Source organism: Grammomys surdaster, unplaced genomic scaffold (genome assembly GCF_004785775.1).
Source record: "Grammomys surdaster isolate TR1022 unplaced genomic scaffold, NIH_TR_1.0 99, whole genome shotgun sequence".
NCBI lineage: Eukaryota > Metazoa > Chordata > Mammalia > Rodentia > Muridae > Grammomys > Grammomys surdaster.
The window spans coordinates 5,670,159-5,742,247 of NW_021604578.1; the positions used below are offsets into that span (position 1 = coordinate 5,670,159).

Sequence of the window (72,089 nt, forward strand, 5' to 3'; positions counted from 1 at the left end):
AGGCTATTTTACATAGAAATATGTTTATGTAGAAATTACAATTAAAAGTCCTTTTACATATTTGTCTGGTATTTCAAAATAATTTCTTACTGAAGAACACAGTTACAATATTTGCGAAGCAGAAAATTGGCTGTTTATTTAAGATCTTTGGTTTGCATGAATTTTATTGTTTTTATGTGATATTCAGTGGTGTGTGTGACCCTGAAATTACTCTTGGAGTATATTTTTGAGTTAGTTTGAAAAGCTGTATGAAATTTGTTGATCTTTATGCTATGCATGCCTCTGAATAGTCAACTGGTCCACTCCTGTTCCTCTGATTTCCATAAACATGCTTTCACACTTTGGCCAGTATTCGTAAAACAAGATGGAAAAATGTTCACTCCCAAGTCGCCTGCCTTTTCCTGCAATGACAGGGAGCGTGTGAGTTTGTGTCATAGACAACAGAGGTTTTCTCCAGGGGACAGTGTGGGCCATGACTGTTCAGGAACAGTGACTGACTCACCCTTCACAGGAAGAGTGACTCCTTCTTTCAGGCTTCAGCCCCTGTATGGCTCGAATTCCTGGACCTTCTTTAAACACTGCTAGAAACACAGCCCCTGCCTCACGACATCTCTAGACAGATCTCAGATATTCCCTCCTGAGACCTGAAAACTGGGAGCTGCGCATTCAAGGTGGGAGGTAAACCCTGCCGTGTGGCTCCTGTGTTGTTTTCAAGACCAGGACTTTTTGCAAACAAATCTTGCTTCTCAGAAAAACCAAACCATGCAGCAACATAAACCCCAAATTCTTGCATGTCATTTGGGGGCAGAGGCTTAGTCTCAGAGTACCTGTTTAGATGGGGAAGAATTATCAGTCCACAAAGGTCTTCTTATCACTTCCCTCCCCTCTGCAGATCACACATGAGCATCTGAATCAATGGTTTCTTTAAAATGCTTCCAGATCATCGTTCTCTAGCCTCAAAGACGCCGCCGTTCTATAAAATTCGGGTTTTAGTGGTGCTCAAAATATACACTGTGAAAGCTAACCTTCAGTCAGACCTCGTGAGGTTTAGGTTATTTTAGGCATTTTTGCCTTTGAATTTTTCCTGTGTAGTTTTTGACCTTCAGGCAAAGGAGGATGGATGAAGCTCTGTTGTATTAATGACATAGAGGCCTCGATAGAGCTCATAGCAAAAGGAAGTGATACAGCTCTCCTCAGAGAGCCATCATCCTTAGCGGGTTGGGGTTGGAGTGGGGGGATTGAAGGAGGAGCTTCTCCACTTTTTCTGGGACAGGCTGGTCCTCCTAAGCTCTTCCTCCCTCCCCTCCCTTTTTCTTCACTTCCTATTCTATCCTTTCCTCTCCCATCCCCACCCCCTGCTATGCATGGTCTTCTACATTTGAACTTGACAAATGACACCTTTTATTTTCTGGACTAAACATTGAAAACAGAAGATTCTTTGTACTCCCATATCCAGAAACAAATTTCTCCCTAAACACCTACTTTTACTCTTCTTCTAAATTTGGATAATGCCCATATTTATAATATGCTTGTGTTATCCAGGCACCATGGTGGTGCAGACCTAGAACCTAACACAAAGGGAAAGGCAGTAGGATCCTGAATTCAAGGCTAGCCTGAGCTTTGTAGAAAAAAATCCTGTCATGGGGTGAGGGGGGACGATACCCCTAGGTAGCATCAGGATGGAGACTGGACATGATAAAACTGCTTGACTGGAGGGTTGGGCTTTCAGCCCTAATCCCTAGACTCTGGGAGGACCTTGAGCCTCTTAAAAAAAATTCATGGCCCCTCTAGTAGGGAGGTATTGGTGCTGCCATTTATAGCTGGTCAGGAGGACAGACCAGGCTCTGATATAGTTAAGCAGTCTCAGAGCCCTGGCTTTGATCCGTGTGACCAAACAAAATATAAGGCACAGCATGAGGTTTGTGGGGGTCAATCTTGAGACAGAGCCTTCGAGGTGAGGGATCTAATGACCCTCCAGGTTGATAATGTCCACACAAAATTAAATTAGAGGCACACCTGGCTGGTGTCTGCCGGTGCATGATTAATTACTTGGTTAGTCATTGGAGGGAATCTCCATGTCTCTCTTGAGGCCATAGTTGTCTTTGGTTTTAGATGAGTGTAGGGTGAACCCATAGGCAAGTTCCTTGGATCTCCCAGGCGTGGAGAGGGAAAGGAGCAGTTTCAGAATGTTTTTGCCCTGGGTGTGCTGGTCACTCTTATCTGTGTGCTCATTCATTGACAATTTCCTGTCCTCCTGACTTCAGATGCCAGCTATGTACTGGTGACTTCTAACTCAAGGTCTACACAACTCACGGGTTCCTTTTTGGCAACTGCCTAGTGAGTATTTTTTCCCCTGGTGTCCTCCAGGCACTTCAAACTCTGTCTCAAACTCTATCCACTTATCTTAGCCCAGTGGTTCTAAGTTTATCAGTACAGAGACCATTCCTGTCACAGTTGCTTCTAGCATAACAAGACACATAGTAGACGCTCAAGTCCTGCTACAGTAAATGAAAAAGGCAGAACGGGCCTTGGGTTTGCAGGTAGTGAATATTGAATTTGGGTCCTTGATTGGATTTTGGAGCACAGCTGAGCTGTGTATGAAGAGGGCCCAGGTATGAGAATGGATTTCTCCAACAGTGGTGGTGGATACATCTTCTGAGAGTTTTATGTTCTCAGCTGTAAATACTGTCACTGCTACAAAGGAAACGAACATTATAGCAGCCAAGTGTAACAGAAAATCCATCCAGGTGAACACTAAGCTTTGACTTAGGAGTAACTTGTTAATCTGGGAGGCTGATTTTAATACAAAGCTGGACTGTCCCACGACTACTAGTAGTAGTAATCTAAAGTTATTTCATTAAGTCCTAACATGATTTAAGGAAAGAGATTGTAAAAGGTTTTTTAAAAGCTTTGTTTTATGTATATAGGTATTTTGCCTACAGGTACATCTGGGTATCACTTGCATGTCTGGTGCCCAGAGAGGCCAGAGCGTATCAGATCCCATAGAACTGAAGTTACAGACAGTTGTGGGTTGCCACGTGAGTATTGGGAATCAACGTAGGTCCTCTAGAAGAATAGCAAGTGCTATTAACCCCTGAGGCATCTCTCCAGCCCCTGAGGTTGATTCTTATTTTTATTGTTGTCGTCGTTGTTGTGACAGGGTCTCTTTATGTAGCTCTAGTTGTCCTGGAACTCGCTATGTAGACCGGGGCTGCCTGGAATTCAGAGATCTGGTTGCTCCTGCCCCCTGAGGTCTGGGATTAAAGGCAGGTACTATCATACCCAACTCCGATGTGGATTTTTCTTATTTCTATTTTTGAGGAGTAAGGATTGGAAAATGTCGTGCATTTATTTATCCATTTGATGAGTATTTAATCTTGTATGCAAGACATATATCGTGGTAAAGAAAGATGATTTTTAAAAATCTGTCCCAGTAAAGTTCGCATTCCAGTTGTCACCAAGTAGACCCTGGGACAGTCAGTGGCCTTCCTTTTGCCTTCTACTAGACCTCTGACACAGTTTCTAGTAAGTGGCCAGCCCTTTTAATAATAACAGTAATTTTGAGGAAGGAGCAAAATACAGACCCATGACTCAGGGAATGGAAGTTCTCAAGACAGCTGAGTAGCTCTGAGGCCACTCACCAGCCACATGCCTTAGCCAAACACCCAGTCTGTGGTTGACAATAGTGTCAGCTCTGTGCCTGGGGGAGCCGCTGTGAAAACGGCGGGGCCCAACACAATGCAGGTGAAAGTGCTTATAAAATCACTTGTGCAACGTTTGACATAGTATATGTATGGTTCCAGGTAATTATATAAATACAGAGCTATTTAAAAAGTAATGACCCTTTCAGCCAGTTCTGTGACATTTCCAGAGATCGCAGAAATGCTGTAGTCCTGTTCTGGATGGATGAGTCAGCATTTAGTTTGTTGACTTGACGAGAAGTATACATACAGTTCAGTTGCCCTTTGAAACATTTCGTTTCAGCCAGCAGCAGCAGGGCCCAAACCAGCACACCCAGACACAGTGGGAGTCACTTCTCAGAGCTGACATCACTTGGGGAGGAAATAAGTGGACATTTTCTCATTCCTTCATTAAACAAATATTTACTGGTTGCTTGCTCCGGTTTCTTCATTGCTATGCCCTTGGTGTCCAGAATAATACCCCTCCCTGAAGCAGGTTGGATTCTAATAGGGGAGGTAATTAATATAGAGAGATGTGTTTGTGTTAGGTAGTAAGTGCTACCAGGAAAAAGCATGATGGGGCTATGGATGCTGGGATGGAGGGAGGGAGGGAGATAATTAAGACCAGCTGTCTCAACAAACAAACCCTGCTATTTCAGTGGCTTAGCCCAGCCAAAGCTTTCTCAAAGTACTGGTGAGAGTGGAGGCTCAGGGATTTGGCCCACAGAGCTTCTCACTTCTGAGTCTTCAAAGTAGTGAAAAGAAGCAGGCTGATTCTGCATGAGGCAAAGGTGCTGCGAGTCAGACCTTTGCGAGCGGGACCTCTAGGGTAGGTGAGGCCAAAGCAAAAGAACAGCAAAGGCAAAATCCAGGCGTCTCAGGAAGAGTAAAGAAACCAGCACGCCCTCTCTCCTGTGGAAGAGGCAGCCAAGAACCATGTACCTTAGGCCTCCCCAGGAGAAAGTGAGAAAATACAGGTCTTAGGACCATCTAGTATCCCTTAAAGAATTTTAACTGTAAAAACATAGCGAAATAGAAACAGTTGATAGTGACAGTGACTACGTGAACTAAATTATGAATATGTTCTATAGAGGAGCGATTCTCAACCTGCATATCAGATATTTATATTACAATTCAAACAGTAGCAAAATTACGGTTACGAGGTAGCAATGAAATAATTTTATGGTTGGGGGGAGGCATCATAGTGTGAGGAACTGTACTAAAGTCAAAGCATTAGGAAGGTTGAGAGCCACTGTTCTAGAGAAAATCTTCTCAACATTTTCCCATTCATGATATTTTTATACCAAGAACAAAGGTACATAGTTATGTAAAATCATTATAAAAATTAAACATTTATTGATCACAAACCAATTATTTCAAACAATTCTTTTATATGCTTATGATTTTACCATTCATTAAAGATAAAAGTGCATGCTAATAAATGTGTCTGTTTTTAAGTAAGAATTACATCTTGGATACTGAAGGACACAGAATCTTCAGTGTTTTTCAGAGTTGACTGACATTAGTTTTTATAATCCTCAGTTCTTGAGAACTATATATTTCACGTAAATATGTAGTACAAAAAAATGGCAGAAGTATATGGAAGGTCATTTCATAAATCGCTAGCAAATTCTATCTTAGTCCAAGCCAAAATTCACTTTTTTTGTTTGTTTGTTTTTCCAGACAGGATTTCTCTGTGTAGTCCTGGCTGTCCTGGAACTCATTCTGTAGACTGGGCTGGCCTTGAACTCAAGGATTCACCTGTCTTCACCTTCGAAGGGCTGGGATTAAAGGCATGCACCACTATGCCTGACTCCAAAATTCACTTAACAAGTTTTTACAAACTTAAGGAAGCAACTCAAGCAACAGCTGTGAAGTCAAACACACTGAACACAGCCTAAAGACGATTTGACACATACATGTCAAGGAAGGGTGGCAGGAAGCGATCTTCTTCTTCTTCTTTTTTTTTTTATTATGGTTCTATAATAGAACATTATATGCACACTAAAAACACTGGTGCTCATAATACACAATGGTCTTAAATCACAGCTGGTGACCATGGGGCAGTATTCAATGGCATTGCATGTCTGATGGCATGCATCCTGCAAAGTGTGCTTCTTGTGTGTTTGAAACCAAGGCTGCAGTGACGTTGGGCATTGCCAGAAGCACCTCAGACTCATTATGTATTTGATTCTGAATTGAATATTTCTGTTTGTTGCCTGTCCGGGAAAAATTTTGCTTTTGCCAATCAGGATCTTCCCATTCAGTTACGTGGCCTCTATCTGGGTTTGTAATCCACAGTTTAAACTGTGTTCTAGACACATCTCTTATAAACGCATTGATATATTTGCTTCCATAGGTGAACGATTGCAAGTTATAATGCTAAAATACATTTCCTCCATATCCAAGACCCTCTTGGGGTAGAATATTTCCTAGCATTCTGATCACAGGGCCAAGTACCATGACAGTTTGGTCCCCTCCCTCCCAAAACCTGATTCCTGAAGAACGTAGGTCTGTAACCTTTCTCTCACAAGCTGAGCACTCACAGATAGGTGCCCGTACTTGGGGTAGCGCCCTTGGGGTAGAGAGCATGCGCACTCGGGTTATCAATGGACCCAGCACATGGAGGGCCTTAGCTATTGCTTCCGCAATTGCTAAACCCTTCTGAACGACCTTCACGTAAACTCCTGGAATCATTATACCTGAGCTGAGCTTGAAGCTACTGTAACTAACTCTGGAATTTAAGGTTTACTATCAACTGAATAGTGGAGTGAATCCACTGTTTTATCTGCAACATTCCAGATGAGCATCTCGTGAATTACTACATAATATAAGCTGTTTAGTTAGGGTTGACTTTATGTTTCTGACCATGGCAAGTGATGAAGTAGAATTCTACTGATTGGTCCCCACGAGAATCGTCATATTCAGAATTTTGAGCTGAAAGTGCTGCACTTCGGAAATAGCTCATGAGATTGAGTTAAGGTTTTGCGTTAGGATGCACAGTGTGGAGTCGAGTGTGGTGTACTTTGGTTAGTGGCTTTGAACAGGATGCTTAGATAACCACAGTGCTTAAGATAAGGGAATATTCTTCTGGCCTGATTGCCAGATTATTGTCATAGAAGGGGTCAGGCTGAAATTAATGACACGTGACTGTAGAACTCCAATTAGAGGTATCTTCAAAGGATTACGCTAGACTCAGTAAGGAGAGCAAGAGAAAATAAACCTTGGGCAAATTATATATTGAAGGAAAAGATATGAAACAAGGCAACCACAGGATATTGGCATTGATTAAATTCTTAGGAAGTGAGTTTTATTCTACTTAACATAAATTTATTGAAAAGGAGAGGGCCGGTCAATGACCTAGAAGGAATGTAAAGTTGTGAGCTTGGGGACCATTGTCCCTGTTGTGTACCACACCTATAACTTAGTTATAACAAGTTCTAGGACCCTTATTTCTCTTTAGGAAAGAGGCCAGAGATTGTATTTCCCCAAAGTACAGCAACAGCAAACAACTGAACTGTGCTAATCAAGTACATTAGCGGTTCGCTTCCTTCACCTGTAAGATAAGAATGACGTCACACAATCCACAAACTCTAGGAGATAAGGGCAGTACAAGTGACTCGCTCAAGGTCATACAGCCAGTCAAGGCCTGGCTCCCGCACCCTGGCCCTGAAGCCTGCGCATGTGCTAGCACTCAGCCCACTCACTGGAAACTTCTCAGCTCCTCTCTCTCCCTGCACCACCCTTGCCTCTGGTCAAACAAGGATCTTCCTGAACTTCTAACTTTGTTCCTGTTAATCTCCACTCCTTGTCAAAAAGATCAGAGACTACAGGAAGGAAAGGAGCCGTACCTTCAGTGACAAGATGAGTATCTTGTGAGTTACTACATATTAACCCTGGCAAAGACGTATTTATCAGTGCAACAGCTAATCTTCTTTGTGGAAAGCCTTTATTACAAGCAGCGGTTAAGGTAATTCTAGGAGCATTTACTCCGAGCAGTCAGAGAGGGAACAGCTAGCTATCGTGGATACAAATACTCACTTAAAAAAAAAAACAAACCCACATTGTATGACGTAAAAATATGAACAATTTCAGGTAATTCACTTCTGAAATCCACCCACCACGTAGCCACTCAAGCGCGCCCCTTTTCCATAGCCGCCACAAGGAGGCAGTCGCGGCCGCAGAGTCGGCTCCGGCTCGGCCATCCCTTGCTCTTGTCTGGCACGCGGCACTCGGTAATGGATTAGCAATGCTGGGGACGTGGGAGGCCCGGGCCCCGCCCCCGGCCGGCGGCGGCGGCTCGGAGCGGCAGTCGCTGCTGCAAGCAGAGCAGATCTGCACGGAGAAGACGAGCGGAGCTAGAAGAGGACGGTGCGCTGCTCTCCAGGCTCCCTTCGGCGCTCAGTGGCGCGGGTACTGACCGCGGGGCCCTCGGACCGGCCCGGGCTCGGGGCGCCGGGCTCGGGACCATGGCGCTGCGCGCCCGGGCGCTCTACGACTTTAGGTCTGAGAACCCCGGTGAGATCTCACTGCGGGAGCACGAGGTATTGAGCTTGTGCAGCGAGCAGGACATCGAGGGCTGGCTCGAAGGGATCAACAGCCGCGGCGACCGCGGTCTCTTCCCGGCCTCGTACGTACAGGTGATCCGTGCGCCCGAGCCTGGCCCTCCGGCCGACGGCGGATCCGGAGCTCCGGCCCGCTACGCCAACGTGCCGCCGGGCGGCTTCGAGCCTTTGCCAGCCGCGCCGCCCGCCGCCTTCCAGCCGCTGCTGCAGCCGCAGGCGTCGCCGAGTTCCTTCCAGCCGCCGGGTGCTGGCTTTCCTTACGGCGGGGGCGCCCTACAGCCTTCGCCCCAACAGCTTTACGGTGGTTACCAGGCCAGCCTGGGCAGCGACGATGACTGGGACGACGAGTGGGACGACAGCTCCACGGTGGCCGACGAGCCAGGCGCGCTGGGCAGCGGCGCGTACCCGGACCTCGACGGCTCGTCGTCGGCGGGCGGCGGCGCTGCCGGCCGCTACCGCCTGTCCACACGCTCGGACCTGTCGCTGGGCTCCCGCGGTGTCTCGGCGCCCCCGCCGCATCAAGCGTCTGGAGCCAAGAGCTCTGCCACGGTGAGCCGCAACCTCAATCGCTTCTCCACCTTCGTCAAGTCGGGCGGGGAGGCCTTCGTGCTGGGAGAGGCGTCGGGCTTCGTGAAGGATGGGGACAAGCTGTGCGTGGTGCTGGGGCCCTATGGCCCCGAGTGGCAGGAAAACCCCTATCCCTTCCAGTGCACCATTGACGACCCCACCAAGCAGACCAAGTTCAAGGGCATGAAGAGCTACATCTCTTACAAGCTGGTGCCTACGCATACCCAGGTGCCCGTGCACAGGCGCTATAAGCACTTCGACTGGTTGTATGCGCGCCTGGCCGAGAAATTCCCGGTCATCTCGGTGCCCCATCTGCCCGAGAAGCAGGCCACTGGGCGCTTCGAGGAGGACTTCATCTCCAAGCGCAGGAAGGGTCTGATCTGGTGGATGAACCACATGGCCAGCCACCCGGTGCTGGCGCAGTGCGACGTCTTCCAGCATTTCCTGACCTGCCCCAGCAGCACTGACGAGAAGGCCTGGAAACAGGGTAAGCGGAAGGCTGAGAAGGATGAGATGGTGGGCGCCAACTTCTTCCTCACTCTGAGCACACCACCTGCCGCCGCCCTGGACCTGCAGGAGGTGGAGAGCAAGATCGATGGCTTCAAATGCTTCACCAAGAAGATGGATGACAGCGCGTTGCAGCTCAACCACACTGCCAACGAGTTTGCGCGCAAGCAGGTGACTGGCTTCAAAAAGGAGTATCAGAAGGTGGGCCAGTCCTTCCGGGGCCTTAGCCAAGCCTTTGAGTTGGATCAGCAGGCCTTCTCCGTGGGTCTGAATCAGGCCATCGCCTTTACTGGAGACGCCTATGATGCCATCGGCGAACTCTTCGCTGAGCAGCCCAGGCAGGACCTGGACCCAGTCATGGACCTGTTAGCACTGTATCAGGGGCACCTGGCCAACTTCCCAGACATCATCCATGTCCAGAAAGGTAAAGCCTGGCCTGTAGGGCAAGTGGCACGGGATGTTTTGTCAAGGTTGTTAGTGCTGATTTTGATAGGCAGACCCCTCTCTGGTTTCAGGCTCCTGGTCTTTCTCCACGTATGGGGATCCTTAGGACTGTGGACTGTTGGGACTTTGTTACAGAGTTTTGTTAAGTTGCTCCTTCTAGTCAGGGACTACAACTCTTCAGAGTGCTAGTGTTTCAGACCGTGTTGTCGTTTCAGAGTTTGAATAGGCAGGGAAATCAGCTGCTCCGATCTGTAAGCCTGTGGCCTGGGCAGAATTAGCAGGGGATCCATGCCTTGGCTAGGCCTCCCTTTGAACAGGGCAGGGCTGGCAGAGATAGGAGGAACAAAAGGAAGAGTGGACGCCTGGGACTAAAGGTAAGTCAGGCTTTCCCCTCAGTTTAGGCTGTGGCAGGGGAGTTTGGCCAACCTTGTTTGCAATGCTGGGGCAGCACCAGAACTTCCTGTGTCAGCTTGCAAATCGGCCTGAAGGCTCTTGACGTTGGGGAACTCCGCTCTCCTTTCTCTGGGTTTGGGGTTTATTAACCAGCTGACATTTGGACCGTTCTTTAGGAAAAATGATGTGGGAGGCTAGCTGGGGTGAAAAAGGAATGTTGTGTCTGAGAGCACGAATTTGCTGTCGCAGCCTCACGTCAGAGTGCTCCGAGTTGTTTGCTGTGTTGCTGGCTCTTGTTAAAGCACTGACTTTGTAAATGATTTTTTTTTTTTTTTTTAACTACGGCAGTCCTGCCTGGCTGACCTGAGGCTCCTCACAAGCTGGCTTTCTGATATAATGGCTCCATTGATTGAGAGAGAGATGGGAGGTGTTGCTATTAAGATCATGGCCTTGCCTCCAGAGGTCCAGTGTGGGGGAGGTGGCAGTCACCTACTGTAGCATCCTGGGCTGGTAGAAGGCTGCATGGATAACCAGATCTGGCCTTGAGTGGGGGTGCTCACTTCTCTGCCACGTGGGACAGAGCATTTGTGAACATACCTGATCTTTGGCTTTTTCTTTCTTATATTTAACTAAGTTCTTTCTCAATTGTCTTTCTGGCTCTCTGGGAGCAAACAGAACAAATCTGTGTCAAGCCTTCAGCCATTTGGAAATAGCAGTCTCCTTGCTATCTCCTTCCTCTCTGCCCTTTTCCTTCCCCTTCTCAGTGTGACAAGGCCTCAGACTCTTAAATAGGGTGGGGGGATGGGAGAAGTTCAAAGGTCTTGAGTCCATTCTTGCTGCTCCCAACTAGTTTCCTAGAGGATAACAACTTTCTTGACAATTCGCAATGCACAAACACAGTCTAAGGGTGAGTTAGCTCCTTGAGCAATCATACTGCTGCTGGCCTGTGTTTAGCCCTCATCTGCATTCTTTATGTCTTTAAGTTCTTATGAATCCTTACCTTCTGGGCCACTGCTAGTGACAGTGACATTTTGAGTCTTTAAAGCAAGACGTTACCATTTAAATTCCATTGTATTACTTCAGTCAGGTCACATGCTGGCTGCCTACTTAGGAATTTCCCTGAGTCTATACCGATCGCGTTGGCAGTCACTGAAGGAGGGCAGAACAAGCACAGACACCCGTGGGGGCGGGCAGGTGTCTGCTCCACCTCTGTGTGGGCTCATTCGTGGGTTGTACTGTCAATCAGGCCTTTGGCGTACCCTGCTGTGGAAGCTGTGTATTGGAAAAGCTGTGTTTGTCCTAAGGGCTGCTTGAATGGCGGTGGTTCTTTTAGTCTAGTCAGCCATTGAACTTTTTTTTTTCCCTGAATCCTAAAACTTGGATTGTCTCCTGTTGCTTAGGCTCTGGAAGTCCTTCCTTTTCAAAACTAGTGCCATTTTATGTGGTTTAAACAGTTGTAGAGATTAAACATGTGTAGGCATTGGTCATGAATCTTGTTTCTGCCGTCACCTTGGCGTGTATATGTACAGGAGCCTGAGTCTAGAGGACTTTAGTCCTGTGCATACGGCGTTTGCTGACGAGCTGTATCTGTTAAGGATTGGAAGTACAAATGAGATTAATATTCCGCACCAGCCTGGGGGGAGCTTTATCGAGCACGCTTGGGGACTTGGCGATTCTCCTCAACCGCATAGTTGCTGTAGTGTGGGAATGACTCTTTTTCAACCTGAGCACTTGGGAGTTTGTTTACTGCTTGAGGGTTTTTTTTTTCCATCCAAGGTCTCAAAGTATAATCACATCAAAGGGCTCCACTGACTTTTGAGACTAGCAACAGAAAAAAAAAGAACAGACAGATAAGAAGAACCTAACGTGTCTTTTCAGTATTCTGTTGTAGGTGATCCAAAGTTTATATTTACGCTTAGGAAGAAATCTTATAGTTAAGAAATTCAAAACATCTGTCTTTCCCCCCACCCTATCCCTTCTCATTGTTTAAGGAAAAGGCAGTGCTACATTTTGCTTACATGGTAAATTCAGTTAAACCTGACAAGAACTTCAGTTCCTCACACTAATGGTTGTCAAGCAACAAGTGCTTAAGTGAGTTGTGACCAGAAGGTTGGGCAGGAAATGCAGGCATTTCCACCATTGTTCAGAGCTCCACTGAACCGCACTGCCCGGTGGGCTGGGGCTTCAGCAACCCCTTTCCTAAGATTCTCCGGCAAATTCGAAATCTTTCGGTGTGTTTTCGTGGTAGTTTTCTTTTTATTTGGTAATTCTGTGGCAACACTTAACTTCCCTTGTGAGTGTAATGGATACAGCCTGGGAGGGGAAACAGGTTCTTCTGGATCTCTGTCTCAGTCTTCCCAGCCCTTCACCCTGGGAGCCTCCTGTCTCAGAACACAACACAACACTGGCCTCCTTTGGGACTCTGAGCCATCCTGGTAGGGACCCCCACTGCAGAATGAGAGTGAGTTCTCTTAAATATGGCGGGTCGACTTTTGCTTAGGCTAATAAAGGTCTTGGTTTAGTGCTTTGAGCAAAGGGGAAGAGAGCCATATGGTTCCATCAGCTAAATGATAACTCCAGAGTTGTGTTTTTAAATCAGCTAATGGGCTCTTAGCTAAATAGACCTGCTTAGTTTAATGGGGTGGAGTGGAGGCTGGAGGGGGTTGCTGTAGTCTATAGTAATGCTGGATGGAAATTTAGAATACGCTCAGGTTGCAGTCATGGTTGTTCTTGACTTAACAGGAGTCCTCTCAGCTCTGTAGACGGTCTGTAGGCAGTCTGTGTGCTCAGCTCTGTCACTGACCTGGAAACCCCGTGGCTCTGATGTTGCTTCCCTCAGTGGCAGCGTTTTATTTGCTCTCTGTTTACCATTCCTGCCCGCAGTGTGCTTTGATACTGCTGAAGCCCAGTGACTTTGAGGCAGTATGTGGGACAGTGTTTATTATGGGAGTTACAGCACATTCTGTTTGCTCTCCAAAGATACAATGAGCTTCTCTGGTTAAGGAAAGCCACATCTGCATGGCAGCAACCCATGGTTTAAAAGTTTTACATTTATCTCTTGAGTATCACAGTAGGGAACAACCATAACAGTAAAATGCAGAGACCTCTGGTTTTCATCTTCGCTTATAAATATGAACTGCAGGCCTGGAGAGAGCCATGGAGAGCAGTTTCTTTATTCCAAAGAAAAAGGCATCAGGCCATGATGAAAGATAACCAATTTGAAGGAGAATCCTAGGAAAGGGCTCTCCAGAGCCACAGCAGTGCTGCTCAGTGGAACTTTCAACAGTGACAGATGCCTGTCGGTGAGACCTCCTTTGTGCCCTGCGAAGCAGGGCTAGAAAGAGAGGGTCCCATTTTCACACTCTTCACTTGATGCTGCAAACTCTTATTTCTTTGCTCTCTAAACGTTCCAGATGGCACTGCCTTTTCAACCAAAAACTAGCGCCAAGACCTGAGGCTTGGTGGCAAGAAGCTGGCCTGCCCGTCCTGCTGGGTAGGATTTCACCACTGTACTGCCTTTCACCCACCTGAGGAGGGTTGGTCCTGTGGCCCTCAGACATTAATTAAAGATAGCCAGCATCCAGGCAGGGCAGGCAAGGTGAGGCCTTGGTGCCCCAGCTTTCATTCAGTGCCCCTGTCTCCTGTGCTAAAAATAGCCTGAAGAAGGTGGTGCTGAGAATACAGAGAAAGGGCAACAGAGGCGGGCTGTTTGCAAGCTCATCCTTTTGAAACCCCTGGGCCCAAAACTGAGGCCGGTCCTTCTTTAAGTTTAACTATTTTATCTTGATTGGATCATTTCTCCCTTCTCCTACCTCCCTCTCACTGTTGACTTCATTTCTAGATGTGACCTTTGTCCCAGTTTGTCATTTTGTCATTTTAGCAGAACTAAGGTAACCTTTGGTTTTTGAAGTAGAGGAATCAGTTGCTTGGTTAAAGCTTAGATGTGACTGGCCAAGGACCACTCCTACTCCTGATCCTGTCTGTCCTGCCCAGCTGCTGGATGGATGCCTCTCCATTCGCCCGGCAATGGTTTCTAAACTTTGAACCCTGCAGTCCTGTCTGTCCCAATGGGAAGCCAATCACAGCTGAACTGAGAGGAGGCAGGGGACTTTCATTCCTTGCCAGTTCCATCAGGAACTCTCGGCACCTTTGGGTTCCATGGGACTTCCCTTCTTGATGGGAAATGACACCCTGTCAGGTCACCTTAGGGTTTCCAAGCACAAGAAATTCTGTGATTCACTAGGAAAGAAGAAATTTTCTTTAAACTTAGGTTCCTCTTTGCCAGCTATATAAAAATCTTGCTGTATTATTTAAAACATTATAATGTTTTAAAAACAGAGTTAACGATTAAGTCAGATTGTATCATTTCTGAAGCCCATAATACATGATTGTCACCAGTAAAGTGGTCCAGTAGCTGAGCTGTGTTTAATGGGATTGTATCCAGAAGACAGACTGGACCACCTGGCAGCTGATGTTTAGATAGCACAGACTAGATTTTACTGAAGGCACAGACAGCACTCTGATCCTCAGTGAGTTCTGGATGACTGATACAGGGTGAGCATCCTGCTGTGGCAATGTGGTGGTGAGCCAGGTTGCTGAGAGCCTGGGGATACTGGAAACGGTGTGTTCTACCGGTGGCACAAGGGAAGTTGCGTGGCTTCAGACTGACAGTTGAGCTGCAGTGGCCAAGAAGTCTTGTGTGCAGCTCCATGGCTGTGCACCAGGCCCGTCTGTAGACCAGTGTGGTGGAGTCTGCATATGAGTGAGTAGAATCAACTTTGAACAGGTAATTGGAACCTCCACAATCTTCAGTGGCAAGGTGGGAGACGTCCTCAAGGTCGTCATGAAGATTATGATCTTCATGTAAGTTCTCAGTAGCTACTTACTAAATGTTTGGCTTTGAGAACAGGAAGGTGCTTTCAAAGAATGGGAATTAATTTCCATTGAAACACAATTCAAATAAGTCTACCTTCCCTCCCGGCAGCCTGTTACCACCGAACTGCAGGCACAAAGACAAAAGCTGGAGGAATCCATAGTACAGCGCTGGGGTATTCTGTTTTAATCAGGTTATTCTATAGTGAATACCAGAAGTATTGCTTTATCAGAGGGATACATGGAGATATTATCTGTAATGGTCAGTATATTGTTCACATTAGATAGTTTATGTAAATTTTCTCTTGTTGGCTCTCCTCCTACATCAGATTAATTTTGTGCAGGAGCAGATTGCTTCAACATTTCTGAGCATCCTTCCCCACATCTGTGAAGATATGATGCTCTGGATTTCCTAGATAGTGTTTTTGTTTAGATGATTTTTACTTTGTTAAATAACATAATTTCTATATCGAAAGTAAAACAGCCCAAGACTGCAGTAAACATTTAGACATTGTCATTGACATAGGCTGGTTTCAATGCTGTTTTGTCTGCCCATGTGACTGCAAGCTGGGAGCATGAAAATCCTTTATCAGCTGACAGTGTTAAGAACATTAAGTTCAGATCAGTAACCATGTATCCCTGGCTTCATCCATCAGATGCTTCTAGAGGGAAAGTACCTAGCCTCCTGGCCGCCTGTGAGGACTCCCAGCAAACAGCTGCAAATTCTAGAACCCGGATGAGGGACGTAATGAATGGGGCCACAGAGCAATCGGTTGGAATGCTATTTCTTTTCTGTCTGCAAAGAGAACTTTATTTTGAACTCTAAATTCAATCTCCTTTCCCAAAATAAAAGAAAATCAAGTAAATAGTTTTCATATTGTGACCAAACACCTGACAGCTGTCACAGCTGTCACTGTGGGTGTATTGTGTGATTAAACTGTAGTTTGAGTACTTCATCCAGGGTGGTGGGTACTTCCTACCCTTTTTTTACAGCTTTGTAACTCTTGACGTGATTGGGTTTCCCTCTGTGTGTTATTTAGTGGATTGGGTGATGGTCACAGGGAGAAAGGCAAAATCATTAAGTCTATTCATAGGAGCCTCTAAAAAAAACCTCGATTTTTATTGCATAAATATTTAAGTAGACATCATAATCTAAGCACTGCCAAGATTACATTGGTGGACCCAAGTGATTGCTGCCCTTGTATAGCTTACATTCTAGCAGGGGGAAACAGTGAAAGACAAACACAACAAACTGCAATGCACAACATTATATATATATATATATATATTTTTTTTTTTTTCAGAAGTGGAGCAGGGGAGGGAGGGTGTAGGAGGAAAGAGGGGCCACAGAGAAGTATGGTCCACAGACCTCACTGAGAAGGTGGATTTAAGTAGCATCGTGAAGGAGGGGAGAGGAGGGAAGTTACAGGGATTTCAGTAGAGGACTGTGCAGGGCGTCATCTGTAACAAGGCTGTGGACTAGGGAGGTTGAAGAACAGCCAGGAGGTTAAAGGTTGAGTCTAGAGGCCGTCATAGTAGGAGAGGCCATCACAGAAAAATCACATTGGTACGGCTTTGTGGGTTATTGTCAGGACATGTTAAAAGTTCAAGCAAGATGGAAGCTATTACAGGATCTTGAGCAAAAGGATGCCATCCATTTGGCCATTTCCAGTCATGCTGAGAAAAGAATGGCTCAGAGACAGGAGAGGGTACAAACAGGACACTGGTAGAAGTGGCAAGGAGGTCCCAGGCACCCGAGATCTGTGTTGAAGGTGCAGTCTGCAGGTTAGAAGGGACTTTGTTTAAGCCTCATAGATAACATTGCATCTCCTTTTGGCACAAGCACAGGCAGAAACCCCAGATCTGGACCTAGTGCTTGGAGTCTTCTATTGAGGGTGCACCTTTCTAAGCTGTCCTGTGTTGGGCTTGGTGACTGTCTGGAATTTGGTGTCCCCCCTTTGTGTTCCTGCGTTATATAGCTACACTAATTTATATATTCGTAGTTAGTGCTTAGTACATGCCTGCAGAGTAAGTGAGGTGGGCAGTTATTAATAACAATAAGCTTGTTGGCTGACTTTGAGAGATGTTTTCAGTGACTTAGGGAGTGCTTTTGTTTTGCTTTGTTTTTGCATTTAAAAGTGCACAGGATCTGAAGATAGAATCTGCATGTACTTTATGGATGAAGTCATTAATACGTGAGTAATTTTTAAGTCTTAGATTTATGTGGCTTTGAAGTGACTTTCAAAAACTCACTGGAAGGAGGAAAATGAATATGTACCTCATGATATTTCTTTGTATGGACTGCTCGGTGTTTGAACTTGTAGAGATAGAGTTCATAAACACTCACTTCTTCACGGGGCCCTTTCTGTTTAATTTGGAGCACAAATAAGACGTGTGAGTTGACATTGTTGATGGCCTTGGATTCCTGGAGCTCAGAGCAGGTGGTGCCTCGTGGAATTCACTGTTCTGTTGGGTAGGATGTGTGTACAGAGGATCCAGATAAAAGGCAAACTCACCTCAGAATAAGTGTATGAGAATCCAGGAGATGGAGAGAGAAGGGTTGTCAGCCTGCATTAGCAATCTGTATGGTCTGGGTGGAGGGCGGGGACTTGGTTTCTACTTTGAAAGATAATCGTATTTGACTTTTGGAAGAACACAGATGGAGAGTGCCCGCTTGGTCTTGGATATGCTTTAGAGTGGGAGTGATAAGCACATAACAGCTGGCCCATGGGTGCTAGAACCAATGAAGTCTGCGAAGGAGTGTGTACACACACGACACACACAGCCGTACACTGATAGAAGCAGATCAGGAGAAGGTAGTCTTAGTTGCACAATTTTGTTCGAAGATAAGTTTTGAAAGCAATTGCAGATTTGCAAGCAGGGAGGGAACGTCCCAGACTAAAGGAACTGTGTATGCAAAAATCAGTCCTGGCAGTCTGGCAGAATTAGCCGGGTCCCACCCATCTATTGAATCTGAATGTCACATGCAAACTGGGTGGACATTCGTAGTTTTCAAAAAGTGCTTATATTAATGTTAAGTTTCTGGGGTTTACAGCTGCTGTTCGGGTGGTGGAGGGAGTATTATAAAAGGTGGGTGTTCATATGGCCAGGTTAGCATGTCCATTGGCCACGGTATGAGAAGCTTTTGAAATAATTGAGGCAAGACATAGCAAAATCTTGAATGGAGCTCCGTGTCGTGCGATGGAGAAGAAGAGGCAGGAACCTCTGTCTGCAGAAGTGGACAGAGGGGATATAAAATGACCTCAGGGTATGAAGTATGCAACCACCAGTGTAGATGCCGGGAGACAGCTTTAAGCAGAGGTCTGTAGGCTGCAGCCCTGGGCCAGGTATACGGAGAAGGTGCTTGTTTACAGCACTTGAGCTAGGGATGGTGCTTATGCTTTTAATGTTCTGTAAGTGCCTGTACAATAACCCCAGGTTTGCTTGTTGATCTGCAAAGCCTAAAATATTTACCGTCTAGCTCTCAAAGAAAATGTTTGCTGAGCCTCTTGTTAAAGGACAAGCAGGTTAGTAGAATGGAGATGCAAGTGGCGGTCGCTGCTGCTGTGACTTTCACTGTCGAGTTTGCTCTGTGACTTTCACTGGGGGACATTATGTCACAGTTCTTTGAACAAGTGCTTCACATCTTTTATGGAATTGGTGCTTGATGTTTTGAAGCGTTGGTATTAGCTCCTGTGTTAGTTTCCCAGGGCTGCTGTAACAGGTCACTGTAATCTGGGTGAGTAAACAGTAGCAATGTGTTCCATTGCACTTCTTCAGACTGGCTGCCCGAAATGAAGGTGTTGGCAGAACCATCGCTCCCTCTGCAGAAACCACTTCCATTCCTGGTTGCTGGCCTGCCTCAGAGTGGCTTGGCTATAGGTAGTCACCACAGCCTTTACCCATCATGACATGGCATTTCCCTGTGTAACTGGCTGGCTGGCTGGCTCTGTGCCCCTTTCCTTCTTGCCTGTCCTGTCAGGTGTGCCTCACATTTGACATTAGCTCTCTAATTACATGTGGAAAGATTGTCTCCCGGTGGATAAGGATTGGGGTGGTGAGGTTCAATTCAGTACAGTTAGCTAACTTCCCCTGATGGCGATCCTCACAGCTGAGGCTGAGAGGTTGAGTGAATCCTAGATCACACAGCTGACCTGTCAAAGGCAGGATTTGAATTAATCTTTCCCCTTGAAACTTGTGTGCTTTTCACTACTAGAATCCATGCTAGAAAATGAACTTGATTCTGTTGGCAGTTGGCAGCCGGCAGAGGTTTTTCAACTTGATCACTTTCAAAGTAGCTAGCCTATTTTAAAGGCCTTCCACGTACCAGGCATGGCACTTCAGGTTCTGTATTCACTATATCTGCTTAAACCTCACTCGAGGTTTTGAGGTCGACACTCCTCTATTACTGCCGCTCCAAGAAGGGAACTGAGCCATTCATGTGGAAGCCCGAGGTTCCCACTCGCTCCCTGGTGCTCTCTGTCGGTTCCAACTTTAGGAAGCTCTGCATGCGCATGCGCAGAAGAGGAGGCTGTTGAGTAGGTAGGGCTGCCATGTGCGCAGTTTTGGGAAGGAGCAGGTGAACTTGAGACATGTGCTAGCTAGAGTGGCAGCACTTGGTGTGGTGCTGGATGTTTGCAGGAGCCTTGTGTTACCTTAGAGGTTAAGTTTGCATGATGGGAAACGCTGAGGCCACAGAAGGGACAGACGAAGAGAGGATGGGATGGGTAGGGTGAGGAGACAGGAGTGGGGCTCAAAAGTATTGTAGGAAATCCTGCAGTTCAGGCTGCTTTGTTTTGCTTTCTGTTTGTTCATTTTGTGTTGTGTTTTCAGACTGGTCCCCATATGTAGCCCAGGTTCACCTTGAGTTTATGGATGTCTTCCTCCTCAGCCTAATGCTGCCATTGCAGGCATGCATCCACTATGACAGTCCATCATTGTTTTAATTAAAGGAAAAACCCTGGTTTCTTTTGATCTGCAATGATAAAGGAGGCTCTGGCTAAATAAACCAATAGAGAAGCCCCTCCGCTTGAGGCTGGCAGCATAAATGAATGACAGGGACCAGCAGAGCCTTCCAGGAGCCTGGGGGTTTATGCCTTTATATTCACAGGGCACTCAATTCCTGTTGTGCACAATGGATACTCTTATCCAGTACAGAGAACAGCATGGCCATCTCTTAGTGTGCTTGCTCTTCAAGGCTTGCTCTGAATTCAAGGCTCGTATTTTGAGTATACCTTTTAAACTTGAAACTTTCTAGGTCTTCTGTTTTCGTCTATGGTTGGTTGATTGTTCTTGTTCTCTTACCCAAGGACGTTCAGACATGCCAGAAGAACTAGTGAAGCCATGGGACACTTGGTCCCTGCCAGCACAGGGAAGCAGGGAAAACAAGGGGGTGGGGGAGAGTGGTGGTGGTGGTGGTGAGGGAGTTTCGGTTTAAAGTGGCTAATTGAGGAACTGCCCCCCAAACTTAGTGATCATCAGGTGGTGTGCAGGGGCAGCCCTCATGGAGCTGGCACAGTGAAAGAAATCAGAGAATCATAATTCAGTTATAAGCTGGACACTATTGAGGGGAAAATACTTGACAGCAAAAAATACATCCTCTGGAACTATTTCTGTGGTTCCAGGTTAACACTTAGGAGCCTTCGTAGCCCAGCTTCCTGGGAGGCCTTGGCTCTGGGCTCCCAGCTCTCAGCCCCCAGGCTCCTCTGCCTCCTCCCGCTAGACCTGGCCTGGCTCTCCCCTGCCCTGGGGAGTGTCTTCTCTGTTTAGCAGCCTGTGTAGAATTGATTTTAGCCCAAGCTCCCTTGTATCTTCCCAAACAAAAGAAACCAAGATTTTACTCCAACTAGAAGTACTTTCTGAGTCCAGCTTCTCACTGGTGTCATTCCTGGGGTTGTTTGCGAAGGGTCTGCTAACTGTAAGTGCCAGCAGCTGGCTGACACTGCTTAGTCCAGAATTATGTCCAGAAAACATTTGAGAAAAGAAATGATACTTGTGCCGGGCAGTGGTGGTGCACACCTTTAATCTCAGCACTTGGGAGGCAGAGGCAGGTGGATTTCTGAGTTCGAGAGTTCGAGGCTAGCCTGGTCTACAGAGTGAGTTCCAGGACAGCCAGGGCTACACAGAGAAACCCTGTCTTGAAAAAAACAAAAAAGAAAAAAAGAAAAAAGAAAAGAAAAAAGAAATGATACTTGCTTTGTCTTATTTTAATGCTCAGATTTTTAAAGTCTTCATCTGTATTTGCTGATACAGAGGGCGGCTAGCCTTTTCACCCTGGAATTCAGTCATCTGAAGTAAAGGCATACTGTGTTTACAGAACCCTCTCTGAACTACTGTCTCTCAGTATTGTAAAATCTCCTTGGTTCTAGAGATCAACCTCAGGGCTTTGCTGGTCGTGGCTCACCGCTGAGCTAATCCCCATCAAGGTTTAGTATTTCTCTGGAGCTAAAGCATCCTAAGAACCTTTATGACGGATGGTCCAGCTATGGACATTTTGTTTTTAACAAATAAACTGCAAGAGACCCGTGACTTGAGGTTTCATTTGGGGAAGGAGTCAAACTGAACTTCCGTTTAGTGAGTGTGCCTCTTGGATGTTCTCATCCATGCTGGAGGGTCCTTCTGCTGGACCTCTGTCACTGGAGGACAGCTGCACCAGCTGGTTCTTCAGGGGATTGCAAGGCTTTTACCACAAACAAGCAACTTATGTTTTTATTTTTAGGACCAAACTGAGCTTAGAGAATGGAATTCTTTAAATGAATCTTGTTGTTGTTGTTCTCCATTAACAAGCAGCCAGGGCTCGCTTATTCTTGTCTCAGCTGTCTTAAATAGCTCCGACTTCACTTCATCTGGTGTGCAGTTACAAGTTGAAAGTGAATTCAAATTAATTTACCTTTATATATTTTTGTACTTGGTTTCAGTGGCCAGTTAAGTCCTTCAAAACCCTGTTTTGGGACCAGGTGTTGTAGTCCTGGGACTCTGAGATGCTGAGTTTAGGGGATTGTGAATTCAGGGGTAGGATGGGCTACCTAGTAGGTCCATGTCTCAAAAACAGATGCAAGTTGACAAAATGATGCTTTCACAGACAGTGTGTAAATTCGCTCAAATCCTGGTATGATTTGAATTCGTGGAACTCTTGAGGCAGTTTGGATGCTGCTACCTGTGACGTGGACAAGGGAGTCCCCACCAGGACAACGTCAAGCAGACTGCCCAGGTTCCTACATATCTTGTGGGTGGAGATCCAAAGGGAGAAAGAAAAGAGGTGGGGAAGAGGCTGATGGAGGGAGGAGGGCTGCCAGGGCGTGGGGACCTGTAGAGGGAGGAGAAGGAAGTAGGTCACCTTGGCTAAATTAGCATTTTCTTTCAGCATCAGTAGCAGAGGGAATGAAAATAACCGAGCCGCCCGTCCGTACCACCCATCCCTGCGCTCTGTCCTCCGCCTGCCCCTTAACACTGAGGCCTCTGTTTTCTGAGAAAGTCCATGGGAAGACCAAAAAGATATCTACCTTATGTTTTTGGCACATTCGTGATTTCAAAATCAAATGAGTTTTTACCACCACTCCCCCTTTCACTTTCAAGGGAAAAAAGCAGCCTTTGGATCCCTGTTGCTTAGTGACTGGGCCTTTTGTGTAAATGGCTTTTGAGGGACAAAACAGGGAAGGCTGAGGTGCAGAGGGAGAATTGTAGGGGCACAAAGAGGGAGCCCCGCACCAGCCCTGCCAAGTTTTTAAGTGGGATTGGGGCAACTCCTGAGGCCGTATACAGCCTGTGAGGAGGGGCTTTTCCTGTCTCTTTTGCTGGGTCCCTTGTGCTAGGAAAGTTGTCTGTCCCTGTGGAGCAGGGCAGCTCAGCAAGGCAGCAGCCGGTTTGCCAGGGGTTTGTTGACTTGGCTCAGCTTGAGGTGGGTTGTCACAGCACTAAAACCAGAGTGGCAGTGCTCCCAAGGTCTCTGCAAAGGCAGTGGTGTGGAAGGTTTGGGAAGCAGCAGCTTTTTACAGAGGGAAATCATTTAATGGCGTTGTATGTAAATAGTGTAGCGCCCTGTCACATGGTGCCGACTTCTTTAATCATTACTCATTTGTACAATTTGACTCCTTAATGTTGTGATATTAATAAACTTTGTTAATAATTAATTTTTCGGCTCCATGTTCATCGCAAACATGAGTAACATGTTCCTGATAAAGGAACCGGTGCAAAGATACGCCTCTCTGACTTTGCTCATGGATAAGACTTTGCAAGGGGCTCTACCCTGGTAACAAACTAAGGTAGGACGGAAGTGAATCTGAGACCTCAGGGGTCTGTGGAGCTGATTCTAGTGTTAGAAACGTGGGGCAAAAAGTTCCTTCCAAAGGTGGTAGGATCTGGGTAGGTGTGAGAATGAATCTTGCTGAATTTTGCAGTTATAGAGTCAGTTTGCGTAGGAGTTTAGGAGATTTTGTCCATAACAACAAAGTTAAAACATTGGTTTACTTCCTCTTAGCTCTCAAAATATGGAACATGAAAGGGTCCCTTTTGGTCTTTTAGGACGACCTGGTCTCTATGGCTAGCCCAGGCTGGCCTGGGATTCACTATATTGAGCCTCATGGTGGACTTCCTGTGTCTGCTTCCAAGTACGGGGATGCAGGCATGAGCTTTCGTGCATGCTACCTGGAGATGCTCAGCTCACACCGTACCTGTGGGTGCCCACCAAGCTGTTAGCAGTCCCCTGTAGACTGCTGTGTAGGATGAAAGCGACAAATGCCAGGCTGGCTGGCAGGCTGGAATGGTGGGTTCTTTGAAACACAAAGCCCTGGGACATTCTGGACAAGTGACAACCTCTTACTTGTAAGATTCTAGAATTATACCAAAAACTTCCAAGTGCCTTTCAGCTTTAAATAAGTAAGGAAGGAAACCTGGCACCAGCAGTGCCCTATGCACCCGGGCCTGAGCTGAAGCTCACCTCTCAAGACTGTCAGGCCTGGAGTGATGGGCTTGGGGATTGGTTACTGTCTGTGAAAGCCTAACCTCAGGGGTCTGGCTGCTCCTTTAGAAAGAAATCTTTAGCTGAGTGAACTTTTGGTCCTCTTGTAGAGGACTCCAGATAATCTGTCAAACTAATTTAATAAATTGAATCAAGTACTCACCGGAAACGTCCCTTTCAACACGTGTGTTAGTTAGTTTCTTAGAGTTTCATTGCTGTGAAGAGACTCCATGACCATGACAGCTCTTATAAGGACAACATTTAATTGGGGCTAGATTAGTTTTAGAGGTTTAGTCCATTGTCATCATGGCAGGAAGCATGGTGGCATGCAGGCAGACATGGTGCTGGAGAAGGAGCTGAGAGTTCTACATCTTTTTTGTTTTTTTTGTTTTGTTTGTTTTGTTTTGTTTTGTTTTTTTTCTGAGACGTGGTTTCTCTGTGTAGCGCTGGCTGTCCTGGAACTCTGTAGACCAGGCTGGCCTAGAACTCACAGAGATCTGTCTGTCTCTGCCTTCTGAATGCTGGGATTAAAGACGTGTACAACCATCACCTGGCTAGAGTTCTTCATCTTAATCCGAAGGCAACAGGAAGGGACAGAGATACACTTCCTCCAACAAGGCCACACCTTCTAATGGTGACACTCCCTATGGGCCTATGGGAGCCAATTTTATTCAAACCACCATAATGTAAGCTTTCTTTTTCTCCCTGCCCCTTTGTCCTACTCACAGAGCCCCTCATAGGAAGGGGCTATTAGAGTGTCCTAGAGGCCGGTCTGGTGCTCTGGGACAGTCTGTGCTACCGCTGCTTTCTGGGGAGGTTGCTTAAATGTTCACCTCACTTCAGGCCCCTTCCTGTGCTTGGAGCCCATGTCTGAAGCACATTTCCTGTGGGTGACTCAGGCTGCACTGGTTTCACCACCTTTCTGTAAGAAGCAAGTCCTCTGACCACGAGTGACCCAACATCTTTGCTGAAGAACACCGTGCTCTGTAGTAGCCCCTCAGCACAAGTTCACTATATGAAAACAGGATTTCACTGTGACTTTTTGTACACATTGGGAGTATACCTTAAGCCTCGTCCTGTCCTCATGTTCTCTTGTCTCCGCCCCTTCCTCCCATGTAATTCCCCTTCTACTTTCTTGTCTTCTTCTTCTTCTTCAAAAAAAAAATCTAGATTTTGCATGAGAAACATGATATTTTTGTCTTGTAGAGTGAGTGTTATATTTCACTTCACATGGGATTTCCCTGCAACCGACACCATGTTGCAATGCTGCCGTGTGAGCATGTATATGCCAGTGTTAGATCTCTCTCTGTTAGATCTCTCACTGAATCGAACTCACAGATTTGGCTAGCCTGCCAAAGAGACTCTCCTCTAGCCAAGAGACCATCCTGCCTGTGCTCCTCTGGCACGACAGTATGTGGGCCATGTTGCAAGGGTACTCCCCTGTGTCTAGCTCTTATGTGGGTTGTGGGTGCCAGGTTTGCACAGACCTGACTGAGCCACCTCTGCAGCCCAATTTGTACTTCTTTATCGCAGAATACTCCATTCTCTATGCCTGCCACATTGTCCTTAGTTCAGGTATTTATTGAGGGACCCCTCGGCTGATTCCAGAATTCGTGAGGTATCTATGGTGTGCCTGCTGATTTTCCTACAGCATCTGCAGTACCTTACGTTCCACCAACCCTGTGTAAACCCCGCGTCAAAACACCACTCGCTCTCGGCATTTGCTTTCCTCCTCTGCTTCTCTTTTTTCTTCTTAGTTTGATAACATCCATTCTGACTGGTGAGATAGAACATCTCTATAGTCAGGATTTATGTCTTCCTGATGACTAAAAGTTTCTTCATGCATACATACCTTGTCTGTTTATACTTCTTTGAGAACCATTCACTTGCCATTTTTCGATCTGACCTGTATGTTCTTTTCTTTCTTTAGAAACTGCCGCCCCCTGATCATGGGCATCCCAGGACCTTTGGTTTAACAGTGCTCCCTTGACCTTGGACTCTGCACGTAATTCCTAACCCCCTCCTTTCATTTCACTCTTTGGTTTTAAAGCGATCCAGCGATACTACGTGTTGTGTAGTGGTACCACTTAAGAAGCAGAGCCTCCGAGACCTTCACTTGTTTTCCCATTGAGCCTCTGATGGAAATGTGTGGTCCCTTTGTTGTTCTGTTCTGGGCAGGGTTTTTAGCTTTTATCTTACTGTCCTCTGGAGTTGGAGACAGCTTCAGGGTTGCCTTCCTGTGCCATAGCAGGCTGCAGTGTGTGCACCTCTGCAGTTGTCCCCAAAGCCCTTCAGAGTACACAGAGAGAGTTGTAGGCACCATGGATGACCTTAGTTAATTGGGAAACACTTGCAATTGTGTGGACATCTGGTTAATTGAGCATTACCAAACATATAAAGCCTTTGATTAATCTTGAAGCATTAAAGTCTCATTTTCTACTGGGCCCACGTGGATGGCGGGATGGTCTGAGCTCAGCCCAACCTTGTGGAGACAGCGTGGAAGATTGTCAGAGCCATCTCCCACTCTTGAGGGTGGCAGGGCTGGTGTTTCTGGCTGGCCGTTTTTAGCTGTGGCTCGTGCATGGCCTCTGGCCACTTCCAGCTACGCAGCGCTTGGCTTCAGGCCGAGGTGCATGGCGGCCTGAGCTAAGCAGAGCTGCGGCCACATAGATAGTCGGCCATCCAGCGGCCTTCATTTAAATATCTAACTCAACAAATTAGAGAAGGAGCAAGCCTGCTTTGATGTGACTCTGCCCACTTTTCCTCCCCAGCTCTCCTTACATGCTAGGTTTGATGGGAATGGTTTTTTTTGTTTGTTTGTTTTTTGTTTTTGTTTTTTGGTTATTTGAGACAAGGTTTCTCTGTGTAGCCCTGGCTGTCCTGGAACTCACTCTGTAGACCAGGCTAGCCTCAAACTCAGAAATCCACTTGCCTCTGCCTCCCAAGTGCTGGGATTAAAGGTGTGTGCCACCACTGCCCAGCTTGATGGGAAATTTTACAAACTGCTTTTATTTTGAAAACACGAGAAGCTGTGAAGTGTAGGGAACTGCTCAGAATTCCCAGCTCGAGAACTGTCAGCTGCAGGAATGGGCAACTGTACAAACCCCAAGTCCTAGCCCACTTCCCATTGAAGCTGGTCAGAGCATCACTGTCAGAAAATGTGTTTTTGCTTTGCTCTGGGGAGAACTCAGAAGACAGAGCTCAGTGAGTGGAGGTGGGGCAGACTGAAGCTTCTGGAACCCTAAAGAGGTAGTTCTCTTTCCCTTTCATGTGTTCGTATACGCTTTATGTATGTATGTGGCTTGGGCTGGTTAAGTCTGTCAGTGTTCCATTTACTCCCAGTCTGGAACAATAAAGTAATTGTAATAATTAATCTTGTTCATAGGAAGGAAAACGCCCCAGCTACCTATCTATTTGTTAGAGGTCACGAAACACAAAGTTTTACTAGCTTTCCTGTGCAAAAATAATCACTTTTTAAGAAAAAGAAACGTTATGTTGCTTCAGATGTGAAAGCCCCCTGAGTTATGGTTCTGGACTTGGTGGGTGAGCCAGGTCGCTGGTCCCACACTGAAGCCGTGCTGCTGGTCCCACACTGAAGCCGTGCTGCTGGTCCCGCACTGAAGCCGTGCTGTGGATGGCTGGTGGTTTTCTTCCACTTGCTTTCTCAGTACTATCAGTTTGTTTTATTTTTAATCATCTTGCTTTCTTCCGAAAAGTAGTTCTAGGAGGAACTAAGTTAGCCAGAGATCATTTAAAAGACATTATCTAAAGAGATTTCTCTACATCCTGAGTGACAGAGGGGGTGCAGTTTGAGACAGGGCCTTTTGTGTAGGCTGAGAGCCCTGGGATCTGCGATCCACCTCAGCCTCCATGGTGGAGGCAGAGCCCTCCTGAGTGTGCACAGCTCTCACCAGTGAGAGTGCATGTTCACACCTTCACATACTGTTTATATGTTCTGGACTGTTTCAGGCATGTGTACTTTGCTACCTCAAAAAAGATTTGAGTCCTCGTACAAGAGCCACATTTTCATGGACACATCTCCTGTTCATCTTTCTCTGTTGCAGACTTGACGCACTATGCCAGCAAACTTGGATTTCATTAAGTGGGTCATCTGAAATTCCAAGTGGAATTGGCTCTTGGCACTCATTCTTCCATCCACTCAGTCCTGTCTTTTTAAATTTACAATAGTGAATTTTCTTTTGCCAGAATGTTACGGTTTACCCATCAAATAAACCCAGACGTTCCTAAAGTGTGGTAATATTTTGGGTTGGAGTTGACAGTTCGTGTCATCTTCCGTAGCATCTAAGTAGATGGAGAAAAAGAGAAGAAAAACAGAAACTCCCTCCCAGGTTTGAGTTTGTGTTTAGACTTTCAGATACTGTAGTGTGTGCTTTTTCAATATCTAAGATAAGAAAACCATACATCTTTAAGTATAAAAAGTGTTTCAGATTCAATTAGTAAGTTGAATTAGGTCAGTAAAAGAAAAATGTCAAACATAAACAAATAGTTTCTTTTACACATTCAGAGTGCCTGTTGAATTACATGTTTAAAACAAACGTCAGGGGCTAGAGGGATGGTTCTTTGTGCAAGAGTACTGAGCGTGAGGACCTGAGTTTGGATCTCAGCATCAATGTCACAACTCTGGGTATGGCTTCACCTCCTGGTAATCCCAGTACTCTGGGAGGAGAGGAGACAGGAAGGTCACTGGGTTTGCTAACTCTGGTCTTGCTCCAAGTTCAGTGAGATAATAATGTTATAAGGGAATAAGGTGGAGAATGATAAAACAAGGCACCACACTCACGTACACACGTCCTATCCATCCACCCTCGACATACACACATGTGTGCATGCACATGTGAGCACACACCACACACACACACACACACACACACACAAGCACATGTGTGCACACCAGCAATCTGCACCCAGGAGAGAAGCATTGGCTGCAGGTAGCACAGGCTCCCCTCAGCCCACCTTGCTTGCCTGTTCAGACACCTGCTCCTTTTTTGCATAGTTACAGTATTTGCTTTGAAATCAGTTAGACATTCAGATCCCACCTCTTTCGGGGTTACCTGGGTGACTCTCAGGCTCACATGGTGAACAGCTCTCAATTTCCCTTGTTCAAGTAGGAGTAGTGATATCTACAGTAAGCTGTAAGGGCAGGGGCAGTGTGCATGGTGCCTAGCATATAATAGGGCTTTCTTTGACAGTGACCATTTACTTACTGTTTGTTCCCTGATGGCCTCTAGCAGACCCTTTGAGCAACAGAAGTAAAGCTAGCCTGTGGAGCATTTTCTGTCATGTCATAATTTGTGTTACCTTGGGAAGGCACATCTGGCTCCCGTGCAGAATTCTGAGCTTTGTGGTATTGTATCACTGTGTCTGGCTGGTGCATCTGTCCTGAGTGTGCTTGCCACATGGTCCCCTGGTGAGCTCACAGAGGGTTGGGACTCGAGGACACGTGTTTGATTTTACCTGTTCCACAAAGTCAACATGGTAAACACATTAGGCTCGCCGTCGGTATTCCTTCCATAAATGAGTTAAAACCAGTGGTACATGGGCTGTAAACAGAACAACTCCATACCATTGACCTAATAGAGTCACAGGTGGAAGAACACTAGGTCTTGAATTTTTTTCTTGGCCCCTTGAACACTCACACTTGGAAGCCTTGGCAGTTCTAACTGCTCAGAGTTCCTTAGCCTTTAGCTTAGGGGGCATACACATGCTCCTTGGCTGTGTTTCACTCCCAAACTCCCTTGTCTGCTGAAGAGCCGGGACACTACAGTGAGACAACCGTTATATACTGCACCGGCACCTGAGCAGGGTGTGCACTGTGCACTCATAGAAGTACCCTGTGTCTCGGTGGTCAGTGGTAGAGCTCGTCTCTTGTGTTTGCACCCTAGACTGTGGCTTCTAGAGGCACACAGTCAAATCACAAAGACCTCACCTCTCCTATCCCTGCCATTTTTAAATCGTGGATTTTTATATCTTTGGGAGTCTTTTGAAATTTTTTTTTTCTCTAGAGTGTTGCTTCTCAGTGTTCACAGTCTCTTCATCTTTTATATCTGTACATATATGGGAAGCCTGTACATACGTAGCAAAGACACTCACTGTATTACAAAAACACATGTTGGTGGGTACGGTCTTTTTAACACGAAGCAGGCAGGGCCAGGCATGGTGCACATCTTTAATTCTTTACTCAGGATGTGATGACAGACCGTTGTTCTCTGTGGGTTCCCTTCTCCCCTCTCTAAGTCTACAAAGGGAGTTCCAGGCAGCCAGGAGTTTACAGTGAGACCCTGTCTCAAAAACACACACACAAGCAATGATACAGCGCAAGCACATGTTAAAACTTCACTGATGCTGTCAGGCTAGGAGAAGTGTTGAAGGAGTCATACTTCCTTAGCTGGGCTGGGGCCCCATCTTGAAGTGTTGCCTCCAGGGAATCCTAGCTGCCTCGCTGCCTAGCAAAGCATCCTTCTCAGTGGCAGGGCGGAATGATGCCGGCAATGATGCCTGCCCCTGCTGGGCTGTACCCTGCTGCTCTGGGACTCTGCCCATTTCAATGAAAGGTCTCATTTAGAAAGAGCTCATGAAAAATGTGTGGTATGTACATTTCTCCACAGACGTGCATTTCTCTTGGTAAAATTTGCTGTTGGCAGGTTTTCACTTCTACTCTGGACAGTGTGAAACAGGGGCGGGGCCACAGTGGAGCTCGCTCATAGAGCGTGGCGTATGTGAGATGATCCTGTGTTTTCTACAAAAAGTAATAACATAGTATTTTGAAAAGCACACTGTTTATTTAGCCTTAGTTTAATACTGGTTTACTCTTTGAATTTTCAAATTTGAAGGAACTTAGAAACAAGGTGGCCTCCCAGGCTAAAAGCGAGCTCATAACTCTGAATAGGTTTCTCCTCAGGCATCACACTCGCAGACTGCTGGGTCCCACTCCTGCCTTCCACGCTCTCTAGTCTGCCTTTTAGATGCTTTAGTCGTATGAGTTCTACATGGCTCTGGACATCTCAATTCTAAAACTGCCAAAATGTGTTCAGACCATGTGAGCGTCGATGTTGTTCAGCCCTGAAACCAGTAGATACTTTCATGTCCTGCCTCCCCTGCCTTCTGTGTGGCATGTGCTTCTGAGTGAGAGGCCACCCTTGTGTGGTACCTGCCAAAATGACCAATCCTTCCCTTCCCGACAGTACTAGATAAGAAGCTGTGGTACTTTTGGTAACCTTCTGAAGCAGTCATTAGAGCAAACTTAAAACCCACTGCCCCTATACCTCTAATCATTCAAGATGCAAGAGTCCCAGTTGTGGTCTTGCAGAAGAAGATGCTGCCAGACGGGGCGTCCATGCATACATCACCCCATGCTGTCAGGCACAGGCTCTGAGTGAATCTGGCATGGGCTTTCGTACCCTGACAGCTTCACTGTACACTGCGATACTACCCAGGTCCCCTCCCCTCTCCCACCATTCTTGATTTCCAGCTTGAGTTGGTACTGACATGGTTCAGGAATGGCTCTGACCTTATACAGTAGCTCTGTAGAGAGTTTTCTCAAGGAAGGGATTCATCCTTTATGAGGCATTATTTCACAAATGGTTCTCTTAATATGCATGGCAATAGTCTTAAAGATCATAAACTTGAAAAGTGTGGGTTTGGGGTTTATCTTTCAGAGGACACATTTTTACACCTTTTTGTTAGGTATAGCATGCCAAGAACTACTACAGAGGCTTGGTCAATAGGGGACATTGGTTTTGGTAAGTAAATTGGTATTTACAGTCACCATTTTGAATTCCAAAGGATGCTGAAATAGTTTAGACAAGTACTGACAGTCTCCAAGTTCCTGTGTAATACTTAGCTATGTCATTGGGATGCGTATGTATGTATGAATGCATGCATGCACGTATGTATGTATGTATTCTAACTAACTATTGTCTTTGACCACAGGAGCTCTTACCAAAGTGAAGGAGAGTAGGCGGCACGTGGAAGAAGGGAAGATGGAGGTCCAGAAAGCCGACGGCATTCAAGACCGCTGTAACACTATTTCCTTCGCCACGTTGGCTGAGATTCATCACTTCCATCAAATTAGAGTAAGAGACTTTAAATCACAGATGCAGCATTTTTTACAACAACAAATAATATTTTTCCAAAAAGTGACCCAGAAGTTGGAAGAAGCTCTTCACAAATACGACAGCGTCTAATGACCACACATGGGACTGCACTCTTGTTTCCAGTTCAAGGGTAATCTCCACAGCAGAACAAAACTGCTTTCTAAGAGCTATTGCCAACTATATAGGTGGTGGTACAAGGACGGCTTTGTGTTCAGCTGGAACCTGGCTGGATATATAATTATGTAGGAAAGAAGCAGTTAATATGGTTATGTAGCAGAGATAGTACCACACTTTGTAACTAAATTATACTATGTATGCCTACACTACCATTGTAACTTTTGGATAATGATTATACTATTTGCCTTATTGCTTTTTGAAGTATGGATATATTAGTGTATACTTTGTAGACCTCAAAACCCATGAAGAGTCTCAAAGAAGCTGGCTGGATAAAAGCCTGCTGTGGATGCCTTCTTAGTCTCCTAGATCGAGATGACCTAAATTCAACCTATTCTCTGTTTACAAACTCCAACTAGAGCAGCTATGCGACTTTGTGCCTTTAGACCGGTTGTTTTCCTTTCTGTCCCACCTGTGTTTGAGCCCCAACTTTTCTGATGGCAGGAGTGAAAGGCAGGCGCATTGATGACAAGCCGATGAAAAACTCCCATTTCTGGGGGCGGTGGGAGAAGCAGTGGCCATCACTTTGCACAGGAAGCGTCACCTGGTAAGATGCTGGCAGTTACAGAGGCATGACACGTCTCTGGATGTGAAGTCTCGTAGGGGAGAAGGCAGTGCACCATATTCCCTTACAGCTGTAGTACATGACCTCGACTCAAGGGTCGCACAGACTGGACCTGAGGATTTCAGCAATGCCCTTAGCACGTGGAGAAGGAGGAATCCGATCGGAGATAAAGTATAGAAACAGTGGGTGACAACGCACTCCGTCTTAGTTTGGGGGAGGGTCTCCTGTCTTCCTTTTTTTTCTTTCTTTTTTAGCTTGAAATTTTCTTTTGATGTTCAGCTTTTTGTTTTGATTTCAAATGGATCTACACTGTTAACTGAATGAGACTCCACTGTGATTCACTCGTTTACTTAATCAAAACAATTTCAGGGATGTCTGTAAATTTCAGTGTTGTGCGCAATGAGAAGGGCTGTTGGTTGACTTAAGGAGGGACCAGAAATAATTTCTACTATTCCAATACTGAAGGAAAAAAAAATACTGATTTATACTGTTTTTAAAACTAAATATTGATAAAGCCCCCCCTCAGAACATTTAACCTTAAAAATTATTTTGAATATCGTCTTTTATTATTAGAAGGGGACTGCAAATGACTGATAAATACCAAAAAGATTCACAAGCAGCTTCATTTAAAAAGCACAAAGAGGTTCTGGTGTGAAATGCCCAAATCTCAAATGTTTTTTGTAGTTGCTGAGCTAAATAATGTGATCCTTGAGTTTACAGATGTAAAAGCTGTCACTGAAGGCTGCGGTACCTGTATCTGGTGTCCCTGTGACCTACACTTCCACCACCCCAGAAACCCTGGTACTGATATGGTAACATGGGGGATACAGAGGCCAGTCTCAGAGGGGGTGATCCACAGTTACCCAAAAGGGTCAGCTTTCAGAAAGGTCAAAAAAGGAAAGGCGAGTGGGATAATTACTTCACAGCATATTTACTCTCCAGGAAGTAATCACATATGGGTTGAAATTTTAGAAACAGATGATGATCATTTTGACCTCTGGTCAAATCCTTGTACTTCAGAACTCGGAGGCGGACGTGGCATCATGTGGTGTTGTCTTCACTACAGGCGCGTGAAACTGCTGCCAAAAGCCATTGTTCTCTTAGAAAGCAACTTCCTCTCGTTGACTGCAAAGTTCAGTTAGATAAAGAAAACCTATATATATTTAAAAATTAATTTTCTTCCAGACTTTTGGAGGTTACAATGATAGCGTTTAAGTTTGAATTGGTTTTGAAGAAGCAAGCTCTCCGAGTGTCATAATTCGAACGTCACATTCATTTGCCTCTTTGCTTTGATGGTGGTTTGATTTTTTTTTTCTTTTAATAAAATTACTAAACTTGTGCAATAGTAGCAAGGACATTACCTGAGGTGTCTTGTATGATTGTGCTTTAGCCAGGGTGGACATAGCTTAAATTATAAACTAAAGATGAAAGTACAAAGAAGTGTAACGTTCACGCTGCCTCCTCCCGAGATAACGTTCATCCTTCCTAACCACGTAGCATAATGCCACCGATTCATGGGACTCTAAATGAATTCTGTGGGTTAATGCACCAGACTTACACGTGTCCATTTTCATCCATGATCCTTACTCTCTAACGTTCTTGGTCCTATTGAAACATTTCAGTATCTAAACATACTGCAATGTTAATACCCAAGAGAAAAGCCATTACACGTATGCTGGTCACGCGATCAGCGTGGTACCGTTTTTTTTTTGTTGTTGTTGTTGTTGTTACTGTTGTTGTTTTGTCATTTCTGTTTTTTAAATAAACTATCATGCCCTTCAAGCCATCATTTGTCTTTATTTCTAGAATTTGTAATTTTGGTATGTAATTATATATAAGACTAGGGCAGGTGGGTGGCCCTGAGCCTAGTCTGAACTATTTTAATTGTTGGAGCAGGGAGTTGTTTATGGGTGGTAACCATGGTGCAGTGAGACTGGTTGTACAGCCATGCATAGTTTTCTAGGTGGTTGTATCTGAAGGCACAGTTCACACCCTGAATGGGGAAACACGTTTGAAAGTGAAACATCAATTAGAGCCCATTGGCCGGAAGCGTGTGGCGATGGGAGTTTCTCAGGCTTCCCTGGTACTACCATTATCATTGTCTTGTGTTTACTGCTAACAAGACAGCAGACTCTCAAATGCTGGTTTTTAACTGTCATACATTTTGTTGCTGTTCTCATAACTAAGAACCTGAAAGAGATTTAAGTTTGCCAAATGGAACATGTTACGTTTGTGTGTAAACCTTCACATGGCAGTATCTACTAAGTTCCTTGATCGAGACATTTCCCTCCCCTGTGGGTTTTAATTCTCTCAGAATCAAATACTCCATCTGAGCCTTTAGTGTCCTGGGCATTATCCGCTTTTCTCATTTCAAGTTTGTCTTTGGTTAGCAGAGTAAGTCAAACAGGGTACTGATTCTTTTTAGATGGGATATGTTGAATACTGTTTCCTTCCTTCAGAATGTTATGAGTAGTTTGGATCAGATGCATTCATCTTTCCAAAAATAAACAAAGGTTGATTCATTCTCAGCTTCAGTAGGGTGATATGTTTTCTTCTTTCACCAAGGAAGTGATCTCTAACATGTGACACAAAGAAACTGAAGCATATGGCTCTCCATCAGCTTTCAACTCTACTGGCCACTTGTGTCGTCCATGGAACTCTGAGTGGATCAATGTCAAGCCATAGGCCATTCGGGTGGTCTCACCGAATATTTATGTCAGTAAACTGAGATCTTTGAGATGATAGTTAACTTGGATTCAACCCCAAACACACAGTAGGTGTTGTTGAAATAAAATCCTTACAAACTGTCTGCAATGGTTACGAGAAAGGGGCAAATTCAAACCTGCAGAACTCAAGAAACAGCTTGCAAGGGACAACGCAAGAGGGGCCAGAGTGCCTGGAGATTCCATTTGCTCCCTTTGGGGTTTTGCAAGGTGATCTTTGTGCATTGTTACAAACCTGCCTTCCCTCTCTACTTTGGCCCCTCCAGCCTTCCTTTCTCAAAGGACCTGCAAGGGAAGACAGGAAGTGGTTGGCCCCTCTCACCATGAACTGCATCTGGTGGTCCTCACAGTGAGCCTCTGAGGAGTTGTCTATCTATTCCCAGTTATGTGTGGGTTAAAACCTCAGTGAGGTCTTGTGTCTTTTCACAGAGATCACATAAACTAAGGGATGCCACTGCTGACACTCATTCTGGGATCTGCCTGAAGCCTATTTTAATTGATTTTATTGGGTGACACATCTCTTCTTTTTAACATTCTCTAAGTACTTCCCCCCCCCCCCATGTCCCCAGCATAGGAACCCTAGCATTCTTTGGCTGTGACATAAAGGTGCAGAGGAAGCATCTAAAATCTGATTTGCTCCTTTCTGGCTGGGGAGAATGTGTATGGAGTAGCTTTGTCTTAATGGAAAGAACTGACTAAAGTCTTGACAGACTGAGAAGCATGTCAGAGCTTACTGATGTCACCTAGCTTCCGTCCCGTACAAGTAACTTGTGCCTTAAGAATGCTCTTGGTTGAGTCTGGGAAAGATGTTTGATCCTAGATGGTCAGAGTGTAGTTCTGACAAATACTACTTGGTCACACAGGTGGGAACAAAAGAGTGTTCTCAAGTGTTAAGTTCTGGTTACTAAGAAAGCATGGGAGGAGCCGGGCAGTGGTGGCGCACGCCTTTAATGCCAGCACTTGGGAGGCAGAGGCAGGCGGATTTCTGAGTTTGAGGCCAGCCTGGTCTACAGAGTGAGTTCCAGGACAGCCAGGGCTACACAGAGAAACCCTGTCTCGAAAAAAAACAAAAAAAAAAGCATGGAAGGATGATGCTGTGCCAATACTCTGGACAGGAACCTAGGAAAAACCCCCACAGTGGAAGCCAGGAGTCTGAGGTGGAGGGAAGTCAATCAGGATTGGTTTGTGGCCACAGCCCTGGAGGCCACAAGTTCTAACTAGGCACTGGTCCCTTAATGTCCCTATATCATCATTCATGTAGTGGACACAGAGCTCCCAGATGTGATAATGGCTGTCTTAACAGTCAGTCCATCCTCACTGGTAAAGTATTTCAGTCATGTATTGAGGGCAAATTGCAGGCAAGACTGTCCCGGAGAAGTTACATTCAACGGGTCTTGAAACTCTCAAGAGGGTGTTCTATTGCTTTGTGACTTTGTTAGCCCGTTGAGAAATGGACTCTGAGGTTGAAGTCATATTTTCCCTGCGCTTCACGTTTTCATACACTCCAGGAAATGACTCCCAGGCCCTCAGAGTTGCTGGGTTGGCAGGCTTCTGTGCAAGCTGAGCCAGCACATCAGAAGAATGACACTTTGGAGCCAGAGGCCTGGGTCAACTCCGAGCTTCCTCATACCCCATATGACCTCAGGCAGTTGGCTGACCCATCCTTGCCTTGTGTTGTCCAGTAGACCTCCTTAGAGTTTATGACACTGGGAATATTGATTCAGACCACCATGGAAAGTCCTTAGTTGTTTTGCAATTGTCTTTCTCCAAACAGATACTGGAAGGGATAATTGATTCCAGAATTAGGTAATGAGTATCTTACATGACCTTGAGCTAGTGTATGTGTATAACCTGCAGCCTATGGGCCTCGTGTGCCCAGGATAGCTATAAATGTGTCTCAGAACAAAATAGTAAGCTTGCTCAAGACATTATTATCATAAGTGAGTTATTGTCATAACTCATTTGGATAATCCTTCATCTTGAGCTTCATAGATGACAACTATGTGTTGTGATGTCTGATGGTTATGCATTCCTGGACTTTTCTGAGCTAGTTTTCTTATTTTTAATAGGATATAGTGACTCCTCGGCAAAGACATGACAACAATTGGATGGCAAATGAGCCATGAGCACAAGGATGAGAAGAGGGGTAAAACAAAGGTCCCTAATTATAGGGGACAAAGTGACATGAAAGATTTGGAAAATGAGAATATAGTGGCGACACTGCCATAGAAAAATGAAGGAATCCCCATCAGGGTCCCAGGCAGGCATGAAGTTCCTGCTCGGTCCTGCCTTTCTTCTGCCTTGTGTAGCCAGGCACAGGACAAAACCTGCCTCCAGCTTCCCACTCCCCAGAGACCAGCACAGTCTCCTGAATCCTGCAAAACTGATTCCTATCACTCTCAGATGCCTTGAGCTGATGAAGAGGCTTGGGGTCTGGCTCATCCTTTACCCTTTGGTACTGATCCCCTGGCTTTCTAAGAGCTGAGTGCCAGTGTTTTTAGAATTTTGTCCCATAGCTCTAGGTAAGAAGAAAGAGTGGAAGATGGCTCGGAATTCTGCTTTGATTTGCCAGATTAATAGTGGTCTCACTGAGTTGCTCTTCTCCCTCTTACAGTGTGAACTTGAAACCCAAAGGAGCTGCCTGCTTGCCATCAGTACCTGGTCATTTGGATAGTCAGTGCCTTCTCTCTGGGAAGCTGAGTTCTTGGTGCCTTGGAGTCACTTCGGAGGCAACCTGTTCAGTGTTAGTGAAGATCAGATTAGATCAGATAATTTATTTGTTCTACTTTTGTTGAACTTGACTGTTTTAGAAAAATAGCTTTTTCCTTAAAATGGTTCCCTTGGGAACAAAAATCTTAAAAAAAAAAAAATTGAAGTGCAGTCAAGGATTTAGCAAAGCTGGTTCAACCTAAAACTGACATTGTCTCTGAGTGCTTGTTATCAAGATATTTTAAATCATTTTTTTTCTATCACCTGGCCCATCTGGGAATTCTCTTTCAAGCAAGCTGGAGTGGTTAGGTGCTAATGTGCAGGCTAAGGCTATGTGATCTTAACTTCATAGTCTGCATAAATCACAAGGCCTCTAGAAAAATCAGAGCCAGGATTCCAGAGCAAATGGAGCTTCTTGAAATGTTAATGGGTGTTAGTCTAGAATCCTCTGCAAGTTTGACTTTTTTAGATGCTGATGTTGACACCCCATGATGCACTTCCACAGTAACTAAAGTACCAAAACCTGTGTGTCAGTCATTTTAAAACAGAATGATGGCTTATGTCTGTAATCCTAGCATTCAAGAGCCAGAAGCTGGGTGATTGCTAAATTCTGAACTAGCTTGATCTACATAGCACCATGGGGCTTACATAATGAACTCTCAGATAAATAAGAAATCTATATGTCAGTATATAATTTCCAAAGAAATAAGAGACCGAACAGTATCCCACATGCTATTCCAATGAATAGAACAGATGCTTATATGTGTGCAGATTATTTCATACATGCCCCAAATTAACGAAGGGACCAGCACAATGTAAGAGGGATGTCAGAGAGGTGGGTGGAGCCACAGCCCAATGCCTTTGGGGCCTTGAATCTTCACTGTGTTACCCCTTGTTGAGACTCACTACATTTGGGATAACTGGACCATAGACTGTGAAGACAAGTGTGACCAGGCCACGGCCTCTTGTTTTATGTTCTGTGAGCTATCCATTTGCCTTTCTGATCAAAATCCCTCCGGGTTTCTGATCCGTGAACCGTTCTTGAGGCTCTCTTCTCAGTGCCCCGCCCCTTCTCTGTGCTCATTTTACTGTTATGATGGCATTTAGCAAACGGTTACCTGTGGATCCAGGGACGGGACTTCTTTCTCTTACCATCTACGTGTGGAGTCTGCGACAGGCATGATTCTCCTTCCTGCCATTATATCCATTCTTTATCTATAAGACTCTCCTCAGTTTGGTGAGCAAGGAAGCTGGGGCCTATTGTCACCCCTTGAAAATAACAGATCTAGAAAGAGGCAACGCTGGGATGTGAATACAGGTCACCTGACTCCACAGCCCCCAAGGCAGTCTAAATCACTTGTCACCTGGGTGATCTATGCAACGTGGCGGGGAAGTCCTGTTGTCTCAGTCTCCTCCCTGTCCCTGTCTTGTACTTTCCCAAGATCCCAGCTGTACAATGAGCCAGCAAATGCACACAGGCAGCCTTAATCACTGAAAACCCAAGTGACTCCCCAGATCGGTGAATGATACTAAATGGCACTTTAAGAAACAAATGAAATGGAGACATGTGAACCCTGGGCACCAGCACTGCCAGCACACACAGTCGCCTTCCTGTGAGGGCCATCGTCCACAAAGACAGGCCTCTGTTCAGCTTCCAGGAGAATGGTGGGCCGGCTGGCCACAGAGCGAGCAGCCACAGAGACGCTTTGTGCAGCAGGGCACTGCCTCTGTGCACCAGCCTGCCGATGCAGATTTGTGGCCCTGCAGAGTGACAAATCCCCCCCCACACACACACACCCCTGCCCATCACACCCTTTGGAGCCATTCATGAATGGATGGCTGTTGGGTTTTGACTGTCAAATCCTCATCTGCTAAGTTGTTGCTGTGCAGAGCTGGGGAAAGGCTTTAGGAATCAGGAGGAAGGGATGGGAGTCCCAGGGAAACTCAGCAACCATCATCCTAGCGGCTGGAGTGGAAAAACACTCACTTGCCATGCATGTTGCTTGTTTTACTTAATATAAAAGCCTCCAGTTAAACAGACTTCAGACCGACATGTTTTCTGTGGTGGACAAGCCCTTTGGGAGACCATTGTTTCTTCAAGGACATGTACCCCAATGAACCACACATTGAAGTAAATTAATTTCAAAAGTTCATGAAGGCATCTTTCTACACAGTAGGGATATCCTGGACGTGGGGTGATGATGTGTCTCAACATAATTCAACATCATTACTTGACTGCCTGCTGTGTTACAGGCTCTGTCCAAGGCCTTGGGGACGAAGCAGTGATAAAACTCACCAGACGACATCCTGGTACATGGAGGACGGGAATAAGCTCATTAGTGAAATACGTGGTAGTGTTTAGGGGAGAGCAAGTGTTCCAAGGCAAACATGAACTGGGAGGAGATGGAGGATGAGCAGTGAGGGATGGATTTGCTATGAGCTGGTCAGGACAGGACTTACGACTTGAAGGACTTGAGAGAGAGTCACATGGATAACCAAAGAGAATGTTGCAGAGCATGTAAGCAGAAGCAAAGGCCCTGGGGCAGGAACCCTAGCATGGTTGAAGGATAGCAGGGTATGTTTGGGGGTGGGGGGTTGTGTGTCTGTGTGGCCATGTGAAGAAGGGTGGGTGAGGTGGGTTAGTCTTGTAGGGTTGAGTATGAGATTAGCCTAGAGGCGAGGGCGGAAAGGGCAGAGAGGGTCATGGCTGTCAGGGAATGCTTGAGTTTCCTTTAAGATGAGATCCCTGAAGAGTTCAGTGGAAAAGGTTAGGATTTGCTTTGTGGGACCTGGACAATGGCCACTGAGCCTCTGAAGAAAGGCAGGTTAGACTTCGTGGCCTATACCAAGACTGGCAGAAGATGCTCAGGGCAGCTGGGTTGAGGCCTTAGGCCAGGACAGGATATGTTCCTGTGTCTTCTGAGCATCTAACACTGGTGACCACCTGCTTTTGATTGTTGACGTGTTTGTAGTCTGTTGACTGCCTTGCTCAGTGAATCATTGATTCCCTAAGATAGGCTCTCCTAGGTACTACCTTTATAAGGTACCTGGGAGGGTTAGCCTAAGTCCTAGGACCACCCTCAGTATTGTCTTCAGGTATAATACCTTGACCTAGAAAACTGTCTTCCAAGTCTCTGGGTGCCACATCTATTTTCAGTTTTTGATTGAGTTTCCTAAATACCTTGCCTCTGGAATGAGTGTGCCTACATGTCATACATGCCAAACTCTGGTTATCCCTGGGATCTCCATTGCAGGTCTGTTCGTCGACCCTGGAGACTTTGTAACTCCCTGGTCTTGAGTTAGCCAACTTGGACAGTCTGAGGACTCTCTTAGATTCCTTCTCACTGCCCAGGTTGGTTTCCTAGCTTTCTGTAGCAGGGGGTTTAGCTCTTTGCTTGCTTACCAGGCTGCCACAGCTCCAAACTGACATGTGAGGCTTCTTGGACCTCCCTTAGTACTTTTGGTTCTTCTTTTTTTTTTTTTTTCTTCCATTACTTACCTGCAAATGAGGTAGCAAAACCACAAATTCCTTTACTTTTGGATATGCTCATTTTGGAACCAACTTTCACGTCAACATCACCCAAGGACCTTTAAAAATGCTATTCTGTTGGGCTGGAGAGATGTCTCAAGATGGTTAAGATGGTGCACTGCTTGCTTTTGAAAAAGACCTAAGTTCATTTCCTAGCACCCACATTAGATGGACTACCTATATATAACTCCAGCCCCAGGGTGATCTGAAGTGTCCAGGCATGCACACTCATGTGCATAGGTACACATGTATATATACATAATTTACAATAATAAAGAGTCTTTTAAAAAATAGTTGTGATGACTAAACCAATCAAGTCAGTGTCTTGAGGGTAGGCTCAGGCATCAGTGTGCTGCACAAATCTCCCAAATAATTCTGAGTATAATAACACTTCCCTCAAATAAATATGAGCAGGGCCAGGCCCCACAAACTATTTAGACTTCTCTACAGCTCAGACATTCTCTCAGGGTGAGACCTTATGGAGAGTCAGTTAGGGAACCGATTAGAACAATGGTTCTCAACTGTAGTGTGTAGTTTCTATTACCCTGCTTTATGCTCTGGGCGGACCAGTCACTACCTTGATTCCCTTCCGTGGATGAAACACACATACACACATACACACACACACACACACACACACACACACACACACACACTAGTTTATTCTTAATATGCTTTTTAACTCAATGGCTGGGCATTTCTAAACCCCCCAAGGCTAACATGCCCTTACCTTCACTCTCAGCTTAACACTGCTAATTTTGCCCTCAATTTAGTTGCTCAGTTACTTTTAATCCTAGATCAACACCTCTAAATCTGTCACTCCACTCAAGATCTACATGGCTGACGGCTCTCTTTCTCTCTGAAGCATGGCAAAACCTTTCCTCCTCCTCTGTCTACTAGCCTCACTGCAGGAATCTGGAAGTCCCGCCTCTCCCACCCACTCATTGGCCACTAGCATCTTTATTGATTGATCAAGAACCAATTGGGGAACAGGACCTTCAGCAGTCACATGCAGATTCCCTATCAAAGCATCAGAACCACCCCCTACACTCAACTTTTCCTAATGCTGCGACCCTTTCATTCAATTCCTCATGTTGTTGTGGTTATTTCAACTATCAAAGTATTTCCTTGCTACTTCATAACCGTAATTTTGTTACTGTTATGAATTATAATGTAAATAAGTGCTATGCAGGATATCTGATATGCAACCCCCAAAAGGGACATGACCCACAACTTGGGAACCACTGGATTAAAAGAAGAAAAACATTCATTATATAAACTTAAATCTCTGTTCCATTATCAGGACCCAAGGTTTGGAGCACACTATGAGTTAACGTCTAGTAATGGTCTAGTCTATAATCTGTTCTGAGTAGCATGATTCTGTATTACACAGTTTGTGTGCATGGACTAGAGGTGGTGATTCACTAACTGTGAATGATTTCAATGCATCACGAAATGATTCTCGTTCTTTAATGCATTTGGGGTTTTCAGATTCCGGAAGTGGTCTCAGCCCACTTGGGAAGCCGGGACTCTGGGGAGAGTAGACATGGCCAGGAAGACAGAGATTTCCAGAAGTTGGATCATCTTTTTTTCAGGATTCAAGACATTGGAAAAGTCTCTTAATCCTCCTACAATGGGAGGTTCTGTGCAGGACTGAGGGTCGGGAAGTTTTATGAAGTTAATTATGTACATGTCCTTCAAGCAGTGTTGTAGAATTTCCTGATCTCCTTGTGCTACCCCACCCATCTCACCACACTGAACCTCATGCCAGCTGGCCTTTTGTAAGCCGTTTCCTCTGCTGTTCTGGCCTTCAAGTCCTCTTTGTCTGGATAGATCCTGCCCTCCTTTGGGAATGGGTTAGGCCATTACCTCCCATTGGCAGCTGTCCCTGTCCTGTCTTCTCAGCCTTACTTGGTTAGGTGTCTCCCCTTAGATATCTGTCATACTTTCTATAATCTCTTCCCTACTTCTCCCCTTCCTCTATTTATTATGGGGTGCCTGGCATACTGATTTATGAAATAAAGAATGGGTAAACAACCTTTTCACTGTTAGGTTTTAATTGCCATGTAGTTCCAAGCAGAATGACTTAAAAACTTAGTGGCCTTCTTCCTCTCCATCTCTTCTGGTTCAAATTGGTTGGCAAGAAACATCAACCACTCTCTTGGGCAAAGTACACAGTCCTCAGCATCAATTTGTCACAATGCAGTGTTTTCCAGGATCCTGCAGGTGAGTGTTCCAGGCATCTGCTGTGGCTCAGATGGGACTTAAGTATGCCGGAAGCTCGCTCCTCATTCTGATGGCGTTGAAGGTGGTAGTACCTGTAAGAGATGAGGCTTACCTGTAAAAGGTGTAGAAGATGGGTAAATCATTGGAGGTACCATCTCTGAAAAGGCATACTGTCGTTTTTGGGAGCAGCTGGTTTTCATGACAGCAGTTGTTAGGAAGAGAATGAGCCCGGCTTTAAATCTTTCTCTGGCTGCTTGTCTCACATGGGATCTCTACACATGTTCCTGCCATTGTGACTCCTGTCAGTCCCTCCCAGGCAGCTGAACAGATGGGGTGGTCCACACTTGAATATTCACTCTCTAAAAACTGCTTCCTTACAAAACACCTACCTTCAAGTCTTTGGATGATAGAAAATTAAGTGGTAAGTTGCTTACAGGTTTTTGTTGTTGTTGCTGTTGTTGTTGTTACAAGGGATGATCCAATGAACACCCTTACTCATTACGTTAGTTGCCTGCTGTTGCTATAACAAATCATCTCAAACTCAGTTACTTAAACTATCAGAAATGCATTACTTTATAGTTTTGGGTGTCACAAGTCTAAAATAGCACTGAAGTCAAGGTGTCAACAGGATTGCACTTTTCTTTGGAGACTACAAAAAAGAAGGCTCTTTTTCTGCCTTTTCTAGCATCATGACGCTGCCTTCATTTCTTGGCTCCAGGGCTCCTCCATCTTGACAGCCCATACTGACTGAGTCTCTCCTATTTTGAATCACCACGACACAGTCCCCTCTGTCATCCTTTTTCACATTTAGAAGACCCTTGGGACTACGCCAGGCCCAAAAGTATAATCCAGGAGACTCTTAGTAAGGTAGGCTTTACGGCATATGCAGCCTCTGTTGCCTTTTGTCATGGATGTAACAGAGTTACAGATTCTCAGATTTAAGATGTAAACATCTTTGGGGGCAGCTTTATCATCTATCTTTGAATGTTTATATGATTATCTCTGTAAAATAAATTATCTAGACATGAACTTGCAGAATCGTGGAAGGTTCGCACAGTTCATTTGCCTTCATGGAGGTCTAGAGTTCTGCCACCTATACATGCAAGTCCCAGGCCTGTCACCCTCCAGCCTGAACATTTTAGTGAATTGATTCATTGCCAGTTTTACTGTTAAAAGTAATTTAGTACTGCAGAATATGAAAACTAATAAAATCTGACATGTCTACTTCCCCAAAAGCTGATGTAGCACAGATGTGTATCCAGGATCCAAAAGCCAATTGTGTTTGCCTTTCAAAGGACTGAATTCTGCTTAGGTTAACATTCATGTAAGTCCACATGATCTGAGTACCAACAGTCAATGATGTACAGAATCAAGGATTAGGGAATACTTATGATAATTTGTTTGGCTAAGAATACATACTAGGATTTGAATCCATTGATTTATTGATTTATTAATTTATTGATTTGTACATTCATATTTAATACACACCTTATAAATGCCAGGCATTTCTCGATTTCCAGGAACTTAGAAAACATTAAAGGGACTAAGATACAACTGCCAGTACACGGGGGCCCCGGAGTGAAAGGGGCCCCAGAGCAAGTGGGGCTGGAGAAAGAGGGAGAAGGGAAGGGGAGGGGAAGGGAAAGCAAATGCCAGTATACAGCAAGTGATTGACAGCTGATCAGTATTTGTAGAAAAATCCATCCATTTGGATGTGTATTCTCCTGTTACAATGGACTGCCTTTAGTCTGGATGTTTCTATGCTTTTAGGTAAGTAGTGAGACAATTATGCAATATAAAGCATAGTGACCCAGACTTTTGTCTGAGAACAGTTTATCAAATTTCAAAGGGTAGTCTCAAAAATAGAGTATCTGAAATAAGCCAATCATACCGGTTCAGCAGGTAGCAAAAGGTGCCTGGAACGGTCAAATCCATAGGCACAGAAAGTAAGATCATAGTTGCTGGGCTAGAGGACGGAAGAATGGGAGTGAATGGTGGATGGGCTGAGATCTTTAGGGTTTTAGTTTTGCAAGAGGCTGGCTGTCAGTTGCAAAGCAGTGTTAACTCAATGTTACTTAGCTACAGACTCAAAGAGAACTGAAAAAGTAAAAATGTCATGTATACCACTTTTTAAAACCCTTCAAAATGTTCTCTTCCAAGCAGTCCTGGGAGGATGTTACTGTAAGTGCTTGAGTGACATGTCTGTTAGACACATCTATTCCTTGCCTGTATAGCACTTATCCAAACCTCTAGTTAGATATTAATTGATCTATTTGGCAAATGAAGAAGGCTCTATAACTGTCCAGTCATAAACTAGAATCTGAGCCCAATTTACTTTTCTCATGCTTAATAACTAAAGGTACCCAACTGGTTTACATGGAATATCACCCTTCATACTCTCTAAGCCAGAGAGAACCATATTAAAACTGAGCTGGTCCGGTTGGCGGGAGCCTATAGCCCAGGTACTTAAGAGGTAAGAGATGGGAAGGAGGGTCAGAAGTTCAAGGACATCCTTGGCTACATAGTGAGTTTGAGTCCAGCCTGGGGTAAATGGACCTTGTCTTAAGAACAGCAATAATAAAAAGATGATTCCCAGAGTAGGCTACAGTAATTCATATGTGTCTGACTTCAGTAATCATGAGGCTGGCTGAGGTAGGAGAATGGAAGATTGTAAGTTTCAATCCAGTCTGAGCTGTATTTTAAGAACTATTTTAAAACAACAAAAACCCTACCTAAACACAAAAAGACTCCCTGATCACACACATATAACCACAAACTACCACAAGCTTATTATTTTATAATAAATTATTATTATAATTATTTTATACTCAGAATATAAAAGCCTTGGAAATGTCCGGCATCTACCAGTTCATGTTACTAAAAAAAGTTCTTCCTTCCTCCTCTCTTTCTTTCCTTTCTCCCTGCCCTTCTTGTCAGTGTTAGAATCATGTAGGAATCTCAGTCACACACCAGGGCAAAGACTTGTAATTACACTATCTCCTCCCTGGCTCTTTTGCTCAGAAGGCTAGGGCAGATCTGTTAAAGATCTCACAAAGGACATGCCCCACCTGCTCCTCCTCCTCCTCGGGCCTGGATGACATCATAGGAGAAGTCATTTCCTGCTTGATCCTTATCTTGAGTGCGCACTAAATTAATAGCCTTACATCCTTTACTCTTTGGAAGTACAATGACTTCCTATTGAGGTTTATGCTTATGACCCTGAAAGGTCATGCATGCATTTGGTTGGCTTTCTCATCTCTAGGGAGGAACAAACAACCCCCCCCAAAAAAAAAAACCCAAAAAACCCAAACAATAGTTTGGTAGCGCGTACACTGCTGAAATCCAGTGAGCACTATCGCCATTTGCTGACGGATGTATTTCCGACCCACGAGACTTGAAACAAGGCCTAACAGACAGTATAGAAGTTTTACAACAGGTTGAAAAGGGTGTGGTGGTCATTATAAACTCTATCACTGTGTGACATTCTAAAGCGGACAACCCTGTACAGGAAGGGACAATGAAAACAGCAGTATTCCCACGATATTCCCACTTTGCCACCAGAATCCACAGCTGCCCATTCCAGAGGGAAACTGGATGTTGAGTAACAAACTGTCAAATTCCTTCAGGGAAATTCATGTGACTAAGAGGAACAAGCTGGAAACTGCAGCCATTACTGAGGGCTGAGGTCGTTACTAATAATCATTATAAATATTTGTGTTTAGATGTCACCACTCCAGAGTGAAGCTAGCTGACCAAACTCACTGAAGACTGATATTCTCCACCACCCTGCTAATTATCACAAGTGTTTCCTTTTATGCCCCAGAGATTTTGGGGTATCATCTTATTGTCAAGCCTTGACAGAGTGCTCTTTAATGCAACAGAATGACAGCAATGTTTACTTTATAGATGTGTTAATGGTTTAAGAGTGAAACTATTCAGGGCCTTGGGACTTTTGACTTTAACATGAAGATTGTACATCTTTCTTACTCCAGTCAACAGGAAGCAGGCATACGACTGACAGAAACGGACCGAAGGCAATGAGTTCTAAAATTTAAAATTGTTTCATCAGATCATGATGAATTTTCTTAGAGGAGTAAAGTTAACAACCTAGTTGGATTGTTCTAAATGAAGGGTTTTTTTTTTTTTAATGAGAAAATTAATACATGACAAGTAATACTTGCTAAGTTTAGGAGGGGTGAGGGAAAAACAGTCACTATGGTGTAAGCTACTTTGTTTTGTGATCCCTGACCCCTGATGAGTACACGGCTCCCAATTTCTTTCAGTCCTCAGACACCCTTCGGGAGTGGGGCATGTCGCTCTCCGCAGTTGGATACTAAGAATGAGCTAATTTACAGAAGGTCAGAGTAGGAAGAAGTGAGACAGCAGTGGGTTTAATGTAGGTAGTCTAACCGCAGAGCCTTTGTTCTTAAACAGTGGCTGGATACCCTCTAGTTTTCTTTGAAATACGTTACAAATCTAGGGGCAGAAAATGTAGTGGTTAGACTTAAGTACCTGTGACTAGGATGGTGACTGGGGGAAGGGTATCGGAAGGGGGAGACACCTCATCTCTATTTCTTGTCTGGTATGTGTCCTCAGGCTGGTGACTCTACTTGACCCTTTATCTTTTTGTCCAGGTAGAGTACCCTAGAGTCGTCCTCCATTTTCCCATGATCCTGTGTGGATTCAATGTTTTATATTTACACTTTCTCTTTGAAACAGCTTAAGTAATTCATCTTTTTTTAAGCTAAATCTGATTGCTTAGCAGAAAAAAAAATATATTATATATATGTGTGTGTGATTATATATGTCTAATTTATATGCATGTTTATTTTTTAATTTTTCTCATCAACATTCTACAAATTTAAAAATCAAGCATCTTATTTACTCATATAAATGTGACACTGATCACTTTCTATTCTGTTATTATTGGATGCTTAAGTTTTTTCCATATTTATACTTGCAGAGATGAGTAATTGTTTTGATACAGAATATTAGCTTTTAATTACCGTTGTAGCAAATGACTGCATGCTTGGTGGCTTAAAACATCATACACATATTACTTTCTAGTTTTAGAGGCCAGAAGTCAGGACTGGGTCTCATTGGACTAAAATGAAGGTGTTGGTAGGGCTACATTCATACAGCAGGATCCTGGGGAAATGAATCTCCTTTTGCTTTAAAAGCTGGACTCATGGCTGCCTTCCATCTTCAAAGCCAGCAAAGGCTGGTGAAATGTGTCTGACAGTGCATTCCTCTCATCTTGACTCTCCTGACCTCTTTTTCTTTTTTCTTTCTTTCTTTCTTTCTTTCTTTCTTTCTTTCTTTCTTTCTTTCTTTCTTTTCTTTCTTTTTTTGTTTTTGTTTGTTTGTTTGTTTTCGAGACAGGGTTTCTCTGTGTAGCCCTGGCTGTCCTGGAACTCACTCTGTAGACCAGGCTGGCCTCGAACTCAGAAATCTGCCTGCCTCTGCCTCCCAAGTGTCTGACCTCTTTTTCTATCACTAAGCTCCTTGGTGATTCTGTTTGGTCTCCTTGGGTAATGCAGGACAACACATTTCCAACTCACTTTCCTTTGCTACCTCAAATCCATGCAACCTAGCTCCCTCTCGCTCTGTAATATAGCATGATTGCAGGAATCATATTTTGGGGGACCACTTGAGGGGAGACATCATACTGCCCCACATGCAATAATTCTTCTAGACATCTACCCAGCAGAAATAGTTCAGAGGAGAAGATACAGAGAAAGCTTAAAGGCTACCATGTCAAATAGAGCTCTCAACTTGTATTGCACTGGGAGTTTAAGAGTTCCCATCTCATACTTTTGGGAGGCTCTGAGGAGTACTGATTCTTAGTATCTTCCGGGTCTTCAAGATTATCAGTGCAATATCTTTGTGTGATAGGAAATTCAGAACATGAAACAGTACATGGTGGAAAGTAGGCCTCTTCTTGACCTCTATCCTCTAAGTCCCTCTACGATGGCTCCGGGTTGTCAATAGACATGTTCTGTGTACATAGAAGCACACATGTGGCTATGTGGTTCCTTTGATACAAATGGTCTATACACATTGTTCTGATAGCCTTTTAGGCTTTTACAGTTAATGTGGGAAACAAAGACCCTTTTGGATCTAGAAGTTCTATGTAAGACTGCACAATGAATTAACATTTATTTTGCTTTAGGCATTTTGACTATATAGAGACTTCTTATCTTTTACTTAGAAGACTGGATGCACAGAAACTCTACTTTGTATAGCTGCAGTATGTAGAGGCATAATGAAATAGTTCAACTCCAGAAGAGGCATACATGGTTTCCTCCGCAGAGCTCGACATTGTGTTTATGTGCTGAAAGCTGAATAGTATGCTATGTGATAGGAAGAGTAGCCATTGCCAGCTGAGAAAATATGTTGGTGTAATATGGAGATGTGCAAAATATATCAGGCAAGTAGATCTCACCACTTTGAATTCATGCCTTCACACAGAATTGTATGGTCACTATATTTAATAATCACTTTATGAAACTATAGTGTTCTGAAACTGGTTTGGAAGATAATAGGTGTGATGGGGGGAAAATATGATGAAATCGATTCCACCCAACTTTCCTCCAGTCAATAAATGGGGTGGGTCTTCCAACCTCATTTAAACAGTCAAGATAAGTTCCCACATGCATACCTAGGGACTTGTCTCCCAAGTGATTCGAGATTCTATCAAAGCAGCAATTAACACTAGCAATCACACAGTCTTACATATTTGTGGATGACAGAATCATGTCTCGGTGCCAAAAGACGATACAGAACGGGGAAGATAGCTCAGTGATGTTGTCTTCTGTGAAAGAGTAGAGACCTGATTGTGTAAGGGTGTAGGGCACACCTGTACCCCAGGGCTGATGGGTATACAGGCCAGGGGGCTCACAGGCCACCAAGCCTCTCTGAAATGGTAAGCCCCAGGCTCACAGATCTTGTCTTAAAAAATGATGCCGAGCAATAAGGAAATAATTTAGACATCAGTCATTGACCTCCATACATACCCACACAGGCCAGGCCAGTGTACCTGCATGTATACATGCACACATGTGTGTAATATGCACATACACATACATACACTACTCACTGAGAGTTTTGACAGCTCTGATTATAAAGTTGCATACTGTTTATTGGAATATAAATTCAGAATTTATCAGTTTATTTTACTTCAAATGTCAATACATAATTTACAAACCCCTTGCACATTTGCATGGATATTTCTCTAAGCTATTTTGCTAAAATCAAGAATTGCTAGCACAAAGATTGTTATGATTGATTCACATTTCAATGTTCTTTGGAATTTCACAGCATTTGATGGTAAAATGAAACTGCATGTAAAATGTGGAATACTATAAAACAATTTTTTAAAAAAGAAAAGAATATAATTTTATACCAAAAATGTCCATGCTAATATCCTATAACATGCTTTAAAGATACATTACCCTGTATATCTAAAACTGTACAAATCTGTTTTTAAAAATGGTCATGTATGAAACTGTAGGGATTTGGATTTGTCAGCAGTGGAGTGGGAAAGTTAGGGTCAGGCACAGCAAGGAGCAGCTTTATACAAATACAATCCATGTCTGTTCGAAATTTTACTCACCCAATAAGCTGCACAATTATTATTAAAATTAACCAGTAAACATGAATGGTTCAGGGTAGATTGGCAGCTTCCTCTGTTCCACGTGGTGACTCAGAAATGCAGATTTCCTCCTCCTCTGTCACGGGGTGTTATCTTCATTTGAAGATTGAGGATAAGGACCAGGTTCCTGGGAAGGGGAGATTGTGAAACACATGTGTATTATCTTACAGGTAAGGTAGGAAGGGCAGGATTTGGCATATTTCCTCACTTTCCATAGGAACACACACACACACACACACACACACACACACACACACACACACACACAGCTAGACCTTGGTAGAGAGATGCCTGAAAATGGAGGCTCCCTTCCCTCAGAACCCAGCTAGTGACTCATTATTATTGTGGAGAGAGGACAGATGTAGTGTTGGTCAGCAGCTGCCATCTCCTCCCGACCTGGTCTTGCTACAGAAGTAGAAATGTTCCACAGCCATCTCCACTTCCGGGAAGGGCTTGGCCTCATAGGCCAGCGAAGTTCACCGGTGACACTCACCACAGCATCTGCTGTCACTCAGACACAGTCGGAGTCTCTTGTTCTCCTCTTTTCTGGGAATTGAGATGACATCAGTTTACCTCATACTTTTGTTAGGTTTATCAAATCTGTGCTGTCACAACCAATCCTTGCTAACTTGGGAGCAAAGATAACTTTGCTTTTAGGGCTAAATATAGTCATTTGGAGCCAAGGCATAACTCTTGTGTGTGTGTATGTGTAATGTCTATATGTGTATATGTGTGTGCATATGTGTTTATGTGTGTCTGTGCATGTGTGTATATATATATGTACATGTCTGTATGTATGTACATGTGTAAGCATGTTTGTGTGTGCATGTGAGTATGTATATATGTGGATGTGTGTACAAGTGTAAGTGTGTGTGTGTGTGTGTGTGTGTGAAGAAAGGTGTGCTTAGAACCTCAGGAACTAGATATGAGAGTCAACATGACATATGTTAAGAGTCAGGTAGTTTTTCTGGCCCAGAAAAGGCTGGTGAGATGTTCAACATGAAGGAAAGCAGCTGAGCACACGTAAAGGTGAAGCCAAGGGACTTGTACCAGGCACAGAGCATGCTCTGATTCCCAAGAATCGATGCTTTATTCTACTATGATTGGAAGAATGCAGGCTTTGGCTGGAGAGAATTCTGATTTCAGCTACTCATCCCACAGCCTTATAAAAGTGAGACCTGGATGGGCGGTGGTGGTGCACGCCTTTAATCCCAGCACTTGGGAGGCAGAGGCAGGCGGATTTCTGAGTTCGAGGCCAGCCTGGTCTACAGAGTGAGTTCCAGGACAGCCCGGGCTATAAAGAGAAACCCTGTCTTGAAAAACAAACAAACAAACAAAAACAAAAAAAAAGTGAGACCTGGGTACAAAGGACACTTCTAAAAAGCAGGGAGTCTGCTCAGCGGACATGGCTGAGAGACGAGTTTAAGAACTGGAGTGACCTGTGCCCCAGAAGATACTCAGAAAGCTCTCACCTCCGCTCAGAGTGGCTCTGAGGACTGGCACACCCCCTTCCTGCCTGGTCTCTGGGTCTCCTGTCACCTTCCCAGTGCCCACTATGACTGAACTTCTGCTTCTGTTCTGTGGAAGTGGGCAGCTACTGCTACAGGGGAAACACTGGCCCCATGGCTGAGGATGTCTACTCATTTAACAAGGGCCTCCCTCACGGATGCTCTATTTGCTTTCAAAGTTTCCATAGAAACCATGCCTATAATGCTGAGCTCAGCCTTGGCCCCATTCAAACACAGTTTTGTTTTGTTTTGTTTTGTTTTGTTTTCTTCTGCAAAAGTCACAAGGTTTGGTCCTTTTGATTGTGCCCTCTCACGTGTCTCTGATTTCCCTCTGCTTCTATCACATGGCCATGCACGAGGGCCAAGGCTGACTTCGTCACACCAAAGTTTGTGCCTGTTCTCTTGGCAGGACCACATCTGGAGGAAAAAGATGTGTTCTGTGATACACTTCCTGTCATCGTCTTTACTAGTGACTGGATGACATCAGAGCTCACACACCTGACTCTGTGATGGGTGCACAGGGCCCCCATTAACCACGTAGGGATACACATACCGGATCTTGCCCCATCATGGGAAATATGTCTTCTGGCAGTCATGCCTACCTCCTTTGTTGCCTTTTCTACTGTCTCCCTATACAGCCACTGCCCATTTCTTCCATGTCCAGAAGGATAGTGGTGAGCCCAGATCACCTCCTTTACAACCAGGCCTCAGCCATCATTAGAAGACCTTCGTTGCTTGAAGCTGGAAATCACAACCGTCATATTTCAGTGTGACTTTCTTCTTCACGTGGTTTCTATTTCTTATTTACTTAAGCAGTATGAACTCACTGTAAAAAGTTCAGAAAACAAAGAAAGATATAAAAGGGCTCATCCGGTTTGGGCCCGAGCTTAGAGCAGGTCACAGGCTGCAGCTCCGTACCCAACCCCAGAAAACTGAGAGAAATAGGAACTCCCAGGAGCTTGAACTCACGCAGCATCCCAGGTAAAAATGAATCACCCGTGATGCCAGCTGTTAGAAGTGCTAATCCAGATGGGCCAGAAGCCAGGATCCTCGCCCTTACCCTCAACCCCTACCTTTTCCCACCTGCACAAGGTCCCCTGAAGCTTGGCAACTGCAAGATCCTGCTTGGCAATTGCAGATAGACTCAAAGCAGTGTACCATATCATCTGAAGAATAGTAGGGATACCATAACTCAAGCAGTGTACCATATCTTCTGAAGAATAGCAGGTTGCAGTCCTCCTCGCCCCCACGGATAACTAGGACCTGCCGGTCGGGTCAAGTGCACCCAGACGTGGGGCTCGAGGCACGGACCCCTCTGGACGGACCCTCATTGAGAGGATGTGCGCACGACATCAAGATTGAGAGACACAGAGATCGTCGCCGGCGACCTGTCATCCACGGAACTAGGTTGATGTTGTCATCAAGAAGATGGTTGAAGTTCATTACCATCAGCCAAAAATTGAAGAGGATCCAGAAGTGACTCCGCAGGAGACTGACACAGCTGCCAGCTCCCCTGCCTCCCCCTACGGTCGACCCCTAGACTTCCACGCCCTCCAGAAGGGTTCCTGGTATGCCTGGCTTTGCCCTCGCTTCTCTCGCTAGAGAGCTTGGCCTCTTGATCACCACAACAAAAATTGGCTTTTTCCTAAACCAAGGCCGCCCTTGATATGGCCGCTAACATTGGGGAGCCTTCCTTTATGACAATATTACACCCCAAACTGACAAATGGTTGGTAACTTGAACATTTACAAGAGACTAGGATGGCTGTGAGTTAGCCCAATGACGGGATTATTGTAGGTCCACTTCCCAGGGGCCCACCCAATGCAGCCGAAAAGGAGTGCGTGGTGCTGGGAGTGGGTGCAGCCTACATGGCCTAAGACAGGGCTTTCACCCTCCTTTCACCCACATCGGAGTCCCTTGACGTTGCCCATCGTCGACAGCCTAAAACCTTCGACCATCGATGTGACTCGTCTCACATCAGTGTTTTGGGGTTGTGAACTTGTCTAAGACCCCCCATAATTAGACATCCAAATTCAAAATTCACATAGTTGGGATTGATCATAAGATGCCTTCTCTAACTAAACAGAGAAGGGGGAGATGCCAGAAGCCAGGACCCTCGCCCTTACCCTCACCCCCTACCTTTCCTCACCTGCACAATGTCCTCTGAAGCTTGGCAACTGCAAGATCCTGCTTAGCAACTGCAGATAGACTCAAAGCAGAGTACCATATCATCTTAAGAATAGCAGGGAGACCATAACTCAAGCAGTGTACCATATCTTCTGAAGAACAGCAGGTAGATCATAATTCAAGGCAGTGTACCGTATAGACCATGACATGTTTCAAGGCACAGACCAAGAAGATTCTGTACTTTTCCACCACCTGGCCCCTCTTACCCCCTCCCCTTGTAAAACATGCTATAAAAAAGCATTTCATGTTCAAAAAAAAAAAAACAATATCTTCTAACAAAAAAAAAAGAAAGATATAAAAGATTAACATACAGATTAGCCCTGCCTCAGGTCCCGAGTAATCCCTGCTCACTGCTAATACTTCCTGTCTGCTAGACTGTTCCTGTGCACACATACACATCCATACGTTTTAAAATGTAACTGTGTTGGGAAAAAGTGTGAGGTCCCGAGTCTGCCCCTCCACAGGGCTAGAGGCGCTTTGGGAGGCAGAAGAGCGGGAAGTTTGACTGCACTCCGGTGGTGGGTGGGCATTGGGCTATGAGAAGCCTTGGGACTGTGTTCCGGGGGTGGAGGAGCACAGTCTGAGGTCCCCAGGGACTGCCGGAGTTGGCTGGAGGGGGGTGTCTCTGGGCCTTTGACAAAGCCAGGGATCATATGGTTCTCAGGCTCTTGGGCACCCAGGCACCGCTGGGAGCCACAGAAGGGCCGAGAACAAAGTGGGGACCACGGGCTGGATTGGCCGGTGGCTGAAGGGGAGAGGGGGAGAGAAGCTCTGGCTGCACCCCTTGGGGAGAGCCTTTGGCTTAGTCGCCAGCTTGCTTGGATTGGGTTGGTGGTCGCCGCTGTGGCTGGGAACTCAGAGAGGTCTTCTGCAGGAGATTAGACAGTTGTAGGCTAAGGCCTGTTCCATTGTTTCCCAAGGAGGATCCTGATGAAAAGAAGCAGTCCATGGTCTTAAGATGTTTATTGTCATGGTGGAAAGTAGATGAGAAACTGTACCCCCGTTTTCTCAAGGTGGGCCTGAGGTTAAATACCTTTTGCAAGAAGGAGTGTCTGGGAACGAAAGTTTAATTGGCTAAGCCCTTCTGATCTTTAGGTACCTCAAAATATGGAGATCTGTCTTGAGGCTACTTGACCGAAAGACACAAATCTATCAAGGGCTGCAGCCTCGTGTCAGGAGCCTAGAGTCTGGGGGTGTGGTGAAACACCTGTCGTCCCGTAAGATCATCTGGGTCCCACCTGGGTCCCCTCAGGATCACCTGGGGTGTCCGGTGGTTTCTAGCCTGTGCTTGACCAGAAACCAAGCTGCCTTTCAAGGTCCTACATAACTGTGCCATTCATGACATGGGTCAAATTTCAATCCATTTTTTATTTCCATGCAAAACCAGCCTTCAACTTAGAAGGGTGATATAGCAGCACTTTCTTATACCATGTGAATCCTGTGTGTGAGAGGTGAGATGAAGGAGGGGCATGGTATGCAATCGCTCCATGAGGTCTGGGGTCTCATCTAGGGGAAAATGGCTGAAGATGACTGCGGTGTTCAAGATCTGGAGACAACTGGAGGTTGGTGCTTGGATTCCTGGGCTCCTTTGCAGCTGTTGGCTATGGCGTCTTTCTATAGCTTCTTCCTTGTGGTTTCTTCCTAACCTAGTTGCCTAAGGGTAGTTGGACTTATATGGTGGTTCAAGGCTATAGAGATGGGTGAGCAAGCTCAGGCTTATGTGATGTCTTGTGTGACCTAACTTTGTATGCCATAAGGTTTGCCTCTGATCAAAGTAGTAACAAATCATCAGGGATTGGGCGTGAATGTTAGTCTCTAGCTGGTGGCACTCTTTTGGGAGGTTCTGGGAACTTTAGGAGATAGGAACTGGCTGGAGGCAGCAAGATCACTGGTGGGGCGTCCTTGAGGGGAATCCATATCTCCAGCCCCTTCCTGCTCATATTCTGTCTCCTATGATGACCCAAACAGCCAGCCTCCACCACACACCCCTATACATCCCATGACACGTCCAGCTAACTACAGAAGCCAAGTGATCACAGACGGACCCCTCGGAACCCGTCTCAGACAGATCTGAGAGATCTGTGATTAGTATGAGATCTTATCACAACTGTGACTGGCACGAGACATTATCATCTCTGCAGAGGCACGGAAGGCTCACAATTTCTCAGAGACTCCCCACTGCTTCTTCCACAGGGCTGAGGACAGCTGAAGAGTTTGTATTCAATAAATATCGACCAACCTGTCAGCAGACACAAACAATTCTCAGACAACACAAAAGCCAATCACCTAGAAGTGCTATAGGAAAGGATACTAAACCCTCAAGGTATTAAGGATTTAAAGAAACTGCCATCATGTCCCACAGACTTCTTGATTAAGGGACTTTCAGAAAACATAAAAATTTTAGCCTGAAAGAGAATTCCTTACAGTGGTCAACTATTTTAAATACATGGAGGGTCACAGTATTAAAAGGTTAAAAATCTATGCTTTACTATGCTTTACAGATATAATTCTTCCAGCTCCCCAGACACAACCCCCCCAAACAAAAACAAAACAAAACAAAAAAGAGTTTTAAATATCCAAGCCTCTTTTCCAAGTGTGAATAAATGACTCAGAAATGTCCGAGAATGTCAGAAGCACATGCCTTTGGTATAGGCCTTGTGCCTCTTGGGCTTCTCCTAATGTTCTTTTACTGTTTTTGAGTTGGATGAGGACCCCTGGTTTTTCCTTCTCCAGGGCAAGTCTCTCTTTCCTTGGCCCAGTTTGTGCCTCTTCTATGCAGAAGGAGGGGAAGAGACAGCCCTGGAGAAGAACCATGGAGCCCCTCCCAGTCCCTTGGGTGGGAAAGTCCGAGCAGCCTGCAAGCTGTTCGCTCTGCTGCCACTGTGAAAGCATCTGTAGGAAAAATACAGCGAGCTTGGATCTAAGATACTTGGGCCTAGCTTTGGCCATTTACAAGGGATTATTACCTGCTCCGAAATAACTGTCTAGACAACTGTTGAGAATGTGGTTAAAGGGCATTCTCAGTTCCTCTTTCAGTATGAATAAGCGCTGATGAAGACTAACTGTTGGACCGGTGGCGATTTTCATGCGTTCTGGGATTGGGAAGTGTGGGTCCTTGAGAGCTCTCTGAGACTTGCCCTTTCTCTAGGGTGAGTGGAAATGGGTTTCTCATTTGATGGAAAGCTGTCTTGGCCATTCTCTGAGCTAGCTCTGAGCTTGGATGGGCAGGAGCATTCCGATGCTTCTGTTTCTCACAGGGTGGGAGGACCCTTCCTAGACACTGAGTGGGGGTTCTTAGCTTCCTGGAGACTGTGCAGAAACACCTGCACCATGCCCAGCTTTGCTCCCCAACAAACGACAAGCAATTTTTTAACTGGGTCCCTACTGTAAGATGAACCAAAAAAAACAAGCTGGCAAACAGAGGACAGTGTCACAGTCTTTTCCCAGGATCTAGTTCTTTCCTTTTGTTATCAAGACTCTGGAAATTTTTGTTTTATAAGGTGAAGATGTTGGTAGGAGTGGAGGCGGGTGTTATGGGAAGAACAAAGGCTATTGGCTTAGCCTGGGTGATTGATTTACGCATCATGAGCTCCTCCTTCTCACTAGAGGTAACTATGTGCCAACTATGAGAATTAATGACTGGTACCCTGGGGGCAAAGAAGGCTTGCACTTTGCCTAATAAACATAAGAGGGTAACAAAATAACTTCTCTTCTCCTTCTTTTTTCCTCCTCCTCCTCCTCCTCTTCCTCCTCCTCTTCCTCCTCCTCCTCCTCCTCCTCCTCCTCTTCCTCCTCCTCCTCCTCCATTTGCCTGGAACACAGACTTGAGTTCTGGAGCTATAGCAATTATTTTCTAATAGATGGGAATATGGGGAAAGGGCTGAAGGCATCTCACAATGATAGGCTCTAATGTCTGAAGCCCTCAATCAACAGTAGTCAACTCCCTAACTTCTCATTTGTTGTTGTTTAAGTTACTCTTGACCCTTGATGACCAAAAGCTGGCTACAGTCCTCAGCAGTAAATGCATGCTTCTCAAATTCTACACAGAAGTCCATCACCAGAAGTGTAGTTAGCTATAGCCCTGGAGTGTAGCTCAAACTGACTGCTTTTGTTTTGTTTTTCTATTCTAGTATGTATGTATATATGTATGTATGTATGTATGTATGTATGTATGTATGTTCTTTCTCTGTGTGTATATGCTATCCATGTATGAGTGTGTGTGTCTATTCTAGTATGTATGTATGTATGTATGTATGTTCTTTCTCTCTGTGTATATGTTATGCATGTACAAGTGTGTGTGTGCATGCATGCTTGTTGTCTGTGTTATGGTGTGCATGCTTGCCTCTCTCTCTCTCTCTCTCTCTCTCTCTCTCTCTCTCTCTCTCTCTCTGTCTCTCTCTCTGAGTGTGTGTGTGTATGGTGTGCATGCATGCTTGCCTCTCTGTCTCTGTCTCTCTCTCTCTCTCTCTGTGCATGCATGCTTGCTGTATGTGTATATGGTGTGCATGCATGCTTGCCTCTGTGTGTGTGTGTAGTGTGTATGTTTACCTGTGTGTGAAAACACTTCTGTGTGAAAATTCAGGGTTTGTGGGACTCATCCTTGATGTTTTCACTTTATTCATTGACAAAGTCTCTCAATCACAACCCAAGCTTGCAGCTATAGCTAGTCTTGTTAGCCAGCCTGCTCTGGGATTCCCCTGTCCCTGCCTTCTGAGGCTGTCATGCCTACCTGGCATTTAAATGGTTTCTGTGGATCTGAACTCTGGTCTTCACGCTTGCCAGGCAAGAGCTCTAGCCACTGGGCCATCTCCCCAAACCCTAAAACTGAACTTTAACCATCAAGACCTGATCTATAATTTATCTGATACATACTCTCACATATATGTTTCTGTGTTGCCATTTTATTTCACAAAATATTGGTGTTTACAATAATATATAAAATGTTAAAATACTATTAAGAAAAATGTTAACCCTATCTCCCTGCCTACTTTATATATATGATATTCTAAAATGAAGTAGTTTGTTTACTCTGAGGCCTGAATATCCCTATGTTCATGTTTCCTGTATGGACCTCCAGAAGAGCAAATGGCATGGTTTAAGAAGGACCAATGGAGAAAGTAGCAAAAACAAAGATAAAGAGATAGAGCTGAGGTCATGATACCAGTAGGATATCAAGGTAAGAAACTGGGGCTAAGCCAGGCTTGGTAGCACAAGCCTTTAATCCCAGCGCTTGGGAGACAGATGCAGGATGATCTCTGATTTGGAGACCACACTGGTTGACATAGTGTGTTCCAGGACAGCCAGGATTATACAGGGAATCCCTGTCTTGGAAAACCAAACAACAACAACAACAACAAAGCCAAAACAACAAACAAACAAACAAACAAACAAACTCCAAAACTCAGAAGATAGACCTTCAGGGAAAGCTGCAAGGCCAGCTTTTCCTGCTGGTAACTGGTGTACTGGTAGAACTCAGCATGTTCATATATTTTCTGCAACTTTTAACATTGCCTGGGATGGTACCAGATATATTTTAGCTAAGTTATGTCACCGTAGTTTGATAGTTAAACAGCAAAATGAATATAAAAATAAGGAACCATTCAGTTCCCCTCCCCCTTCACCCATCTTTGTATCTGGTCCCTGGTTTACTTGGAGATGACCAGGGGAAGGGAAGACAAGGGTCTAGAAAGTGGGAACGTAGAATAAGGGACCTACAGGAGGCTTTTCTGAATCAGCCCAGCCACAGCCGCCATTGTGGATGCTGGCGATCTGAAAAGAAAGTTAATCAAAGATGGGACAGAATCTTCCTGTGTTCCCAAGAGGATGCTCCTGGTAAGGTCCTGGGAGGCTTTGACTGTAAGATGCATCTTCTCCCTTTTCCAAGAACTTGTCTCCATGAAAATCAAAGGTTAGTTTCTCAAAGTAAGAATGAAAGGAAAGAAATCTATTTTCCTGAGGTATAAAATAGGTGTTTGCATTTCACAAAACGCTCCAGTGAATCCATACAGCCTGGCCACGGTTACAGAGGCTGAAGCATAGTAAGAGTGTTTTAGGAAAACGGAGAGAGAATTCTGAATCAGGCCCTTGCCTGATGGGGCCTGTAAACCTGGCCAATAAAACGCAGTTACAGAGCAGCTTTATAAAGGCCTGCCACAGCAGACACTGGCCTCTGTCACCTTCCTGCCCAGGCTCCAGCTTACGTTATATCTTAGGTACTCTTGTAGGCTTATAGTATTTAGCAGAATGCCTTGAAAAGTGTTTTGTTGTTGTTGTTGCTTTATGAGCTTTTCCAAAAGAAGTGTTTCCTCCCCCTTCTCATGTTTGTCATTTTGTTTTGTTTTTGTTAGGTGCTTTCTTTTCTCAGTTTGATCTTTTACTTGCATTTTTTCTGAGTTCTGTAACCCCAAGTAATTATGATCTCAAATTAGTTTAGTAATTTGATGGCCAGTTAAAAGTATATACTTTTTATTTAGCCATACTAGAAATGAATATACATATATATATTCATATTTTTCTTATCAAGCGTGCTGATAATACTCATGAATGCCTTTCACTTTGAAGTTGTGAAAAGATTTCAACTTGTTTCTGTATCATTTGCAGGGGTCCTCTGCAAGTATACCTAAGGAGATTTATGCACAGATTACAAACAAATAATTGGAAAATAGGACACTTTTTTTTATTGCTTTCACTAAAGACATGCACTGAGATCATCCTGAGTAATAAATAATCTGTCAAAGATAAATTCAAAAAGAATGAGGAGCGGTCTGACAGCTAGGCTCTGTCCACCAGAAGTATTTCTGCCCAGGATGGAAAACTTGGACTATTTCTTGGGTAAATTAAAAACAAACAAAAACTCACATGTAAGAGATAGTTTAGATAGTTTCACCTTTGTTTTGGGGGAACTTTTGAAGAAGAAGCACTGACAATGGTTGTCTTAGCTTGGTTTCCACTTCTGTGATAAAACCATACACAATGACCAAAAGCAATTTGGAGAGGAAAGGGCTTACTTCAGCTTATGTTTCCAGGTAATAGTCCATCACTGAGGGAAGTCAGAGCGAGACCTCAGGCAGGGGCAGGAACCTGAAGGCAGGAACTGCAGCAACACCCATGGAAGGATGCTGCTCCCTTGCTTGCTCCCTGAGTCTTGCTCATTTTGCTTCCTTATAGACCCCAGGTCCATAAGGTCCTGCGCAGGGTGACACCACTCATACTGAGCTGAGCTCTCCCACGTCAGTCATTAATCAAGAAAACGCCTTGAGCTGGGCACGGTGGTACAAGCCTTTAATCCCAGCACTTGAGATTAAAGCATAGGCTGGTGGATCTCTGTGGGTTCGAGGCCAGCCTGTTCTATAACTTGAGTTCCAGGACAGCCAGGACTGTTCTACAGATAAGCCTGGTTTCAAAAATCAACAACAAACAAACAAGCAAACAAATAAAAAAAAAGTATACCTCCAGACAGAGGTAATTCCTCAGTTGAGATTCATCTTCTCACATAATTAGCTGTCATGTCGACAAAACCCAACCAGAGCAGTGGTAATGAATGTGCAGCTAGGGTTGGCTTGGGGGTTCCCCAGGAAGAGGTAATAATGTAGGAGAGTCTGCTGGAGGAAGCCAGACTGGATGCTGATGCTGAGGATGACTTGGCTTTAAAAAGACTGAGAGGTGTAAAGCCGACCCCACGGCAGCAGAAGGTGAGTGCAAGGCCCTGTGGAAAACCAGACTGAAGAGTCCATCTGGCCGAACTGTGGTATACCATTGGCTTGGACGTTAGTCCCCTGTGTTCACTCTGTGTCAGGGGGAACGTGAACAGACCCTGTATAAATAGCGTTGTGTGCCGAGTTATATTTGGGAAGATTAATTTGGTTTCACTGTGTGGGAACGATCAGTAAAAGGGAGAAGCTAGCGGTGGTGGTGGCAGGCCAAGTTAGGATCCGATTGTCCAGGAAGGGAATGAGTATTTTAGGAATTTAGCTGGGGTTGTTATTGCTCTGAGGCTAAATATTCCAAAGGAACATACTGCTGAAAGGGAATTTTAAAAAATGTGACAAACATATATATACATATATAAAACCATGCCTGAGTTTCACTTGAGAGTCAGTTGGGTGTCTGATCTCTCTTTGACTTGTTCCTCTCCCTCCTTCTTCACCGGCTCATGGGTCTCCCTTCTCCTTCCTTGGGTTGAGTGCTGGAACTTAGAACTTAGCACTAACCAACAGCCAGTGGAACAATGGCTAGTGAGATGAGTTGGCAGCTTATGGTTTCCTGGATCACCTGTGCAGATGGAGCCTTTCTAAACCAAAGCTTCTTATCCAAAGCCTCACAGTCAAAGGCGGAGAGGGGCGCTAGTTGCAATTTTGAAAAAAAATGTCTTCGCCATTGTGTTTCCATCCAGCTGTGCTAAAACTCGAAGGGGTGTTGGGGGAACAGACACACAGGCATCTGGACCAGTCAGTCTCCAGCTGGCACACACTCACCAAACTGAGCTCCGGGTAGTCACAGCCAGACCTTTGCAGGGTGTCATTTGCAGACCTGAGCGCCAGCATATGCAGGTTGGATATCAGAGTATGTCTTTATCCTGGCCAGCTCTTCACTCAGGGTATGACTAGAAGTGGCGCATGGAGAACTTTGTCATATATAGGTAAAACTCAGTGGAAAGATGATGGGTTCTGGTTTGCTCCATTAGAGCCCTGTTCTGGACCCTTTCTCCTTTCTTAGATTCCTAACTACCTCTCCGGTGGTGATAGATGACTGCTTCCTAAAGGAACTCTGACCCCGATAGAGCACAAACTGGAAATCACAGGAAATCCCCTGAGCATTGCCTGGGGATACATTCAGTGACAACATGTTTTTAAACTTTGTTCTGTTTATGTAATTTTTGTCTAAACATAGAATCTGTGTGGAATGTGGGAAAAAAGAAAAGAAAAAAGACAAAGCACAAGGAATAGCTTGCTACCACTGGCTTTGAAGGAAATCAAGCAACCCCAGTAATTTCATTTCAGGAGGGGTTTCCTCAGTATGTCATCTCTTCATCACTCCCCTTCATTCTTGAGAGTTTGAACAGGATCAAATCTGTTCTTTATAAAGCTTTTGCTATATGGGCACAACCCACATCCTCCTCCTCCCTCACTTCTGTGAAGGTTATAGACAGTACCTGTTCTGGTTTGAATGAGAAATGTCCCCCACAGGCATGGGGATTTGAACTAGGTCCCTAGTTAGTGGTGCCATTTGGGGATGTCTAGGTCTTGATGGAGGAAGTACACCACTGGGGGTGGGGGGAAGGAGATGGGCTGTGGGATCATATAGCTCTCCCTACTTCTGGTTTGCCCTCTCTGCTTTGTGCTTGAGGTAAAAGATGCAAGTGCCTGAACTTCCTGCTCTGGCCACCATGCCTGCCTGCGTGCTGCTGTACTGGACTCGCTATCATCAACTCTACCCCTCCGGTACCACAAGCCAAAAGAAACTTCTTTTACTCTAAGTTACCTTGGTCACGGTGTTTATTACAGCCATGGAATGGTGCCACAGTTCTGTGTCATTTATCCTTCATAGCGTGCTGCCTTGCATGGCTCACCATGATGCGTTTGTCAGACGATGGTGACATATTTTAGAAGGTGGGTTTCCTTATTGTCTTTTTGTGAGCACCCCAGAGGCTGAGCATGTGGATCAGAACTTGATAAACCCTGAATGATGTCACTGTGTAACTACTTGGGAACTCATTTTAGGAACCAGATCCACCTCTGGCCTTCGTTTTACTGCAGGGTTGGCACAATTTAGTGATTACAGTGAAAAAAAAAAGCTGTGTCAGGATGAAATTCCTCACTTGTTAAAAGACACAAAAGAGCTGGGTGGTGGTGGTGCTGCTGCTAGTGGCACACACCTTTAATGCCAGCACTCAGGAGGCAGAGGCAGGTGGATCTCTGAGTTCGAGGCCATCCTGGTCTACTGAGTGAGTTCCAGGAAAGCCAGTTCTACACAGAGAAACCCTGTCTCACAAAAAACAAACCAAACAACAATAATGCAGCAGAAGCAACAGCAACAAAAAGAGTCACCAACAGCCATGGCACAAGAAGCATGCATGGGCTTTGGGGTCAGCAAATTTGAGTTCAGGGCTTTCTTTCCCTAGGCAGCATTAGACAAGTATTTTTCTTTCCCCAAAGTATAACTTTCCAAGTGTATAAAATGGGAATCAAAATGTTACTTAACTTCCTGGGATTTGTTGGCTAAGTAAAATACATTATATAGAAATGTAGATCCTAGGAGCTCAGTCAGGTATGTAAGGAATGTAATTTCTTTGGTCGACTTTGAATATGCTACTTGAAAGCTTAGGAGTTGGGACTAGAAGGCCCAGAATCCTCTTCCTTCCATATGTATCTTCTGTGATGGAGATTCCAGAGAGTTTACTTCAAGGGTCAAGGGTCAAGTTTCAGGTCTTTGGTCCTTGCTGGGTGCTCCAGTCTGCTGTTGTGCTACTGCCAAGACCTGCTGCTGCTAACTCATCATAGATGGGGAGCAGAGCCACTATGACAGTAGTTCTGGTCATTTTTAGAGAGAGCTATGAACTGTTTAGGTTTATCTTGCATCAAGAGGGGCCATAAGTCTATGTGTCATCCTAATGTGTTTATGGAGATGGATAGGGAGGGCACTTCAATGAAAACATAATCTGAGGCAATGATTTTACTGAGGCTTCATGTAGCTGGATCGTGGCCATCTGTGTCCATGTAACAGGACTGGTTTCTATTTGCCAAAGACAAGGAATGGCTGTGAACTCAGAAATAAAAGCAGCAGTAAGGGGCTCTCCTCTCTGTGCATTGAGAGTAGCAGCATTTTGAGAGGGCTGATGTTTTGGAGAGATGTTTCTCAGCTTTGAAACTGGGAGGTGTGTGCCTGTTCCAACACCAACCACCAGGATAATGGAGACGAAGAGCCTAGCCTCACACTGATGGGTGGTCTTGGAAGAAGACCAAAGCCAGTGAGTGTTTGAAGGCCCATCCTAAAGAGCCCAGAGGAATGCTTTGGTGTTATTCTAGACTGAATTTTTGGGGCTGACACATATCTTGGACCATGAGCCTGAAGCCTTTGCCATTTGCTCAGTGGATAAAATGTAAAAAGAAAGACAAAAATATAATATTGTGGTTTGCACATCTGACAAACTCTCTACCTCTGCTTGGGATGGCTGAATGGATCTATAGTGAATCAAGAGAACTGTGTTGTGCTATAGCACGCTGGGTTGGTAGGGTATGCTGAACGCTCCCCAGTTGGCCTGACTTTCTGGCCTTTGAGAACTTAGATAAAAAGCAAGGATTTCCCAGGAATTAGATGCCTTGAAGCTGCGATTGTCTTGCCTGATTATGTGGACTTGGTAGAGAAAAGGAGACTGAGTGACCCATGCAGTGAGGTGGTGGCTGGAGCAGGAGCATAGAGAAATTGTCTCAGTAAGGGTTTCATTCCTGTGCAGGGACAACATGAGCAAGGTAACTTTTATAAGTGAAAACGGTCCATCATGGTTGGCTTACAGTTTCAGAGGTTCAGTCCATTATCATCATGGCGGGAAGCATGGCAGTGTGTAGGCAGACATGGGGCTGGAGGAACCAAGAGTTCTACATCAGGATCCGAAGGCAGCAGAAGGAGACCGGATTCCTCATGTAGCCAGGAGAAGGCTCTGATTCCACACTGGGTGCAGCTTGAGCATAAGAACCCTCAAAGCCCGCCTACACAGTGATGCACTTCCTCCAACAAGGCCACACCTCCTCCAATAAGGCCACGCCTCCTCCAGTAAAGCCACACCTCCCAATGATGTCTCTCCCTAAGGCCAACCATTAAAACGCATGAATCTATGGGGGCCAAACCGGTTCAAACCCCCACAGAAACTGTAAGGAAGCATCTAATGGAGTGCCTGATAGGTTAGATGCTCCTTCCTGGCCGCCTCTCATCCCCTGGAGCATACAGATGTGCTCTTAAGGTCTAAGGGAGGTTAGGAAAAGATGAGTCTTCTGGAGGGATGGCGTGCATGATACTCCCTTTCTAGGAGAAAAATGGAGATCAGCCCTCAAGACAGGAAGGAGGACAGGGAACTGAGGTACACCTTATCTTTATTTGGTCTTCCTCTCCAATGGTCTCTGGCAATGGCCAAATATAATGTCGGGTTTTAAATGTCTCTCCTTCATTGTAATATCCCGTATGAAATCAACTAAATCCTCTATCACCAAATATTTATAAGTACACCCTCAATGAGATGGTGTTCTGGGGAAATAAGGGACAGAGGTGGTCCTCAAGGCACAACTTGTCTTTGCCACCTCTTTGGGAAGCCAGTGTTGAAGCCAGGTAAGTCAAGACAGTAGAGATAATGTGATACAGAGGAATAAGGCCGGACTGGTAAGATGCGCACACATCACAGACAGTAGAGGAAGGCTGCATGTCTGCCTCACTGCTGGAGTGACTGAGCACCACTGACAAGCCACTCAGGGGAGACAGAACACAGTCTGTAATAGGGGGGTCCCAGACCATGTTTCCCCAAGTGAGAAACAGCAGAATCTGAGATGGATGCCATGGTTCCCAGTCTTCTGTGTACCCAGCCACCTCTGGGGTATCCTGGGAGTTGGAAACAGATGTCCTTGGGTGTGAGGAACCCTGCTTCTCCTCAGGATGTCTACATGCTAGGTAGGAAAGGGAAGGCTGAGCCTGGGTTGGGGACAGAATCAGGTTTAGTTCTGAGCAAAGGTTTCCCCTTTCCCCCTCCATAGTAATCCTTGATGAAGAAGAATCCTTGCTTGTTCAAACTTTTATTTGATGGTAAATGCATACACCTTACTCAGAGCGAACCAAGAATTACACACCTTTTGTGGGAAGGAATGCCTAGGAAGTGAAGCTCATTGGCTGAACACTCAGGGCCTATTGGGATAACTCATTTGCACAGAGAACACCAGGTTTTTATGCTATGTGACCTACTCTGATGGTCCTCTCAGTAGGGTGTCATGGTTATGTGTTCCATATCAAGTAGTTTGGCAGGGAGCTAGCTACATGCCTGCCATTCTCAATTCTGAGATTCCTGAGGTTCTGAGCCTGCTTAACCTTACCAGTTCCTCTGTCTGGTTGCATGGTCCACTTGCCCTGCAAAGGAATACTTGCTGAAGAAAAAGATGAGTTTTCTGTAAGGTTAGTGACAGATTTCTAATCTCTCAGCTCCTGGGAAGATATTCCCTTACTGTCATCCTGAGATTGCAGAGTTGAAACCTTCTAGGTTGATAGGATGCCCACTTGGGTTTCCAACTTCTAGTAAAGCAGGCAAGCTAAGGATCTAGTTACTCTTCACTCTCAGAGTGAACTGCATCTGAAAACTCTTTATCTTCTTGTCATTCTCTTTTGTTTTGGGTACTGTGGTAGTTTGAATGAAAATGGCCTGATAGGTTCATAGGAAGTGGCACTTTTGGGAGATGGGGCCTTGCTGGAGTAGGTGTGGCTTTGTTGGAGGAAGTGTATCACTGAATGTGGGCTTTGAAATCCCAGAAGCTCAAGCCAGGCCTAGTGGCTCAATGTCTCTTCTTGCTGCCTGCCAATTCAGATGTAGAACCCCCAGTTCCTTTTCTAGCACCATGTCTGATTGCATGCCACCACGCTTCCTGCCATGATGACAATGGACTAAACCTCTGAAACTGTAAGCCAGTCTGAATGAAATGTTTTCCTTTATAATAGTTGCACTGTAGAGAAAATATCTTGTATATTGAATGGATGCATCACCTGTCAATTAAAAAGCCTAAGGCTTAGGTAGAAAATAGAGGTGGGACATCTGGGAGAGAGAATGGATTCTGGGATAGAGCCAGGCAGAAGATTCACCAGGAAGATGTGAAGAGATGGACCTGAGATAGCAGAGAGTACCTGAGCACAGGTAACCAGCCACATGGCAGAACGTAAGATCTAGTCAGAGAAAAGCCTAGCTACGTGACCAAGGTATTTGTAAATATATTTTCAGTCTGAGTCTTATTTCTGGGAGCATGGGTCTGGGAGAGAACTGGGATTAATTTCATGGTCATGGTGTCTCTTCACAGCAATAGAAACCTTAACTAAGACAGATACTCGAGTTCCCTCAGTCTTTTTCAACAATTTTGAATCTTTACATTTAAAAAAAATCGGCATATAAAGAAGTGGTTAAGTAGATATGTCAGTAGAGTATAAATAAATAAACCCTGGCCAAGCTGAAGAGAAACACTCTATTAATTTATTATTTTGTTCCTCTGCAATTGGGAAGAGCATTTAACCAGAACAAAAGGCTATGCTCAAGGGTACATTAATATTTTTATCTTCTGTGGGCTGGAAACTGTCAACAACTCTTGAAAGGCAAGAAACAAAGCAAAACCAAACCCTTTCATGTTCCATTGTTATGTGGTTGGTACCCAACCCCATGTACTGCATCCTGCATGCCCATCTTGTTGGGTTTGCCAACATTCCTGCTCCTAACTGACGCACTGAACTGGACCCACTGTTACTCTCAGAGCCTGCTGTGGTTCTTCAGTTCAAGCAGGGCTCACTGTATTCTTGCCCACAATACCAAATGCAACTAAGCAATGGGAGCCGCTGCTGTCTTTTCCTACGGCCCGTGGTAGGGCTACAAGTTGACCCTCTATCCACTCTCCATCTTTGTACACACAATTCCCCAAGAATTTTCTGGGCATGTGGCCATTGAGGACACAGTGTGAACTCCCATGGCTCCCTTGCAGTTATGCACGGCCATCTGGCAACATGACCACTGGATTGTGAACAGATGCGATGAGTCCATCTTCTAGGTTGTATCTGTAGAAGGAAGAGTGAGTGCCCTGTTCCCTGTCTCTTTACATAAAAACAGGGGAGGGTTGCCAGAAAGCTGTCCACTAGTGAAGCTGGACAGGAAGGTCAAGATAAACTTGGTTTCTGATGCCAGTGCCCAGGGGCAGAAGTTCTCAGATATTTCTCTTGCACAGCACAGTAAGTATCTGTAATGAGACACCCTCACATTGCTTCAGGCCAAAAGCAATGCATAAAAATTATGTTTTTTAAGTAATTGTGTTCAAATATGTTTTTAAAAAACATTCTAATCACTTTAAAACTATTGGAAAACTAATAGAAATAAACTGAAAATAAAAATATTGATGTCTGTTCTTTAATAACCATATCACTTATGAGTGGGGTGTGTGTGCCTGTTGAGTACTGTACAGCTTCCGAGACCATAGACCCTGGACAACATGACTGACGTCTGTTCTCATCTTGTCAGGGTATCCACCAAACTGAGCTTTGCAAATTCATGAAGTACCATGAAAAAGAAGATCATAAAAATCTAAAGCTTAACTAAATTCCAAGTTGCCTGAAGGTGATAGTCCCTTCGGCATCTGGCAAATGTCGAGTATCACAGTGTTCTCTCCAAATGTCTTCAGTATTTAACTGTTGTACCCTGTGATGCACTTGAGCATTGTAGGGAGCCATTGTCCTAGGGCAAACTACACCACCTGTGGACTGCTTATTCTCCTTAAGAGAGAGAGAGAGAGAGAGAGAGAGAGAGAGAGAGAGAGAGAGAGAGAGAGAGAGAAAACCTTCCATTTATTTTTTAATTTATTTTATTAATACAGATTACAGATTGTTATTTAAACATCTGTTTATTTTATTAAAGACAGCTTCTGTTGTCTTTCTGCCACTGTAACTTAAAATCTGTAAGCGCAGACAGACATCAATAGTTCAAACTCTTTTTAAAAGGAGTAAAATTAGGAGGGCTAAGAGGATAGCTCGTGGTAGAGTGCTTGTCTAGTAAGCATGAAGTCCTCATAATTATACAACAGTAATTAAGAAGTTGGTACCTGGTATTGTTGTGACAGGCTTGAAAATGCTGCTTGTTGGCAGAATGTGGACTTGGATTAGGAAAGTGGTTGAATGATGTAAATGGGGCTCAATGGGCCATTCTACTAGGAGCATGGAGGACTTTAGTGTTGAGATCAAAGTGGACTGTAGAGGTCCAGTTCTGGAGGTTTCTGAGGAAAGAACACGGCAGCTGGGGTAGAGGCCTTTCTTGTGATTATTTTGACAAAGAAAGTGACTGCTTTCTACCCTTGTCCAAATAATCTTTCAGAGGCTAAGTTGCAGTTTTGGACTAATGTCGACGACAGAGGAGATTTTAAGACAACCTAGTATTGAATGTGTCATGTGGTTATTAATGGTCATTCTTATGCAGACCTACAGTGAGAAGGAGCAAAAGGGCAAAAAAGCAATGCAGTGGGTACAATTCGAGGAGAAACCATGAGGGAATGTGACACTGGAGCCAAGTCTTTGCTCAAAATGATGAAAATTTAAGGAATTTTCTTACTCCTTAAATAAGAATTTGAGGAATTTAGTTCCCTTAAATGGAATAAAGGGAGGTGTGCCCTTAGGGTAAGACCCCTCCCAGCTAAGCTTCCAACTTGTGAAAAGCAAAGCTTCTTCAACAAGAGAAACCATCTGGCTTTATCAAGAAAGATACAGATACTAAGGGTTTGTGGAAACGTCCTCTGTCGTTAAGGAGGGGGCTAAGGCCAGGGGTGTGGCAAGGGAGTCCCTGAATGGAGGCCTGGAAAAGCCATAGCATGAAGCTATGAAAGTGAAGCCTGGATCACAATGGAACCCCCAAGATGTTCGAGATGCCAGAGCTTTGGGGTACCTGCCAAGGAGAGCTGCAAACAGGGTGAACCAGCTCATGAAGAAGTGTGTTGTAGTCAGCAAACCTGG

General features: G+C 44.9%; 1 protein-coding gene across 1 annotated transcript; it reads left to right on the forward strand.

Annotated features, from left to right (window-relative positions):
- Nucleotides 1-7,989: 7,989 nt before the first annotated feature.
- On the forward strand, nt 7,990-34,623 carry Snx18 (sorting nexin 18). The gene is made up of 2 exons (XM_028784023.1): nt 7,990-9,743; nt 31,935-34,623. The coding sequence occupies exons 1-2, from the start codon at nt 8,150-8,152 to the stop codon at nt 32,186-32,188; spliced, it is 1,848 nt and encodes a 615-aa protein (XP_028639856.1). The 5' UTR covers nt 7,990-8,149; the 3' UTR covers nt 32,189-34,623.
- The last annotated feature ends 37,466 nt before the right edge of the window (nt 34,624-72,089 follow it).

What these genes read in the sequence shown, in the direction of transcription:
- Snx18 (XM_028784023.1), top strand. Translation starts at nt 8,150, where the DNA reads ATGGCGCTGCGCGCCCGGGCGCTCTACGACTTTAGGTCTGAGAACCCC. An exon ending in CATCATCCATGTCCAGAAAG is followed by an intron (nt 9,744 to 31,934) that starts GTAAAGCCTGGC and finishes CTTTGACCACAG; the next exon opens with GAGCTCTTACCAAAGTGAAG.